The sequence below is a fragment of the Haemaphysalis longicornis genome, unplaced genomic scaffold (assembly GCF_048455015.1).
Source record: "Haemaphysalis longicornis isolate Haplotype H1 unplaced genomic scaffold, Haemaphysalis longicornis Haplotype H1 scaffold_431, whole genome shotgun sequence".
NCBI lineage: Eukaryota > Metazoa > Arthropoda > Arachnida > Ixodida > Ixodidae > Haemaphysalis > Haemaphysalis longicornis.
In genome coordinates this window covers 105,014-177,102 of record NW_027526373.1, presented here as the reverse complement: position 1 = coordinate 177,102, position 72,089 = coordinate 105,014, and the positions used below count along the sequence as shown (strand labels likewise).

At 44.9% G+C, this 72,089-nt stretch overlaps 1 protein-coding gene across 3 annotated transcripts; it reads left to right on the top strand.

Moving 5' to 3' along the window:
- The first annotated feature begins 36,046 nt into the window (after nt 1–36,046).
- Nucleotides 36,047–62,422, top strand: LOC144137675 (uncharacterized). Of its 3 annotated transcripts, none has more exons than XM_077669611.1 (11): nt 36,047–36,164; nt 43,369–43,467; nt 43,613–43,665; nt 46,939–46,977; nt 48,166–48,201; nt 53,191–53,290; nt 57,021–57,157; nt 57,861–57,908; nt 58,022–58,060; nt 59,451–59,604; nt 62,293–62,422. In XM_077669611.1, exons 1-11 carry the CDS (start codon nt 36,074–36,076, stop codon nt 62,361–62,363), a joined length of 867 nt encoding a protein of 288 aa, XP_077525737.1. In that variant the 5' UTR covers nt 36,047–36,073; the 3' UTR covers nt 62,364–62,422. The 3 variants fall into 3 exon arrangements, with proteins under 3 accessions (XP_077525737.1, XP_077525739.1, XP_077525738.1); XM_077669613.1 differs by lacking the exon at nt 36,047–36,164 and adding an exon at nt 36,265–37,187; XM_077669612.1 differs by lacking the exon at nt 36,047–36,164 and adding an exon at nt 38,966–39,515.
- Nucleotides 62,423–72,089: the final 9,667 nt, after the last annotated feature.

Here is a 72,089-nt window from a genome sequence, read left to right as displayed (position 1 = left end):
GAACGAAACCCTCTTTCCGGTACCTTTGGGTTGATACATGTACTCTTCAGCCCAAGACCAAAACCTTTTGTTCAAGGTGAAAGGATGTCAATCGCAGTCTCCAAGCCTCTACGAAAACCTATTTCAATTGCACATTAACAAACTTCGTCTAAAAACGTCGATAAAAGAGGGAGGTCCTTTCTGGCTTGAAATGACTTGTGCATTGTCTGACTGCAACGAGGAACTTAAGAATATGTGCACACGTAGGTTTGGGATGCCATTTTCTTTTGGAATGTCCTGATGAGAACCCTAAAGAAAGAGTATTCAGCGGTGCCCAATAGAGTCAGATTTCTCAGTGTAAATAGAGAAGACGGAGTACCGCATGATATGATTATGCGTCAAGGTGGTGCGCTATGGGAATGACGAATCCGCAAACTGTGATCGCATGTTTCGGCAGGAAAGTGACCTATTTTTATGAAGTGTACAAAGTGAAAAATTCAAATGCTGTAATTTCGCCAGTGCTGCCAAATTAGGCATATCATCTGACGTTTCTAGAAGCTTCCACCGACCAAAGCATAACAGGGGCTTTTTATAACCGTTGTATTGTAAAATGTAAAAAAAGCCATTGCGGCACGGTCGAATCAGTTTAGATTTAAAAGAAATTTGCCTTATCTAACTGATGGTGACCGTACAGGCACTAAAACTTTGTGCGTGCAACGCCAACGACACTGAAGAAATCCTTCACGAGAAAGCTGAGTATTTCAACCACCGTTGCCGTTAGACAAAGGGGCGTTAGTTACTTTATTGCCTTTTAACGTCAAAATGCGAATGTGAGCATAAGACACAATAAAAACCTGAAGTATTTCGGTTGTTTGTGTGGGTGTGTGCGGATCGGCTCGCGCGTGCCGTATTGCCTAAAGGAGCAATGGACGTTCACGTATCCATTGACCACGGCGTGAATCAATAAAACCTGTGTTTTTTAGATGCGACGCATCTCTTTGACTCGTCTTGTCCCTCTATCCTACAGTAGTCCGCACGCCTCTCCCCCATTCTCCTCGCCACGCCAGCTGCGTAATAACGCCGCTCTCACCGCAGCGCCATCTTGCGTTAGCGCTCGCTCCCCTCGCCATGCCAGCTGTGCGTAAGCGCGCGTTAGCGCTCGGTTAACACATGCGCATGCGCTACTCTCTCTCATTCCCCTCACCGTTAACGTGCGGTACATATAAACGCGATTACTGCGCCGCTCCGCTCAGTCGCTCCACCGCCGCCGCTCCGATGACATCCCATGACCACCGATGATTTGAATGGAGACTAACAGGTCTGCTACCGCGATGGTCGGCGCAACCGTAACAAGCACCGCCCAGATGCGTCGCATCACCCCATTGTTTCCCCCCGCGGAAAGATTTTGTGAATTTTTTTCTGTTGGCTTTCAAGCTCGGGACGCCACGAGACACCGTGAAAAAGATGCGGAGATGCCAACCGATTTGCACGCGTTATCGTTATGATGAATTTTGCTGTAGGTTTTAGGCGATAAGCGAAGCCGGCAGATCAGCAGTCAGAGGGACTGTCGAGCGTGCGGGAGCAGCCTAGGAAGCGGCATTGGCACTTGCGTCAGCATTCTGCGCACGCCACTTGTCTACCGAGTTTTGCCGCGTTTGATCGTGATAAGGCGGTGTAAGAACCGCCGGTCAACGCTCCCGCGATATTATGAAGAGGAGGCAGGCTGTCTTTTCCTCTGATCGTGAAATTCATACCACCCTAAGTTTTTCCACAACAGCAAACGCATCGTGGTGTGGTGACACGTAGACGTTGAAAAAAAAACACGAAAACATCTTTCTTTGGCAATTCAGTTCCAGTATGGGAGTTGCTTATTAGGTCTAGGTGTGAATATTACTTATGTTTCTTGCGTATGATTAATGCGTGCTGAGTGAGGTTCGAAAGCGCTTGCTGGTGTTGTCACATTTCACCATTTTGTTCACAATATTTGAAAACTCTCAACATCCTGAGATAAAAGTACCCAGTGCCAAATTGGACCAGAAACAGTATCTTATCAGTGGGACAGCTACCTACATTTCATTTAACAAGTATCCATACATGCCCCAAGAACTATTTAATTCTACACGTACAGGGTGATGCGACGATAATTGGGACACCTTAAAAATTTTCCTCAGCGAACCGCCGCTGTGTTCGCGCTCAAACTTCACACGAAGGTCGCATTTTGTGGTCCATTTTGTTTGACACCGGGAACAACGACGGTACTTACCTGTTTATTCTGATACTAAATAAAAGCAATGTTCGCCTATGAGAAAATGGCGGCTGGTTTGGACGTGTGAGCCAGCGCAAGTTGATCTTGGAACGACGGCGCCACCTTGGGTATTCAGAGGGAAACGCACGTTTGAGGTTCACGGTAGGAAGGAGCCAAATAGTGCAGCAGATTATCAGAAAAAGCACCTAGGAAGGAGCCAAATGAGCTAGAAGACGATCAGAAAACCCGCTTTTATATTTTCTGATCGTCTGCTACACCATTTCGCTCCTTGCTACCGTGAATCTCCAGCGTACGGTTCGCTCTGCATACCCCAGGTGGCGCCGTCGTTCCAAGATCAACTTGCCCTGGCTCGCACGTCCAAATCAGCCGCCATTTTCCCATAGGCGAAAATCGTTTTTATTCATTTTCATATTAAACAGGTACGCACTGTCGTTTTTCCCAGTATCAAACAAAATAAACCATAAAATGAGACCTTCGTGTGAAGTTTCATCGCGAACAGAGCGGCGGTTCGTCCAGGAAAAGTTTTTATAATGTTACAATTATCGTCGCACCACCCTTACATGTGAGATGTTTTCTGTGAAATATTCGCAGACACTGCAACGCTCCTGACACAGTGTGTAGAAGACTGAGGATGGCGGTCAGGTCGTCTGTGCCTTTGGCACCATTCTCCTGTTATATAGACGTGAAATAAAAGTAACATAAACTTAAAAATAAGAAATGTCATTTATGCATTGTAGGGTTACATTTGTAGCACGTATTCTCTCGCGGCAAGTTAAACCGATATTTAACGATGGAAGAAAGGCATACCCGGCTTCATGTTGCTGCAAACATTTTAAATTGATTGTACCTCTAACGGTAACAGTTAAGCGCCAAGGAATATATTTTAAAAAAGAAATACAATATAGTGACACGACATGCCAGTTTGTTCGGAGCCTTTGGTACTTCACTAAACAAAAAAAAAGCATTTTGTGATAGATTCCAGGCGCGTGTAGCACAGATTATAGAATAGAATGGCGGGATCACGGAAGCAATAAAAAAACATGAGAAAATAACTTACCTCGGTTGTTTTTGAGAAGCCGAAAAATGTGTCCTGCTTTTGGGGGTGCACAAAATACTTGACCACAGCTGGGTCTTTAGGTGTCCGCTTATATGCACAGCTTAACCGCAGTGTTCAGCGAATAGAAATGGGTCAACGTTTCAGGCGATGGCGACGCTGGCGGTTGTTTAAGAAAACTGGCTCCTGGGAGGTTGTTCGAAAGAGAGAGAAGAGCACTTTGGCCCTCTGTGCACGTGTGTCTGTTTATTCCCCCGACAAGAGGTCTCAAGTTGCTTTCTGCGCACGTCGCAAGCAACTGGAGAAGCAGGCCTCGCTGATAACCAGCGAAAGCTCTTACAAAAACAGCCCGGCTGATAAACCCAAGGAAGACATTTATGAAGTTAGTTTTGGCCTGCATTAGTCAAAACGATGCGAGTTATTCGAGCTTTGACCTTTGTTTCAGGCAGACCTTGCTTATACAAGGACCCAGATAATTCGTTTCTTGTTGTGCACGAGCTTTTTTTCTAGTCGGGACTCGCTACGGCGCTTCCGGGACCATTATTTGCGTGAGATATAATCTTCAGCGAAACCTACTTTGAAGCACAGCACAATGGTAGTTAATAAAAAGTTTACAAGATGGACTCTGCTTGATTAACCCACACGCCACGTGATTTCCGCAGACCATCTCGTTAAGGTAGTGAGCAAAAAGGTGAGGGATTGAGCAAGAACGGTTACTTCGACTGAAGAGAAGAAATAACATGCAAAAAAGAAAGGTTCGGATGTCGGTTCACGGAGAAACAATGGAGGTTGCAACAATTTCGTAGCGTACGTTACCAATACACTGACGGTGAAATGGTTCATTAAGTGAATATGTATTAAAAAGGTAACCAACCCCTTCCTTAAAGAAAACAGGTGCGCCCGCGAAGCTTGTCACCAGTAAATACAAACCAAACCTAACCAAAAGTAAAAACCCGGAAGCAACCCCCTACCAAACGCAAGCAGATTCCCGATCAACCCAAACCCGTACTCAATCAACCCAAACCAAAGTCCCCCCAACCCACTGGCTGAGGTTGACGCGACCTTAAAATTCCTACCACACACACAGCAGAATAATAAACAGCGCTCGACGCATAAAGAATCGCCTCATCACCTCGTCACATACCGGTTCACTACCACTGGCGTTTCGCTGTCACGCTATAGTTGTCGGTAACTTTCCAATCGGCCGCTGATATCACGGCATGCAGCGCGACCTATCAGTGGCAGCGTCAGTTCAAACGACGCTGCGGTAAACAGGAACATGAGTCTGCACCACGCCCATTTCAAATTAGCCGCCTATCTCTCGGCGTGCAGTTGGACCTAGTAACGTCAGCGTCTGTGACAACGACGCAGCACAAGGCTGCCTCCAACGCTAGGGATAGAATACCCTGCCGGAATGGAGCCATGGATGTCGGCTTCATAACGCGACGGACCCACGTTCGATTCCGAACAGGGGAAGCGTTTGCATCTTGAGGCGCTTGGTTTTTTGAAACCCCATCCCGTGCTTTCATGGCAAAAGTGAGTTAGTGCAATTTTCTCTTGAAGAAACGAAAATGAAGGCGCATGGTGTGGAACCCTCCGCGGGAGGAAGATGCCCCTATTCTGGATGCATCGAGGTCTGCAGCCGCCCTCGCCTGGGCAAGCACTCTACACGGTACGCCGGAATCTCGGCTTGTCACGAATGCCCTTTCCTGCTCGAAGCAGGGGTTGGATATTTGAGGTATTGCACAGAATGCCGGCTTGTGCGCTGTAGATGCTGAGATGGCTATGTATGATGATAACCTGTATTTGGTTTATTAAGGGGTCTAACACACCGAAAGTACGTTTGGGAAATGAGGCGTGAGGCCGTGGACTGTTGCTCCGGATAAATTTCGACCACCTGCGGATCCTAAATGCGCGCCAGAATCTCGGCACACGGCCGTTTCCTTTTTTCACCTCCCTTTAAAAGTGGCCCTCAAGGCCGGGATCAAACCAGAGTCCTTATCTAAGGTCATCAGGACAACGTAGTACCCACTGAGCCACCGGAGTGGGTAGATAGCGTTCACTAACACGACTTTTGCTGCCTTGTTGGCATACCGCGTGCACGGTGAAAGAGTCTGAGCTTATTTGCTGCTCGTATCTCGAGACACAGTGTGAATATTGATGGCTAGTGCACCAGAAAGACAGAAATTGACGCCTTGTGGGAGCCAAAAGAACTATGGAGTGAGGCACCTGACTGAGGGTATTTGTCGTCGTGGAACCTTCAAAGAGAAGTGGGTCCTGCTGCTTATATTCGCCAATGGGGTTGTCGAAACGTACGACGCTTGATACTGTTGTGTTCCAATATTTTATGGTAGCTTGAATAGGCCCTCGGTAGCCTTGAGGTTCTTGCATTACTCATTTCAGAAATAGATAGCTGTGGCACCATGGCTGGTTTTATCAGATTATCTCGATTTGGTGGACTGCATGGCGGTTCTTCTATTAAACGGAGGGCTTGTTCAATAAATGAAACCAGTCGCAGTCTACCTGAAAGCTCTCGGGTAGTACGAAACCCGCTAAAAAAGGCTGTGGCACCTTCTCTTGACGAGTTTCAGTACCAGCCTGGCGTTGATGCCGAAAGTAGCCAAAAGAGGGCACCGCAACCCCTTACAAGACCTATAAAAATGCACTGAGTTTTGTTTTCAATACTTTTATATAATTAATGCGTTGATTCAAAATTGTTCCTAATTTATATAACTGCGTACTTATGTGCGGCCTAGCGATGGCAGCGTCCGTGTAAACGGCGAAAAGCAAAGATCACCCCCAACCAACTTTTAGCATATGAGGAACGTTTGTCTCTGGGGCACAAGGAATTGACAACGTCTTTGTAACGCATGGGACCGAGGTAAGATCCCGACCCGGGAAGCCGTTTTCTTCACGCTGCCTCTATTTAGGTTCGTGACGCCATGATGCCGCGGTTTGTTTTGGGTGCGTGACACCGGTCGAGTTACGACGACAAGCAGCACTTAAAATCAACTAGTCACCATTTCCTACCTCGAGATCGTGCGTCTTTGATGATGGCGATGGTTCCCTGTTGTGTCGTAGTAGCGAAGCCAAAAAAAATTTCTTCTGCCATGCTCATTTCATTCTCTGCAGAGATAGGAAAAAAAAATGAGCGCAAGAATAGAAGTGCGTCGTCTTGCATCACTGAAACTAGAAAAAAAGGCATTGACTGGAAAGCGTCCCATCTACTTCATTCGGACTGCTATGAAACAAGGTTCATCAAGATGAATTTTGAATATATCCTGCTGCTACAGCCGTATGTACGCAAATTTATACTCCCAAGCAGAGTTTTACGTTTGTGCCCGTAGTTGAATTTCCAAAGTTGTAATTTCTGCCACTGTCCCTATTGCGTGAGCCGGTTTGTTTCTCGGTGCAGCCACACGGGCATGGTGACAGATCAGCCAAAATGGAAAAAGTTTGTGCAAGATACTAAGCTTTTTAGGGCGTTCTTATGCAAAAGACACCCAATGTTCACCCGTAATTACATATGCGGTGTTTTCAAATACTTGGATCTAAAATCCTTCGAAAATTTGTCTTCTCCCCTCTTTCCTCTTAAGCAGCAAGGAAGTGTGGTCTGGGACACTGCTCACTCTGCCAAGGCTATGACAGGTTTAAACCCAATATAAATAAACAAACGCACCTAAAAGCGGAAATACATTGAAGCAAAGAAATTACAGCCACTTCCATGCCGGTGGAATTTTCTGAAACAGCGGAGATGAGTTCGGCATGCTGGAGGCCACCTCAAGCAGATTCGGGAGTCGCTCACAATTCCGCTCGCTGCGATATGTATGTACTCGAAGCTGACCCACAAAGCTCTGATAGTATATTGGCGCGTGCATGTATGTAGGGTGGTAGTGCGCCGGGTTCCCCGGCGCGCGCGGGTTAAGATCGCGCACTGGACGGGCGCTGCAAGGTCTTGCGAGCACTTCTGGGCCCCTAAGTAAGAATCAGAAGGTACTGGACTGGCGGTGGGCGCGAACTTCCAAAGGAGTACAGTCGTTTATAACGATCGAGTGCGACAACCTTTCGTTTGAGCACGGCATTTATATTGATGACTTTGGCAGGCAGGTGGCCACACCCCGCAGAGCAAGGGGTCGCTCATGATGCCATTGGCCGCGGTATGCACCTACTCAAATCTCACCCATAGAGGTCAGGTTATTCATCGGTTCATATATTATAAGGCTGTAGGACTGTACGTAGAAAGGAAAGTGTTTGTAGGATAACCCGTAATAGGCAAACTTGTTGCCCGAGGCAGTTCGTATTAGTGCCTATCGGCGAAAGTACGACTCGTGGCATTGACGAATGTGTCACAAAACTGTGAACTGGGCAGTTATTGATTGATTGATTGATTGATTGATTGATTGATTGATTGATTGTGGGGCTTAACGCTAGTTTTCGACTAGTTTTCGAAAACTAGTTTTCGAAACAACGGACTGTAGTAGAGACACAAGACGGGCACAGTGCAGACTAAGAACAAAATTCTATACATGCAGGAAGCAATTTAAATGAAAAGACAAAACCTACACGTATGCGCAGAATCGACGCATCTTACGTTAAAAAATGGCGGGAAGATGTATGTAAACAATATTCCTCAAGCTTTGACGCAAGAACATCATAACACACACTTATTGGTCTTCACCAGAGTCACAACGAGCAATCTCGCTGTTATTGAATACACTGCCACGTAGCAATAAACGACGCAGTGTTCTGCACGGAACAGAGTTTTTCGCAGCGAACTTGTGCCCGGCAAAGAACTTAAATAATATACAAGCGTCGAAGGATCAGCAAACCAAATGACGTCCGAAGACGACCATGGGCGAATCGGATTCCATGGCAGGGGTCACTAGATAGGGTTAACGAGTATTCGCACTGTTTTCTCCAATTCTTCTGTGACGCCGCCATGATCATTGGCCAGTTCGCATTACGTGACATTTGTTTACACTTCGACGGCTTATGGGAACCGCCATTTTGTTGTTTGTGTGCTTTAGTCGGTACACTCTGGTAGACTTAGCTTGTCTTCCCTGTCCTGCGGGTGGGCGTGACTGACGTCGTTCTGAGCTCGAATCAAAGATGACGCGTGTTGCAATGAACTGGCGATGCGAGCTAGTGCCTGGCGCTTAACCTATTCCCATGACGTGTAGCAACATTTTAGCAGTAGAAGTGCTTCCCAAGATGCTGTTTTAATGCATCTTCGGCAGGGTTGTTATCAAACTAACTCGTAGAAATAATCGGGTAGACGTAGAAGCGGCAATATTGCAACACCAGTAAACACCGAAATGGCCGCCGCGGCTGCCTTGCGTGCGTCGGTGGTGGTGCTCTTATGTATGATTGATTGATTGATTGTGGGGCTTAACGCGCCGACGCAACGCAGGCGATGAGGCGCGCCGTAGTGGAGGGCTCCGGATTAATTTTGACTACCTTGGGATCTTTAACGTGCCCCAAAATCTCGTAAACCCGGGCGTTTTTGCTTTTCCTCTCCATCAGAAAAGCGGCCGCCGCGGCGGGCGTGCTCTTATTCCTGATGTAGTGACAGTAGCCACAGCGTTTCTTCTGTAGCATTAATGTGAACTGCTCTCGTTACTGACAAAATAAATTTAGAACATTTTATTATAAACAAGAATAGTCTGGGACAGTTACTGGGAAACAATACCCTTTCGTTAACAAAACAAGATATATAGCGTGGCATAAAAACGATGTAATCAAGCGCGTTGCTTAGGACATTCTGACGCGGGCAGGTGCCAGCAGGACAACATAGCAAACGAAAAGGCAATATTCGGGGCAATATTGTCCTGAACAAACTTGTTCTGCTGCAATGAGCTCCAAATAAAACACAAACGTTAAAGAAACAGTGAATAATGCGACCGCACATGAGAACATCGGCGAAAGGAATGCCGCCGCGTTTGCTCTTGTTTTTGTAAAGAGGGAATTATATAAAAATATTGTCGGAACGCGTCTGAACTTATATCTTTTACACAAAAGCATTCGAGTGACCCTTTTTGAATACTCCGTTCTGCTTAAGGCCCTGAAAACGGAATGAAAAGCTTTTATATTCTGACGTTCCCGATGTGCTAGCGAACAATAGCCGCATGAAGAACTGCCGTACGCAACGAATTGTCCTGCCACAAATGGCCGTATTAGGAAATCTGTTATTACGAATTGCCTTTCGACGAGGGGTCTTAGCCTATATATAGGGCGGGAGGTGGATGCAAGCCACTTGCTGAGAATTTGCAGTGGATCACTGTCGAGGCGGCGGCTCTATCTGCCGGCACAGCGGGGAACCTTCATCTGGCGTAACTAGCATCTCCATCGCATGGCGTGGCGAGCATCATCGCCGGACATTGCGCGCCCATAAACAGCTTCGCTGTTAAAAAATCAATTTCAGTGAAAGATCGTGTTCCTACATAAGCACGAAACAAAGACAAAGGCCGTTAGTGACTTACGTAGAGCTGTTAGAGTGTAATTTTGAAGTAGCTAGCGTAATGAAACGGCTGCGTTGCCTGATTTGAGAAAATGCTACCAACACGGTCGAGAGATGGAAGCTAGTTTTCTAAGGCTTTACAGATAGCCGAAACTGCTCGTGAGCCCACTTTAAAAGTGACGTGTAGGCACCATCTCGATCAAGGTAAAGGTAAGATCAGGCACGCATGTCCTTGCCTACTCGGTACCATCCTTGCTGAAATTATTGGCACCTTCGCCCTGTTATAAGGGCGAAGTGTCTTGGGCTTTACGCCGTTATTGGTGAGATGGTTGAGAGTATATAAGGGTCACTAGTGTAACTTTTCCGCTGGAACGCACCGCTTCAGCAGCTGGTGAACGGACTGGAAAATTATAATAGTGTAACGTCATGAGCTTCGTAGGTTGACGTTCCGCACATGTCAGCTTGAACTGCAACGTACTATGTTCCGGTAGATGAAATGTGGTAGTCAAGAAATACGTAACCTGTGTATCACTAACGCTACAGCACACACCCCTCTTCTTGCATCTGCAGAAAAAGCAGTGTACATGTGCAAGCTATTGCAGTAATCGCGTTCAACATGACTTAGGCCGGGTTCAGACTGCTGCCGTAACTGTCGTAATAACGTTAAAGAATGACGTAATTTCGCGTCTCAGCCAACCAAATGGCGTGACATGCCATTTTTGTTACGTCCATAGATCACGATACGGCTTTTGCGTCGGTAGTCTCAACATAGCCTTAGGAGCGATGATCGGGCTTCGGCCTCCGAGTGTACAGCGCTTTGAGCTAATGTGAATGATAATTTCAGCGCCTTTCATGCTTTCATATGAGAAAAGACGGGTCGAAAGCAGCTCTTTGTTCTCTGGCCATCGAGGAAAAGCCCCCTGGAGAGTATTTAGTGCTGCGTGCGCGCGAATTTATTTCCTTCTCTGGTGGTTAATGCCCTAGTATGTCTTCTCCAGGCCTCATTCAGCCGAGGCAAATCACGTTTTTTTTTCGTGTTTTCGACCGTAGGGTGCAGTGGAGGAAGGCCGTAGAGTGTACAGTTTTATCCGCGTCTTCTAGATTAGTTGTTCTTGGACTTGCCAATTTATGTGGGGAAACCACCCCACCCCCCGTTGAAACTGCATGAATCCCTGATATTAAGCCATATGCTTCATCGCCTGGGTAAGATCAGGCCCAGTAAAGTGCGAGCGCCTGGAAGCATTTTGCACGAAAGGTGTTATACCGCCTTTTGGCGTTCGTCAGGTTGCGCGTAACAAGAAAATCCACCAGGACTCGAAGTCTCAACTTTTCTCCCTATCTTTACTGCTGGACGATTTCTCGCGTGTTTAATTATTCCCAGTTTTCCTGCTTCCGTTGATTATGGGTTCGCAAGTGTTGTTGCAATACGTAAGAAATAATTGTCCTAATAGACCTAAATCAAAACAATAATAGTAAGATTGATATTGATTGAAGGAAATTTTGAAAAAATGCACTAAAGCGTTATCCCTTTATGAGCATGTAAACGTTTAGTGATTGGTTGACTGCTTTTTATAATAAACTTGAAAAGTTCCATGAAATGCTTGAAATTTCGTAAGACGGGCTTGTTATTGAGAAACGTCTGTTAGAAAACTGTCAAAACATGAAGGACTACGTCTGGGACAAATTTTATACGCTGTCAAGTGTTTGTTGAAAGATCTTGGAATCACGTTGGGGCGGCAATGATTCCTCTGTTTAGCGTTTCCCATTGCCCAAAAGGAGAAGTTCATTTTATTTGCGCGAGTACAATCGGTACTTCGCTGTAATGTCAAAAGCCCACTCACCGCAATCACGTGCCGTGCGGCGAGCAAGCTTTTCTGCAGTAAGAGGTCACGCCTTTGAACAGGCCATGGTGGCCTTATATTTGTGCGCGGACAACCTCGATAAAAACAAACCGCTAGTTTGGCACGTGACTAGCCTACTCACCTTATGTCAAGGTTCTGGAAGGAACGCTCAAGCTGTTTCCCCACGAAAGAAACCCAGGCATGCTCCTGCACAGAAAGTCTACGGTTAAGCAAGAAATGTGAAGTTCGTCACAGCATGGTTATTCATCTAAGCAGCCTTGAAAAGGGCTTCGCCTCGTCACAGCTCAAAAAAAATATTCTGAAATGACAAAGTAGCATCGGGAACTATGGCAGTTTTATTTTTTTTATTCGCTGTAGGCGCATGAAAATGTACGAAAAGGCACTAAAAAGCTTCGCTGAGAAAAAGTGGGGACACGTAAGTAAATTTCGACCTCTGGTAAAAGAAGACCTTGTATATAAGCCGCAAGCTTGTGCCCAATTCTTTGGGGCTACTTATTTGGAGGACTCATTTAAAGTTGGCGTCGGTCGGTAAGCCCTCATATTTTTACTCTATTTCCTCATTTTGACCCGGACGTTGTTATTCATTCTATAAAACAAAAACAAAATAGCTTACGAATAATGCTCATTATTAATTTGCGGGTGATTTTGCCTGATCAGAGGTTCATCTTTTCGGTGTTCGCTCAAAACAACAAAATGCAAGGTTTTATATATCCCATATTATTGGTGACACTTGATTACTTCGTGTTGCAGGTCTACTCCTTACAAAACTTCGCGGGAGAGCTTGGTAAGGTAAGTTCCAAAAGAATGCCGGTGAATGCTTTGAACGTTCTAAGAATGTGAAGGTTGTAGCCAGTTTTGACCTTCTGTTGCTACTTTGTTGGACTTACAGTTGAACATTGCCGCCGCGCCTGTCACCTTTTGGGCGGGCCCTTTGACAGCACACTGCTAATGTCGTCTCGTCAACAGCTCCTTCTTCTCCCTGCAATCGATCCCCGGCAATCGCTACGCTGCTTGCACTCCCGGTGATTGCACCTTCAACTTGTGCTGTGCTACCAATTTTAGTGCCGGAAAACACGTGTGCTTCAAATATCGAGATGTATTAATTGCGCCTGAAAAATAAAGGATAATCGCCAACAAAAATGTTATAGGAGCCCAAGCGCTGATATTCCCCTTTGCCTTGCACACGCAACACAACCGCGGCTAGATGGCTAAACAAAACCGACAAAGAGACGCACACAGACACACTCACAAACACCCACCCACACCCACACACACACACCACAGACCAACACGCTCACACACGCTCACACACGCACACGCATGCTCGCACACGCACACACACAGACACGCACATGCACGCACACGCGCACGCACACGCACACACACACACTCACACACACGCACACGCACACATACAGACACACACACACAACACGCACACACACGCGCACGACACGCACACGCACTCACGTACACGCACACACACAGACACGCACACACGTACACACGCACGCACACGAATGTACAGACACGCACACGCACACGCACACACGCACACACACACGCGCACGCGCGCGCACGCACGCATGCACACACGCACGTCTGCAGTGCGTGCTGGCATAATTATCATGTTTCTTCTCCGCAGTGAGTGTTATTGTTTATTGTCCCCATCCTCGGACTCAACGTGGCTCCACAGTGCGTAGTGGTGGTGGTTGAACATTTTATTAGAGCTGTTGGAGAAGGGGGAGGGATCAGCCTCCTACGTGCTAAAGGCTCTGAGCCCACAGTGATTCCAGTGCTTGAAGAAACTGGTGATCGCCTACCAAAAGTTTATTTAAAAGAAACCGTGAATCACAATGCAGGCCGTCTCCCGCCTACGTATGCAAGATGCCTGAGGCAATTATTTTAACGCACTTGTAAAAGCTTCGAGCTTCGCGCGTTTCAGCTCAGTAAACAAGGCTTCCGTATAAAACCCGAAACGTCTTTTTTATCTTCTTACCATTTTTAAATAAACCTTTTGTCGGCGATCACCAGTTTCTTGAACTATGAATCTTTTATATTTCAAACTTGTCTGGGAGATCACCAGCATACAACCCAGCCCGCGAAGCAAATACATGGTAAGAACGGGAAAGCGCAGTGAAACGTATAGACGAGAAAGGTGAGGAAAGAGTAGGAATTAGAGCAGCTCCCCTATGGTCGACCTCTTCGCACACAGCACACCTCAAACATTGGATGCTCGCCTCAAGCTGCGTCTGGGAAACGGGGAGCCTCAATAAGAATGGTGGAGCGAAATGGCGAGCTTGCTGTCATGAGCAGGAAGGTCTGTGGCGGGTCCAGTCAATTTGGATTTCGCTGGGCTGGACTGTGACCGACAGACGTGCAAGGGAGAGCGGGAACTTTCACTCGGGCATCCCTGCCAGCTTAGCGAAAGTCGTTGCACGTTGAAATCTAGGGCGGTACCGGCGTAAACGGCGGGCCGCCGATGCGCAATTTCTCCGAACCGGAGGAGCGCGAAAAAACCCGTCCTTCTATCTCGAAGCGACAACTCAACTTGACGGTTATGGGGGAAATGTATGGGGATTGTTTAAGCATGTTTGTGGAATATAAAAAGAGTCTGCTGAAGGCGGCTATAGAAATACTCTTGATGTGGGTAAGGGATAGTTGGGGAGGCGGGTATGTCCTTCTGTTGCTTGTGCCGTGGGGAAGTAAAGAGCCGTGGGTAAAGTTAAGGGGTGTCAAATCGGGGTTAGCATATTCTGGGTGTCCGACATTGTCTAGGCTTGCAAAAGGAAGTTCCAGGTTACGGAAAGCGCGAGACTTTGCTTGAGCGCCCTCTTTCTTAGCAAGGTGAGACTGGCCAAGGGTCTATACATTGTTTGCTGCGAACTTTTCGGCAAGACGATGCCGAATGGGAAGACTATAGGCGGGCCAGGTCACCTTGATGCCATCGTCATCTTCGCTGAAAAACGGTGTTAATTGACAGGTAGTGGTGTTTATGGCGGGTGGTGTATGCAATAGTGAAAACCTCTGCCGGGGAACTGGTAGGTACTTTAGGTTGCCGCAGTGGCGAGGTGGCCGGTATAGTATAGGATGACGAGAGTGGTGTGCGTGTGATTTATTGGGGTGTGGGGATATGCGTGTGGCGCGATGGGCATCGCCTACATACAGTTTGTGAGCATTTTAACGTCATTTTATCGACTGTGTTAAGGAAACTTTAGAGCATGAAACACGTCTGTTCAGGTATCAAATCAGAGGCGCACTATTTGAAGTCGAACACACACAAGCTACAGAGACATGTGGGACTAGTGTAACAGGAGGTACATGAGCCGTCTGCTAGGCCGGTTTGGTCGGAGCTAGTGCACGTCCACGGAAGGTAAATCGAGTGGAGTGGAGAATTTAATGATTTCGTGACGTAAACAGGCCTACTGGGTGTCTAATTTCCTGCGACGTTTTCAAACAAATTATCCGACAAGCCGTTTTTCTGCTCGCCTGTAGCAGTCATTTCTTCAAGCACCGAACCTGCGTCAAAGAGATGGACTTAAGGGGGCTGGACGTAAATTTTCTCACTCTACTGGTGGGACTCTAGATAAGAAGTTTTGATTTTTCGGGTGAGCAGCTGGGGTCCGTGGGCGAAATGTATTTTTCGACTGTGTTGATGGCTTTATGGAGAGTGTACTCAGTGACAGTCACTACCACTGCTAATTCCCAATGTCACATCGTCGGCGTCAAGAGTACGCTGGATCCTTTCCATGCTATTGAGTAAATTGGGCAGACCGGTCATTGCCACGCTAAAAACAAAGGGGAATAGAACCGAGCCCTGTGGGGTTCCCCTACTGCCTAAGTGAATGTTGTCTCGTTTAAGTCCGTTAATTATGATAGTTGCTGTTCGATGGGTGGGAAAGTCGGGAATGTGGTTGTACACGTTCTTCCCAACCCACAGGCTGTTGAGATTGTCTAGGATTGCCAAATGTTTGACGTTATCGAAAACTTTAACGCGGCAGAGCCCGAGGACGGCACAGCTATCTGTTGGCGACGAGCGCGCTCCGTCAATGATGTCGTGTTTACTTTGAATCATGACATCATGTGTGGGCAGCTTGAGGCGGAAGCCAATCTTGGTCTGCGGTTTTTTTTTTCATGCAGGCGCTTATCCTGTTAAGGATGACAGGTTCCAGGAGTTTTCCTACACACGAGGTGAGCGGAATAAGACTGAGATTTTCAATTTGGAGCTCTTTGCAGGGTTCAGGGAGGGTGGTGACGTTGGCCGTTTTTCATTAAGCGGGGATGTGGCCCGCGTTCCAACACACGTTAAAGTAGCGCGTGAGAGTATCGATGGAGTCGTCACCTATGTTGCGGAGTCATCTTATTTGTTTGCCGTCCGGCCCCGGCGCTGAGCCTATCCGTTCGCCGCAATGGCGTCCCGTACCCCGCTTATGGTGATTGGGCTGCCGAGGGAGGTGTTGTCACTGCCCGAGTAAGGGGGGACCGTTTCGGTAGCCGAAGTAGCAATGTAGCGATTCTGAAGGGCCTAGAGAAGTTGTTTGTTGGTTGCGTTATATTTGTGGAGGAAAACGATTAGATTGTGTCGCTGCGTGGTCTTACTTTTGTCATGGTCTATAAGATAATGCATGATCCGTCAAGTCTTAGCCATCCCGATCCCTCTCGCCATGCGATTACAAGCCGCGTGCCTATTTTGTCGCAAGAGTTGCTGAGTGCAGTAATCGATTTCCCTGTCAAGCCGGCAAGCCGACGACGCAAGTTGTGATTCAGTTTATAATTGCGGAGTCGCTACCGTAGACTGTTCCTGGCCTCCCACATGTGAAGAAGTGGTGTGTCTGCTTAAAACAGGTCTTCCTCTGCGGGTATACATTCGGTATTTGCATGGGCAAGTCGACGTAGTTGCTCCACCAATGTCTCAATATCGACTATCTTTGCCTTTCCCGGTATTTTTGAGTCAGAGTGAAAAGCACTTTCTGCTCCACGAATTTTGCGGAGCGGGCCCCAGTCGACGTGTTACGCATAACGCCGCCGGAAACGCTTGTGATGGCTACGATGTAATGGTCGCTACCAATATTTTCTTACGTGTTAAGCCACATGGCATCTCGCCGCATGTGTTTAGTGAAGCATAGGTCGGGCGTAGTGTCTCCACTCACACTATTTTCGATCCGGACCCAATTAAAATTTTCCGCCTTCGCAGCGCTCCCCCCCCCCCCCCCCCTCGCCTCAAAAAGCGCAAACGGGAGTTCTGTTGTTTTTGTGTTTGCTTTCCCTCCCGCACGTGCCCGCATTCCACTGCCACTTTTCTTCGCTTACTATCGTTAAAAAGAAACCAACGAGCGTTCCTAAGCGGACGGTGCGGGTTCATTCCTCATATTTTGCCTCAAATGTACCTGCAGTTTTCTTTGCGCTAAACACGGGGGGAGTTGTATTACAAGCACCAGGGGTTCACGAGTGCTGAACGGTTAATGACTATTTCAACCCCTTGGTTTTCGAAGCCTCTGCGGGACGCCCTATGACGGGTACGCCGGGCTCTACTTCGGTCCGTTATCTCGCTGCGCCGCCTGATTCCGGCAGCGGCTTGACATCGAGAGTTGCAGCGAGCTACGACGACAAGTCAAGCCCCTAAAGTGATCTGCACTTAAACTAATCAGGAAAAGAAATCAACAAGTGAACCAGGAAGCTAAAAGACTCTTTGGGACTGCGGTAGGCTAGCGCCTCCCCTGAGAAAGTAAGCCACCAAGCGATGGAAAAGGGGAATATTTATCTGGCATGAATTTTCACTGCGTACCTTGATGCCAGAAATACTATGGGAGGTTCAAAAATCTGCAAAAATTCAGAGAATTGTCTACTAATGCGTAGCATTCATATGTCGCTTATCTAGAGCGTGAGTTCTTTAGAGCCAAAGGTTATGGTTTTTCAAAATTCTGTCTGGCCAATTATCTTCTTTTACGGTTTTGTAACCAGTAAAGGTGTTACTTCCGCCAGTTCTGCATTTTGGTGGAAATGCAGTGTTTTGGCTGTGGGAGTATTCGGCGAACAACACTACGCATTCTTACCACAGCTTGTCCACTGCACAGCTGAAGCCACTAGTACCATTCCGGTGCTATGAAAGCGCTTCTGCTAGTTATAAAAAAAAGCAAAAATGGCTTCTATTGTCTCCTTATATACTTTTCTTACATCGACGTTTTATATACCCTTCGTATATGGTTTCAAGAAGCACCCTTGCCTGATTTCAGTAATGAGAAAACAATGTAGTAGCAAGGTCACCGTGCAGTGCCCGGCATAGAAACAGACCATCGGGGAAGTAAAAGCTATTCAATTTTTTGGCATCCTAGAACAGGTGGCATCCTTTTTTGTTCTCGTATATGTGAAACCACTGTATCTAGAATAGCTGAAATTGTGCAAAATATTGCGGTGGAATAATTCAAGGCACTACTTCACGGATTTATTTATTTATTTATTCAGGTACTCCTAAAGGCACTCCGTAGGAGGGTATTACATAGGGGGGAGCATCCGTATACATCGAACATAACATGAATGGGTGCTAACAGAATGATAAATTACAAACGTAGCAAAACAATACAAGCAATAAGAATTTTGAAAACACATAACTACAAAAACATATAACTACAAGGCAAGCACATCATAGCAAAAAATAAAGAAAAATAAAAAGGGGAATATACGCAAGCAAGAACAGAATTAGGTCACTTGACTTTTTAAAAAGTCTTGAAATTTTGTTAGGTTAGCTTCTGTGGCAATGTGCTGTAGTAGGTTATTCCAGTCTAATATTGTGCGCGGAATGAATGAGTTTGCGAACGTAAATGAATGGCAAGTGATGCGCTTAACTTTACAAAAATGATCGCGCCGTGGAAATGTAACAGTGGGTGGGTGAAAAAAGTCGTCACGAAGGCGCTCATGATGATACAGTTTATGAAAAAATGTCAGGCGAGCATGCCGGCGGCGAAGTGATAATGAAGCCAACTCGGCGCGATTTTTCAGCGCTGTGACGCTTGCGTATGGGGAATAATCAGAAAAAATAAAACGCACAGCACGGTTTTGCAGGGATTCAATATCACGCATAATGTATTCTTGGCTTGGATCCCAGCTGGCAGATGCGTATTCAATTTTAGGGCGAATGAGAGTGAGGTATCCAAGTTTTCTAATGTGTGGCGGTGCCTGGTTTAGGTTATGTTTTATTACGTCTAGTGTACGATTGGCAGATGCGAGCGTTTGATTAATCTGGTTATGCCATGTTAAATTTGATTGAAAATGCACTCAATGCCTAAAAGTACAAAATAGTACAAACCCAAAATAGGATGCCCAAAATAGTACAAACTAATGCATAGTAATAAATTACTGCCGGACAGTTCTCTTGGTATACAGCTGGTATGTGGCGAAGGGTGTCAGTTTTTGTTGTTTTTTGCAGTCGTAGTCGCTAAGGCTATTCTTCGCCCTTACAGTGACGTCATTTCTACGTAACCTTGCTATGTTACCTTCAGTAAGTCATAGTTTCCCTCCGTTTATTTGAGCTTCAGTAGAGAAAAACTATGAAATAAACAATATGTTTTTATTCCTTATATTACTAGCCTTGCGCCACTTTCCTTGGCGTTACTGATACTGGTTTTACTACACATGGCCTTCATGAAAAGTTTCCTTTTCCCTCACTGAAATGAAATGTCACGTAATACCGTACACTAACACACGCTCCTGTGCAACTTGCTGCCCGTGAGTTCAGGAGAGTATCCATGAAAATAACTTTTTACGACTTCGGCATCCATCCGCTGATTCACCGCCATTAAGCTCTAAAGGAGGAATTTCGAACGTATGACTCTGTATTTTTCTATTCAAAATAGATCGTCTGTGTATGTATATTTTTCCACAAACATCCCTCATCATGTGGCATCAGTTTTAGCCCCTTATTAAGCGTCCTGTTTTTCAATACGGGTCGGCAATTAATAAGGGAGAAAGTTGAGGTTCTAACCCAGAAGTACAAAGCTCGTGTTACAAGTTTAGGCGGGAGCCGTGCTTTTTTTTGTTCATTTACGTGCAGCATAAAACCCCCGGGGTTTTCGGTTACTTAATCCCGGGCCACTCAAATAACGGCAAATCTGAGGACGGGCGAAGCACGCAGCGTATAATTGTATTCTTGGCACCTTGGCGCTTTTGCCCACGGAGATGAAACCGTTCGGGGGTAGAGGTATGCAGCTTTGCTTGAAGCATGAATCGTTGTAGCGCGAGGCGTTGAAAAAGGGGTGTCCCGGTGTGCTCTTTTAGTACGCGTTACGCTCTAGCGCGAGGCATTGGAAAACTAGCGTCACGGTGTTTTAATACCGTCACTACGGCGACAACGAACGATGACGACGACACGAGACACCGACAGCCCGAGCCCCGAAGGGACTTCGCATCGAAAACATACATTGCACAAGCAAAATAACTTGGCGTAAGTGCCGAAAAACCCTCAGTGCTCCAAGTGATTAAATTAATACTGATGTCCATTTATATACTAACGATGGTAAAAATACGACACAAAAAGTAATTAAAATGCTCTTACATTTTGAGATACTGAGTCTGGAAGCTGAACTTCGATGTAGTCATCAGACTTGCATACAGCAGATTTGTCAGGCATCCCTAAGCGAGAGGAAGAGAAAGTGAAAGAACAGGCGTTCATTTGCGCGAACAGCGGTAGTTGAGCATTAGCTTGGTTGACCTCAGACCAACCCAGACACTTGGGCCTTCGCTCCAGCCCATGCACGGATGACCAAAAAGATCTGGGGAGCGTTGTAAGAACTGGTCATCAGGCCTTCCCCCTGCGGGTTGGGGGAGGGAAGAGTTATGATTGGGGATGAGAGATGGGTTTTCCGGTAAAAGCACGTCATGTACGTGGTAGGTTTATTAGGAGAGGGACAGTGGTGATAATTTTGGGAGTACAGGCAAAATAAATATTGGTTCAAAATCTTTTAGACTGAGCCCCAATTCTCTGCAGGCTACAAAAGGCGATATTTCGATAAAGAGAACTTTTTCTGCCCGATGAACTTCTTTAAAACATGCTTACACTACTGCAATTACCATAGCTGCAATAAACATAAGGATGCCTATACGAAGTTCGATGGATGTTCCACTAATCTCGTCAGCTCAGAAAAAATATTTTTTAAATATACACGTCACCATTCTGTACGTATGTAACGAAGCAGCGAAAATCGAGTTCATGATTTTCAGCAGGCACAACGTATCACCTTTGTGTCGTCATGCCGCCAGGGAAATAGGGCAGTTTGTTTCTCAGTGAAGAGGATGCGTTTCTTTACCGCCTCGACGGAATTTGTAAGAACTCGCCATACAATAACAGAGGGTTTGCCAAGTCCTACGCACCCGTCCGCACGCACGCCCGCACGCACGCTAGCATGCTTGTTCAACCTATCGGCCACCTGTCGTCCGACCACGAAGATGACGATGCAGTAGTGAACGAAAAGCGAGTCGTGCATCGAATCTGGCAGAGCACGGTTTGGAAGCTGGCCGCATCGACAATAAACAGGTTTCATACACTTCCAGTTTTGCTTTTCGGCTTTCCTGGATGAACACTGACGCACACACACACGCACACGCACAGGCACACGAACGCACGCACGGACACACCAACGCACACACACACACACACATGCACGCACCACACACGCACGCACACACACACACACACACACACACACACACACACACACACACGCACACACACACACACACACACACACACACACACACACACACACACACACACACACCCACACACCCCCACACGCACACGCAAGACGCAGACTCTTTTCTGGAAGCGGATTTCCCTTCCACAGATTTATACTGCAAAGCTGTTTATAGCTTCCATCCGGCGATGTCTACGTCACACCGTCTACACGACGCGGGGACACAAAAAAAATTTCGTCTCCTGTTTCTTGCGAGAGGAGCACAATAGTGATTGGAGCCTTGGACGAAATGCCCCACAAAATAGTATTGGGTAAACCCCTTTGGATTGCTCACTAAATATTTTCACTCTCGGGAATGCTCTCTAGCGGTTTTCAAAACCACACCCAAGACGAGGGCAAGGTTAGGCAGGCGGTCTTCGTGTGACTTACATGTCATAATTATTTGAGTAATTATCACATCCGGTATCATCGGACTATCTAAACAAGCATTCACGCATGACTTCTTGCTTGTGAATTGATATTTGGAGTTAAATGCAAAAACGATAGCCCACAGGCTCAATGCGATAAGAGGGGCAGCATACCTGGCAGTCAGTTGCCTCAAAACTTGTAAGCAGTTCGCTCACGAAAACGCGACGGCACATCGCCTTTCTTTTTGGAACAACTTACCATTGGAATCATGGCTGATCCAATCGAGTTCGGGGTCTGTCAAAATGTTAACCAAGCTATGGGAGAAAAGAACGACAACGTAAAACATTAGTCTAAAAGCTAAACATTCATTTCAACTCCAATTCGTTGACTTTTTTAAGGGATTAAAAGAAATTTTGGTTAATTGCTATTTCAAAAAAATAACCATGATGACGTTAAAACTGAAGTCACACCGTAAGGCACAGACATTTTTTCCTGTTTAGAGATTAAAGTAAGTTCACAACCTGTTCATTAAACTTTGTGATAGTTTGCAATTGAGATTTAATATCCGCATCTGATTCACTGCATTCCATACAACTTTTATTCCTACGGAAGCGGATCCTTCCCCAGTTATCGCGATTGCCAATAGAATTTCATTTCGGTCGAAGAACTGACCGGAAATAATATGACCTGGCCGTTTCAATGGCGGAGTTGCGCTTGGTTAAAATCCCCTAGGACGGATATTTGAATGGCACTGCTTCAATTCAGGGTTCACTGGTTCGCTGCACATGTTCTTTGCCACGCACAGCTAGAGGGGAAGTTACAAAACAAATTCGGAATTTCGCACGCGCAGACACAGAAAAGATAAGCCGTATGATGACGAGCTTTGCGAGCAAATTTGAGGTTAACTGCCCTAAACAAAATCGGACGAAATTTGGATGGCGTTTTGCGATAAACTCAAAGAAATTGAAAGCGCATGCGTACCTCTAAGGACAATCAAGACAGGGATAAAAGGCCCATGAAACGAAAAGAGAGTGCAAGAAGGCAGCAAGGTCGAAGGCCGCGGATCGTTGGTTAAGCTACAAAAAAGTCTGTGGTAAGGAAAAAATTGAAATTCAGAAAGCTAAAGATACATGCTTTATTGAAATACTTCCTGATACAAGAAGTGACCCCCAAAACCTTTTGTCGTGTGATGAACCCTAAGAATAACCAAGCAGTTCCACATCTAAAAGATGATAACGGTATCACGCTTCCTTCAGAATAATGCTCAGAATATTTCAGCAAACATTTCCAAGATACTTTCACGCGCGAACTCTCCTCCTCTCCCTGACGTCACCGCACAGCCCCATAACACACCAGTTTGAGGCGATTACAATCATAGTAAATGGTGTCGCCAGTGCAATTGAAAGACTTTCAACGACTGGAAGCCGCGGTCCTCACGGCATAAGTACAAAGATTCTTAAGATTACATGCCCTACGGCATCTTACTTACTAACCCTCATATTCCAGAAATCACTAGAGACTGGATGCTTGCCAAAAGACTTGAAAACTGCCCACATAAGCCATTGTTCAAATCTGAGGACAAAACGCAACATATGAATTATCGACCTATATTTCTGATATCTATTTGCAGCAAATGATTCCAGCACCTATTGTATAACGATATAATGACCTATCAGAACCAAAAGACTCTTCATCTCCAAAACCAACACGGATTCCGACAAAACCTTTCGTGTCAAACCTAGCTTCGTGAATTATTGACTGATCTTCACAAATCCTTTCACACGTCAAGCGATCCGAACGCTATTTTTGCAGATTTTACTAAGTCCTTCTACCGTGTGCCTCACAAACGCTTACTTCTAAAAGGTAACAGCCTGAGCTTTTATTACAATACAACGAGATGGATTGGTGAATCCATAACGAACCGTGCACAGTCTGTTAAACTAAATAACTACATTTACCGCCCTATTCCCGTCCCTACAGAAGTCCCGAAAGGATCTGTCGTCGGGCCCCTTTTGTTTTTTATTTATTTCAATGACATCGAAACTGGCATAACCTTTTCCAATCGCCTTTTCGGTGATTTTGTATTATACCGACCAATCACTAACTCAATTGACGTATCTGCTCCTTAATCTGACCAAAAACGCAACTATCAAAGTGGTGTGACACACGAACATTGGGAATAAACTTAGTAAAAACCAAAGACACAAGGTTTTCTTGTGCGCTTGACCAGCCCTTAAATCGCTACACAATAAATCACAGAGATGTAGAATCCGCCTCATCGTATAAATATCTTAGATTTAATATCACCTCTGATCTGAGCTGGAACTCACACATCATGTACGTAACCAATAAATGTAAAAAAAAACTGGCCCTCCTAAAACGTCGCTTACGCCCTGCGAACTTGAGCACTGAGCTCCTCGCATATACTTCGCTTATTCGACCATGTTTCGAATATGCTTCAATTATCTAGAACCCACATTACATTTAGCCAACAAATATACTTGAATCTGTGCAAGGCGGACGGAAGGGTTTATCTAGTCATCTTACTCACGTCATCAGAGTGTATCTGCCCTAAAGCATTCTTTAAACCTCACGCCACTCACCGTGCGCAGATAATATACCGACCTGTTTTAACGTGATAACGTTATTAGGATCCTTTTTCGATTTACCCGTGCCTGCTAGCTGTCCGCTATCAGCCATTCCTATCAAGCGTCCACGAAAATACGTCATCACTGCCACCCAGAAGCTACGAGTGCGGTAGCGAGATGTGACTGTGAGTGTTAGCCTAAATCTGGAATATAACACAATGGCAACTGAAGTGTGGAAAGGATATAGTACTACTGCGGAGATAGAAGAAAGGACAGGCATTTTCAGGAAATGCCGCGTCTGCGCAGTGAAGTTCGTTCTACGTCCTGTCGGTGGTAGCATGCTGGGAATATACAGTCGCCAGTCTGGACCAAAAGTGGCGCCAACATAATAAAGGCGCCTCTGGACCGGTAGGTAAATATTTTAATTTTCGGTAATTCACGTGCCCAAGCCACTTTCGGGCTACGATGCGTGCGGTAGTGGAGGGCTCCAGATGAATTTCGATAACCTGGGGATTTTTTAACGTGAACTGGAACCTCGGCACACTGACGTTTTTGTTTTCTGTTTCAGTCAGGACAAATGCTGCAGTGGGCAGGAATCAAACCCGCGTCCTTCGGCTCACTCGCACAACGCCTTACCCATTGAGCTACTGCGGCGTGTTTGCCATTGTAACTAAAGCCGGCCACAGCAGTGGGTCACCAAACTAAACCAAGAGGCAAAGGATTAACGCCAGTTACTCAGAAATCAAGCAAAGCATACAATATGAGCAGAAGCCAAGTGAAATAAAACCCAATTTACTGCGTCTAATACATGAACCTTCCTATTATTTTCGATATGTTTCCACGGTTTTGTTTCCCCCGCAGGCTGTGTTTGACAACCGACGCAAGGCATCACGGGGCCAAGTTAAAAGTGACCGTGAACATAGCTAAGGATATTCTCCCAGATAGCAGTCACGTAAGAATGCTCGGCGTGCCCTAGAGTCAAGCGGCAGAGCCGGCTTCACAATCACCAAAAAAGAAAGAAAATCTTTAGCGTATTGCCAACATGAAACGCCTAACCAAGTGCAGAGCAAGAATGAGGCTTGAGACGATAAGACTAATGAACCCCTTGATAACAAGCCCGATTTTACTGAGCCTACCGCACCATTGTAATTACCCGCAGCGAAGAAGATCAAGTGAGCACCATCACCAGGACAGCATATAAGGCAGCCCTACATTGAAAAATTTAGCGTGAGACTACCTGACAGCCGGGGGGCCAGCTGCGTAACAGAATGAACAGACAGAAACTGGTCTAAACGGAGGAGAAGGACTTTAGCTTTATAGAGAGACAAAATAAGAAAATTCCAAGCAAAGAATAAATTTGGGCAGCACCCCACAGGAGCGGGTGAAGGCCTTCCTTCTGCCATAGACCTGAATTGTATGTTGATGATGTTGACAATAAATAAGTCCAGAAATTGTGTCTTTAAAACATATTTGTAGAAACCAGACAAACCGCTTGCCCGACACCAAAAGCGTGGCTCAGAAAACAAAATCAGGCAGTATCATCGTATGAAAGACAGGACGTCCTCCCTTCCCCCCCCCCCCCCCCTCCCCTGGGGGAAGTATCGAGTGCACGCCATTACGATCCAGCGGCTCCACTGAAAAGTAAAATGTGTACCAAAAGCATAGATTTACACCTCCGCAAAGAAACGCAGAATTACAGGACCAAGTTAGTTCAAGGAAACAAAAATATAGTGAGAACAAAGTATACACTGATTCCGGGATTTATGATAGTAGAAGGCCGCAATTGTCGTAGGTGGCTCTTCTGGCAATCTTTGTGACTGTATGACTCTCCTGCCTGCATGAACAAAGAAGCGGACGTCGCAGCTTGACGTCGCAAAGAAGCGGACGTCACATTGACAATCCCAATAGCTGAAGTAGGAAACAAGTGCAACAGCATTATAGACTCTGAAGAGGCATTAGACTGTTCGCTGCAGGCAGAATAGCTAAAATATTTGTGAGTGTATTCTAGCCCACAATGAATAAAGTTAGGGACGTTTGGAGAGATCGAGGAACCGACGAAAGGCCCCGCGAACTCACACACCGTGCTACTTTCGACCACGAATACAACACTCCCTTCCGCAAAAAAGCTAACGTCCCGTAATCCTACGCCTACAAACACGATCTTCCTTAATACTAAAGAGCAGTGTCAGTGTCGAAGAATTTCGATCGATGTACTGGATAAACCTACACAAGTATCTATCAATAAAGGCGGGCGAAGATGTTGTGGGGGACCATCATAGATTAACTTTAAACTCCGCTAAATTCAGGGAAAAATTTACCCTCTTCTCTGTAACCTAGGCATGTCAGGGGTATGCTCACGGGCGAGCAATCAAACATCACACATTTTACTTTCATTGAAACAGTGGGGGCAGTGTTGACGAGCTGGTTACATCAGGATAAGCTCGCGCTGATCCTGAGGGAACGGGCTGATAGTCTGTTTCCATATTTCACTCAGACGATGGTCCAGAAATTCTGGAAGCAGTTCAGTGAAAACCTTTGCCAGAACCTCAATGCAAGATTCGACAACATGCTTGCCAAATTCGCCGACACTATTGATGCTAAGATCGCCATCCCTCGAAAGTGCCTCTCTGAGACCGATGCGCGAAGGGGGAGCGGAACCCATCAAACCCACGAAGCCTTACTTCCGTCCACCCTCGGCGGGCACTTTCAAAAATCCCGCCGATCATGCCTAATTCCCTTAATCAGACCACCCCTAATCCTGACCAACTAATCGTCCGGCAGTGGAACTGCCGAGGGTTTCGGCGCACACGAGTGAACCTCGAATATTACATTAAGCTTAACCGCTCAGACGCCTTTGCTGATGTAATTTGCCTCCAAGAAACTGCTACTTCTACCAGGCTCCAAAATTACAAATCATTCTCCGACTTGGAGGAAGACACAGCCGGAGCGTGATCCAAATTAAGAACGGCTGTCACCGCCTTTGTTAGGCGCAGCCTCACAGCCATTCGCCACTACACCGGCGCGGAGACGGCGTCGGCAGTTCACGTTCGTGCAGAGTTGATTCCAACCCGAGAAAAGACAGTTTTAGCATGTTTGTGCTGGCCGTATATTGTCGGCCCAAGAATAAATCAACACCTATCTCCTAAGGAAAACTATCGAAATCTCCCGTGCATTCGGTCTACTCATTGTAGGCGACTTTATTGGCCACCCTACCGAGGAGGGATACAAATGGGACACCATTAAGTGTCCTAATTCTCGGCTAGACGCTCAGCAAGGTCTCAGCCTTGTACAGACCCGTTGTGCCCAAGTTCAGTGAGCGGATAACGGCGCTACGACATATTGTGAGGAATCACTCCTCTGTCCGACATGATTCACGTGGAGTTGAACGGCTTTAATTTTATTACTGAGTTGCTGAATCGGAAGTTTTAGGCTATTTGATTACCGCGCAAGCTCCTACAAATAACAGTGAAAATAATTTTTGTCGTGTTTTATTGGCTTTAACTTTTTTGTTTAACGTCGAATTCAACGCACTTTTTTCTTGTACAAGCTCATGAAATTATTTGTACTGAAGGCAGAAATTTTTCTTACAATGCACACACGTTGCAAACAAGATCTGTTCAAAATGGAAATCGGATCGGGTGGGTATGTGCTTATTTGTTGAGTAATATAGATCGGTATAATGAAACCTTGTGCTTGACATTTGTAGTTGTGATCACCATATTTTTTTCGTTCTCTTAGGACAATCTTTTGCACAACCTGAGGCTTCTTATAGACTTTGGAATAGTGAGTACTTGGTTCGAGCAAATAACCTTCTCCCCTTTGCTCTTATGGCGTTATCCCTTGTTGGTGCATGTTCCACATGCGGCGTGTACGATGTTGAGTCGACCTTATTTGAATGCCATGACACTTGCAGACAAATAAACCCGCATATGTGCACGCAATTTAACGAAGACTGTATTAGTTTCGCGGCAGGTACTCCGGATATACGAGAATTCATTACTGAAAAAAAACCCTTTGAAAGAACTGGATTTTACCACTATTTTAAGAAATCAGCAGCCAGAGAAATAAAACAAATCAGACAGATATATAGTTCCTTCGCTGCCAATGATGTCGAAATAGCGATATTCCGTTATAAGATATGTGCAAGCCCGGAACTTTCTGCGCGATTCAGAACGTTAATTAAACGTGTAATATGCCGCATCCGCGCTCCAGACAGGTCTAAAAGATACAAAACCACACTGATTTGCGAAAATATTGCGGATAATGGAGCTGAAGATATATTTCACAATTGAAATATCGCGGATCCTAATTGTGGCAATTGCTGCGGCGAGAACACTGGGCGTTTGTTCCAGAACGCGGGATCTACCCTTAGGCTACTCGACCAGAACGGCGTTACTGTTTTAGCAGTTGCATAAAAGAATACCCAAGTTCTAAGTGAAGCAGTGGATGTGTGCGCCGATCTACTGCTTTGCATGCTGCCTGCTGCTTCGGCCAGAAAGTACCAGGCCTTTCCCCCCATTGGAAGGGAGGTGCCATTTTTAAAGCGATAACCGGGGAGAAGTCGAGTTTTTTTAACCATTCTGAAATTCTGGTTTTGCTAGCTAAGTCTACAGATGTACTAAGTAATACAGACAGTTTATTTCAGTAGAAGGTATCACGTGCTTTTTAAGTCTAACGTGTCAAAATTGGTGTTTGTTTCTATCTGGTAATAGGGGGACATAAGTGTTGTCCAGCAAAGGCTCTCTGAAATTTGACGCTTGTTTGGGAATGAATGAGTAATGATGGCAATAAACAGCATTGATAATTCCTAAAAAATGGAGAATTTTATTCACAAACGGCTGGTCATTGATTTTTCACACATTATTGTTTAAATAACTTCTCATCTGCATGCGCAACATGTCGGTTTCCTTTCGAGACCTGTCCGATCTTTGAAGGTATCTAGACTGGGAGAAATTTCTCTCGACGACACAACTTCTATTAGTTAGAAACAGCAATATCAGTGTCGCATGTGCAGCCTGCAATAGCGATCGGTAGAGTAACGCAAATGTTTAATGAGTTCTAAAGCTCTTTTGTGGGGCTTGCTTTAAGCAAGTACTGGTTCAGAACGACGAACCGTCAGTGCTCGATCGTGCAGACCGCTACATTCAAAAGGTTCATTCGGGGAAAAATGAGGTTTAACCCAATTGTCTTGAAACATGTTCAGGGCGTTGAAATTGGTTTAAATCAGATTTTACCCATAAACGAGCCCTACATATAGTCTACCCATGCCACGGAATTCCCCGATGACATGTGGGTTCAATATTTACATATGATCCTGGAAGTCAAATTTATACCGTTAAACTCAATAGTAGCAGGTTTGCCGCGAAATATTTATTAATAGAATGGGTTTTCATTCACCAAAATCGGCCAAAACCACCAAAACCGCCTGTTACAGCGTAAGAAATTTTTCCTTCGAATTTTGTGTTTTTCTTTAAACTTCCCCCGTCGATGCTAGTGCTAAACACTCTAAATGGCCTAAGTTATAACCAACAAAAAACACAAAAAGTAAAAACACCTCTGCACTCTCCGCGACCATGCGCAACAAGGCGTGCTAGCACGCTAAGAAAACGTTATATTTTACCAAAAACACGAGGTTTGTGCTGGGCTAATATCAATACTATAGCATTTCTTTTTCCCAAATACTGCCCTTTTACTGCTAATGGCAGGATCGAGCGGAGAGAAGGAGAACTTGATGGGGGAAGGGTAGTGGTGAGAGGCAGTTATGTGGTATCGTTGTCCAAAAATATCTTCTGTTGACGTCACTTGTAACGAAACAAACAAACATACGGCCTTTTTATATATTCAAGCAATCACGTTTCAAGAAAACGGCGTGTGAGAATGCTTCCAGTGCACTTTCGTTTAAAACAATCTTAGTCGACATTGTGCTACAATAATGTTCCTAATGTGATCTTTTGTTTTTTTGTTTTTTCTTCGATACGGTGCAGTGCATCCTGGAGACAGATAAGCATTATGCATCAGTGGAGATATGGAAGAAATTCTTATGTGCTTTGGTTAAAGCTCTCAAAACCATTGAGTACAACCTACCACTTATTCCAAGGATGCTACTAGAAATCCTTTGTAAGCTATGTAAGTCCCTGCTTCAGATGTTTTCTTTTCCTTTGGCTGGCAGAACATGCGGATTAAGAACGGGGTTTCGAAATATGGCAGACTCAATTCTTGAGATTTTATTCATGGTCCAGTTATCACTCAAATGTTTATGCTTCTAGCCACAGAAAATTATATTCTATGTATGTTCTCCCAGGGCCAGTATTATGTTGCAAGCAGGCCAGTATTATGTTGCTTCGAAGCTAAATGTCATTTGTTCTGTACTGAGCAGGTTCACAGTACTAGAATAGCACATTCAAAATTTAGAGATGATATTTATCCAATGGGGTAGGTCTTTGACATGGACGAAAGTTTTACAATGCGGAACCATAATTTTACAAAAGTTGAACGACCAAGAATGTCTTTGTGAGATTCTTAATTTCCGAGCGGAAAAAAATACAGTATAGAAATTGAACCATTTACCGTAATTTTTGTGAAATATGTTTATTTCAGTGCTGTTTGTGCGATTCCGGTGCTATACTTGTTTACACGTGGTTATGTTGTCAGGCTTCAATAAAATAACGTAATAGTCAAACATTTTAGCGTAATATGTTTCGGTATGAAAATGCTCACAGTGGGGGCAGACTTTAGTAAATAATACATTATGGACAGCAGTGTCATTGCCAGTGCTTAAGGGACTACATTTGCATGGTTATGACCTACCTGCAATAAAATATAACTTTAAACCCTACTGTTTATTTTAGGCGAACGCGAATAATCCAGCACCACTACAAAAATCCATATAATCGGACACGAAGCAAGGACACCCATTCTGACCACGACACGAAATCAGCAGAATGTCAATAAAATCTTGCGTCTCTTTGGGTCTAAGTAAAAGTGTCAGCCACGAACAATGTTTCCTTACGTCCTGCCTGATCATCATTCCCAATTCCTAGCCAGTGAGCCGACGGTGCCAAGCTAGCCCGGCAACCCCTCAAGCTTTTCCCACACTTCACCGTCTTCCAGGAGAAGCCGAAGTAACAATCCTCTGGACCCCTGGCCACTCTGATCTTGTCGGAAATGAGGCAACCACGCCACAGCCGGCGCTCTCCACAACCTGGTCCTCTCTTGAGCGCGGCTAGATACCACACGACGACGAAACTCCGCTAGCACCACCTTGACAACGCTAGACTTTACATCCAGCGCAATCCTATGCCACTGCAGAAATAAGAAAAAAAGATATCCTTCACCACACCCATCCTTTACCCCATATGAAGCCTATGTCTATCGCCGCCTTCAGAGAGCCCTTGTACAATCAAACCCTTCTCTCACACATCTCTCCGTCCATTTCCCCCATAACTGCCAAGCGTGTCACCTTCCTCCTCCCATCTATCACCTAGTCCTCTCCTGCCCGCATCTACCAAGCCTCCTCGGCTTCCCCACCCCTGAGCAGTAGCCGTGACCTCTGGCAAAATGGGGACCGGAGCGACAACTCGTCTTGGTTAAACGAGCACTACAATCGGCGCGTCCTCGCAGACACCCGGACATGGGAAGCTGACCAGTTGCTCTTCCCGTCATGCTCAAATAAACTTCTTTACCCCCTCCCCCCCCCCTCCACGAGCGTGGCTTCTCTCATCGATTTCAAACGTACTAATGGCAGAGAACATCTGCACACGGGATAATAATTTCCGTTAGATAGAAAAAGCAGTTAGAAACGACCGTCTTGATTGAAGCACCTCTACAATGAGAATCTGTGACGGCAGTCAAAATTTGGGGTAGTATTTAGTTCCGATAGTGAAGCTAGAAATAACATAACGTCGCAAGCATAAGCTTTCCCAAAAGGAGGACCCGAAATGCAAAAAAATACGGTGGACGATTACTAGTTCTTTAAAATGCGACTTCAGCCTTCTGTTGATCTGCTTTTTAACAGCCTCTTGAATATTATGGGTGCGCCCGCCCAAACTTCATCAGCTCCTTGGACAACACCCTCCGAAGCTCGTTCCGATCACCAGAGCCAGGATCCTCTCGTCGGTACCTCCCCTTCTCAACGCGGTCGTATTGGAAGTGCGGCAGAAATCTACCTACTTTGGCGCTGGTGTACGTTAAGATTTCTCGAGGCTCCCTTCGATTGTTTCTGCAATTGTACGCACGTCAAACTATTTTTAGCATCTCAAGCGTTCAATAAAAGACAAATTCAAGCTCTCTGCCTTAAAAAAACGCCCGTGAGTTCGGATTTTAGTGCGCGGTAATGATCCCCATGTGGTAAAAGTATTCTAGGGGCCTCAAAACAATTCGCCTGTTAGCACAGTAGTAGCAACACAACGTTAAATTCCGAAATTTCAAAATTTCGGTTTGTGCAAGGGAATCCAATATCCTGAATTTTCTAGCACTTAAGCCATAGGCTATGAATTTGATAATTGAACCTTCAAAACTTTCCCTCGCTAAAACACAGTAGCAAGTCATTTTGTGGTAGCTACATATTCTGCGATTTTGGTTGCAAACTTCTCTAGTGACAGTCAGTTGTTGCCCTCCTGACACTCTGCAATTATTTGAATATGGGAAATTCAAGAACAGACGTGAGGTCTACCCGCAGGCTTATCTAATGCTTTTTTTTACTTTGAATTTATGCATTATATATTACGTCATATATTTTTGCGGTTCGGCTGCGCAGCTGTGAAGTTGTCTCAAGGGCCACTAAAAAATATTTGCGCTTGGTGCCAGAAATGGGGCGTGAGACTGAAGGCATCTAAAACAAAATGCCTCACATTCACTAATAAGAAGCATCCGCTTAATTTTTCGTCTACTTTAGACAATATTGAACGCCCTAAACGTGATCAGGTTAAACACCTCGGTGTCACGCTTTCACCGAACTAAAGTTGGGAACCCCATATTGATTTCGTCTGCACAAAAGCGGTAGGGAAACTACCCTTCCTTAGAAGAAGGTTGCGAAATGCTCCGACCCAGGTCAAATTAAATGCATACAAGACTCTTATTCGCCCTGCCTTAGAGTATGACGATATAATATGGAATCCCCACCAACAAAACCAAATAGACAAAATTGAACGAATTTAGAAAAAATAGCTGTACGATTCCCCTACTCTAATTATTCGCGGCATTCATGCGTCACCAACCTAATTATTAGAGCAAAGCTTCAGCCACTTTCCATACGAAGAATAATTTCAAGGTTAAAGCTCCTATAGTTAGTCATCACGGTCATTTTAAGATACCGCGCACTCTGTATTTACAGGACCTATTTATACACTCACTCAGGACAAACCATACTAAGGTCATTCTTCAGCCTGCTGGTCGTGTCAATACACATAAGTATTCTTTATTCCGAATGGCCATTCGTTTGTGGAATAACTTGCCGGTCAATGCTGTGAATTGTTCTACTCTGGAATCTTTTGTCAACTGTCTAGAAGAGATTGATTTTTTTATAAAAACGTATGCATGTGAATCACAGAGTATTCTATGTGTATCAATACTTTTTTTTTATTTTTGTGGAGCGTTATCGTGTTCCATGTTACCTATGTATCCACTCCTGCAAGGGCCCGGTTAAGGCCTGCAGTATGTAAAAATAAAATAACAAAAAAATTAATAGGTGTCTACATGACACCGGGTTGAACAGATCAGTTGAGAGAGACAGAGACAGTGTTTATTAAAATGAAAATATTTACAAGGCGAAGTTTTGCATCTCGACCGAGGGCACAGGTCTCGCCGGGGGAAAAGTGTTTTGAACAAAAAAATTGAAAGGGCAATGGAAAATTAATAATGATAGCAGGTTATAACAGGCTATGCACAGACTATATACATACACACTCAGGTTACATACAGACTATTTACATACATACTATTTACAGCGGTTGACGTAACTAAAAATATACCTTTTGCAATAACGGGGAAAATAAAACGCAAACTACAGCATCGCAGGACCGCCCTCTTTTTAGAGCACGTGCCTGAAATATAACAAAAACACAAAACAAAAAACAAAAAGAAGAATCCGTCTGGTTTCCACAGAGGTTCGCTCTACCCGCATTTTAGGTGGTGTCTAGCGGGCTTTCAATTCAGTTGTGTTTTATTATTCACAGAAAAGCACATTGGGTGTCGTATACCAAGAATGCTGGGATAATTTACGTGTGCGTTAATTATGTTTAATGCGAAAGGGCTGAATGTGGGTCTTGTAAAAAAGGAAAAAGCGCCCTGTGTGCAATACGGACTTGAGGGAACCAGCGCCTTTCGAGCAAGAAATTTGAGCCTGCGCATAGCAGCTCAATGTCTGTGCAAAACTAAATCTAAGAAGACAGTGTCTTCTTTTTCTAGCAGAAACATTCCTTGCCCTAGGCTACCTTACTCGGCTGGCGCTCTTGGAGACGACACCGCTGGTTAGACCGCTGTGGTCGGTTGAGCTAGCTTTTGAGATAAAAATCAACTAACCCTCTGTCGAAACAACAACGGCGGGTAAACTTGAAGCTTTCCAAAATAATTCAACACAGAAGCGAGCGAGCCCTCTTTATTTATCATGATTATATTAAGGTGGGTAGATTCCTATCTTTGCACGTTCATGTACCCCTCCACAAATCCAAACTGGTTCGACCGCGCCGTAGTGACGCAATGGGATAGATATCAGTTACAAAACTCGAGAAACCCATGGTCGATTCCGATCACGGGAAGCGTCTGGATTTTTGTCGCGGCACACACGATCATCATCACCGTCAAAGAAAGTTAGCCTTCCTGCAGTACATTTCAGGTGCACTACAGATGACATCAGTGACTGCATCAAAGCTTCGCTTGAAAACGCGCTTTTTGTCCGAGAGCCCTAGACTTACCATCTGCGACATGCTCAGTCTAAAACACGGAGTACCCGCAATACGCCAGGTGTTGGAACTGCGCAGACGTGCTCCTCCAAGAATAATGAAGCGGCATTGTCCAGACTGCAGCGTACAACTCACAGTCATCTTTAGAAATAAAGCTAGTTTTTAAAGCGAAGTTTTCTATACCCGACTGATGGCGTCATTGCCCCAAAACGCAGTGAAGAAAAGCCAACTTTCTCTGATGTTGATGGTGCTCATGAACGGGGTGAAAGATGGTTGAAACACGGAGCTCCCTCGGGTCAAAAGCCAATGTCTTTAATGTCTAAAGTCACAGTCGAAAATTCGCATCGTTAGCCCTAAACGTACTGAAGGAAAGCCAACCTCCGCAATTAGTTTCCACAGAGGCACATCAAGCCTACGAGAAAAAAATGTTTCCCGCCGAGAAAATCGAGCCTGGTCCGTGCGTTTATCTGTCTGCGCCATACCGACACGGTTGAAGCAGTTTGGGTTTTGAACTTCGACATTTACTCACGTTGCATGGGAGAAACCTTTGCGTTAGGACAAGGTTCCTTTTAAAAAGGTGCATAGAGTTTTATTTGGCTTTCGCAGCAGTTCAAACGTCATTCTTTGTCCTGGCTCATAGCAATACTAATGGGAATGTTGTTGATAGAATCCTTGGCACCCAGCCTCTGATCTTTTTTAAAACACAGGAGACCCATGACGCACATCGAGAAAAAATGGAACATCATACATCTAATGTGTGGGGAACGTGCAGTTGACTTTTACGGACAGCGCTTTACATCGGTAGAAATAGCCGGTGCCTTGTAAACAAACTAAATGTATAAGTTTAAACTTGAATGTGTTTTTGATGCCATAAAATGAAGCGACATGTGCGCACATTCTGGCCCAGAAACAGCGGGAAGTGCCATAAAAACAGCAGAAAACCCAAGACAGTGCTTTATAAGTTTGGTGAGAGATGCGTCATGCCCAATTCTGGAGTAGCATTTTCATTACGCCGAACAGGCTATATTTTTATCCTTTAAGATAAGGGAAATCTTGAAAAAGTAGCGGTTTTGCTTTTCTTATTGAAAACCTTCTTTTGTAGTTTATGTATTCAAAGCGATTGATTATAAACGCAGAATAATGAACTAGGCAAAAGAGTTGCAGAGGATCCCTAACAAGATTCTTACGATGTGAAGAAAGCAGCCCCTCGATTTAATTTCTGACGATAATTATTCCTTAGCGTTCGATTGTGGCACCACGTCTATTTATGATAGATTTTTATACCTCATGCTTATACTACCACCTTAAACAAGCTTGCGCGACCAGGTGATTCATTTGCGAGGCTGCGACCAACCACATGCACTGCGCCGTGTTTCTACTCCTCCGGTTAAACCTCCAGTCACGGTATTAGGTTAGTTTTATTATCACGCAAGCCCTAACGATACACGGAGATGTGCGTTCCTTTTTTGTGTGTTTCTTTTCTCCTCATTGCCTCTGGCTCCAGATAGAACTGATCTTATGCGCAGGTTTGCATTGGCGTTAGTTAGCCGCGGAACCACTCAACCAAAATTTTGGCGCACTGGATATACCACCCGACGGATGTGTAGATGGTGTAAAACAATGAAAGACTGGAACGACATATCCTACTGCACAAGATTATTTCAAATCTCCGTACTTTGCTGTCATAAAGATTCGCGAGGAAACAGGTTTTTAATTAGGATGTTTTATGCACCTGGGCACGGGAAATTTTTTTCCTGCATGCACTCTCGCCCCACGTATCATGACGGGGAATCACTATAACTATTGTCTCAATAGCAGGGGGTGATATAATCCTAACTTCACAATCTTGGTTGTGATTAGTCACGCAGCATTTATTCTTCGAAAAGTGCGTCGTCTTGCCCTTCACTGGCATGAAGACTCAGAAGAGTAGCCGAAAAATTGTCAGCTGAGCTAATCAGCCTTTCATACACATGGAAATGGAAAGCTGAGGTGAGTTCAGTAGTGTCATAACCCTTTAAGTTTAAAATCACCCTATTAGGTTTTATGTTTTGTAACATACCCATCCTCAAATAAAACAAAAGGAAGGTCAAGCTTCTTCGTCGTACACCATTCTGTGTTGTTGTTTTAATTGGAGAAATCATTGTTTATTGTAGTGGTTTGTGAACGTGCTAAAAATTTCTACTGTGACCCTTGCATGCAAACTTTTCGGAGTTCGCTTTTGTCAAAGGTCGTCTCAATTATAAGTCTTTTTACTCGAGGTTCGCAGTAGAAGTTAAAAGTAAAAGCTCTTTACCATATCTGCGAACAGAAGAGTGCCATAAATATTTGCCCGTTAAGATTTCTGTGCACTTAAAGATTACCAGGTGGTGAAAATAATTCCCAAGCCCTTCGCTTCGGCGTGCCTCATCGACTGTGTAGCGTAGGAGCGTTATACCTCATATACATCGACATATAGCCACTTCTTTAGAAGTTTTCTGTAATATTTCTCCGGATATTTCTTTCTGTTGGTTGAGGAGGAGGATTAATTGGTGGGGTGCATGACATAGTATCTTGTTACGGCTACATCGTCATCTGATAAAGACTCTGTGACACTTGGAGACTTCTCATGACAAAAGGCTTTACCAGTGTGCTAACAACCCATACGGATGAAAGTTAGGGCAATGGTCATTATCTCATTTTTAACTTTAAGCTGGAATGAATAGTTATGTTTACAGGATTGAAATTCCAAAGCATTGGCAACGCATGATAGGTATTGTTCTTCGCCACTAGTGGTTATTTATTCACGCGAAATGTTTCGTGTTGTCATGGTTACGCAAATGTTTTGGAAGTAATTTGCAAGACGAAAAACTCGGTGTTACAAGAAAGAAGAACAAATTCCTTCAAAGATTCGATTTTGGTAATATTTATAGGGACACCTTTGTAGAGACTAGATTTTTCTGTAAATATTTTCTCGTGCGAAATCGCCATTGGAAATATGGTTCGCACTACTGGGCGGCTGTTCGATGTAAGTGCAGGACCATTGCACCGCTGCGAATAAAGTTGCTTCCCTATCATTAGTTATCATTGGCTTGGACGACGCTGGGCTGGCGGAGCAAAAAACGTAATTCTGTGACCATGCGGAAGGGACCGTAGACTGTAAACAGAGCGAAACGGCGCAGAGTGCACATCCCGTGTAGTTTGGGGGGGGGGGGGGTTACGGGGTTATGACTTCGCATTACGTCTGATATCAAACAACCACCCTCCCCATTGTTTTCTTCTTTCTTGTTGGTGCGTTATTTTCCAATGAGATATGCAAACAGTGTGACATGAGCAGAGGACAGAGAAACATATTAGTAAGGAGTGACTGTGTGGGATGAGGTGATTTGTGCTCGCAGCTTTGATAGCAATTGTAGGCGCAACAATGTGAGACCCAAGCCATGAAGTCAGCTGGTGGCGTCAAAACAAAGTTCATAGAGGCTCGCTCCAGACGATTTTACCCCTTGAAAGAGCCGACGTACGGCAACAGTGATGTGGTCACGTCCGAGGGCATGTACGGCGGCACATGGAAAGTGCTCACCTCATGATGTATAAGGATAACACCGCCATCATGGGTACAGCTACTTGTAGCCCTAAAAATTGCAACCATAATCGTATGGCTGAGATCTTTAAGATCAGCAGCAATAGCCCTCGAAAATATTAGTTCTGCAGTTTTCGAAAGTATTAGTTGTGCAGCTTTTTTTGAGACATTGCGTCGCCCACTTCAAGAGGCTTGTATGTGAAATGCTCATTATGTCCTTTCAGGAACTGGTTTCGGAAAACACTCTTATGCTTCGATTCTTGTAAAACCGGTGGGAGTCCCACCACTTTCAATTATTACAACATCTTTTGGTCGGTATCATTTCGGTGCACTCTTTTAAATTGACCTTTCAACCACTACATTTCTCTTGAAGAATAAGCATGACCAAACAAAATTATCTATTTCGATGTTTAAATGCCGCGTATGACAGCTGACTGGAGGATACGTACCGGCTGCTCTGTCAGACTCAAAGTAGCTTCAAAGAAAAAGGCCTGAACAGAAAATGCCATAAAAGCTGCCTAAGTGTTCAAGCACTACAAAACATAACCAAGCCTGCGGCTCCGGGTAGATAAACAAGTTTGCCTAGGTTAAATTCGCCGAAAAATGGCGCGCTGTACGCTAGAAATTTGTTGACCAACTGCGAACTTCAGTAACCTTCAAAAAGCGAGCATGAGTGCCGGTATAAAACAAGAGAAGCTGGACGTTGAACAAGCTGACCGCACGTTTTGTGTTACGTTCATACAGCATAAAGACGTTTGCAAGTAAGTTTTAATTTTTATAGTTTCGTGTGCTTTTCGATTCAGAAATTTTCCAACTTTGTATGAACGGACAGTACAGCCAATGTCAACTTTTCCGTGAATGCATTTGTAATGCTGCTAAAAAATCGGTAATTTTATACTCCTAGATGATGGGATGCACGAAATCTCGCATAAACATTACTGTAATGGTGAGTGCACCAGAGTCCGGCCGCTTCTAATTAAAATATTGTAGGTCTAGCTGCCCTCAAAAGAAACAATTCAGGGCCCTAAGGCGGCGCTGTGACCAGCTTAAAAGATGTGGTAAAGTTGGGTGGCATGATGACCATGGGTGGTTTGTGACATATTGCCACCTTAAAAATGACTGTCAGTGTCGAGAAACAAATTTAACATTAAAAATCATCTCTAGAGTGGCCGCCCTCTCCCTCGGCTCGCGCGGCCAGTTGTGGACGATGTTTCTGTACCCGCTATTGCGCTTCAGTTCGCACCTCAGACATTGATAAAAAATCACTAAAAGCAAAAGTCTTCTAGTTTCTGATAAAGGTAACCAGTATATTTCAGCTCACTGGGCCTTAGAAGACGCTGAATTTCAAGCTCAGAAATTTGTACTTTTGATTGACTTGCGTAGGAATTTCCAATATTTACAGATAATTATTCGACCTAATTACATGCGGTTTGGTATGCTCTTAGAATATATTTTGAAGCACATAATTGCTGTGGTTATTTTCGTTCCAGATGATATATTTTGTTATACGGCCGTGAAATGATAGCTAAAATTGCTTAACCTCTCACCAATTAAACTCCATGCTGATAAATATTTATGAATGCAGAAATCGGAAGAGACTTTTGCTGCTTTCCAGTTGCATCTTTTGCATTGGAATTACACGCGCATCGAAGTGCATTTTTTATGTACAACAGACGCGGCAAAATAATTACAAATATGTGCCGACACAAAATGGAGTATACAAAAATGTACGAAGCATACCGGGAAGCAGATAAGACAACAAGACTCACTCTTGTCACTTGTTTACTCCCAGGGTGTCTGTTGATTGCTCTTTTAGTACCGTGAGCTTGCAATATTTTCGACATAGCTATGATTACATCCGTGGCCATCCAACCTAACAAGAGTGAAAAACAGGAAAGTCTCGTTTATAATGAACTTCGTGTTTTTTTTTTGTGAGGTATGCGCATATATGCGCACTACAGTATGCGCACTATATGCGCACTACAGTATGCCCACTACAGTATGCGCACTATATGCGCAGTACAGTATGCGCACTACAGTATGCGCATATATACAGCAAGAACGAGCATGGCATGGCCGGGAAAGTAAGGCAAAACTACCCACCAAGCATTCCCGGTGCACGACGGCAAAATAAAGCTGTTTGCCATGGTTCAGGCAGCAACAAAAGAACCGTCTTCGGGCAGCACAGGTGGGGGAGGGGACCCGGCACTTTTCTCTTGCAAAACCCATCTCGGTAGCTTTCTCAGTCGTGGATCGGTGGCGTAGCCTGCTAGCGAAATCTGAACTACCCTCAAGATGGCGGTAACAAGAGCGCCACCCTAAATGCGGATTAAGGTCGAAAATAGTATAAAGGCACCGCTTTTAGGTTACGACTTGCATGGCCAAAAAGGTTCTAGTTGGGCGACAACGCACTTACTTTAAGCTGCCAGTTTTGAGGTAACTGATTGCTGGCGTAGTGTGGTGGCAGATCGTACGTGCGGGATAGTTTTACTCAATAATTTGCCCACTTTTAGCCGGCACTTTCTGGGCGGTACCTGCAATTATTGCCGCCACTCCCGGTTGATCTTATGAAGAGTAAATTACATTGGGCAGTGATAAAGCTTTTAACCAAAGGGGATAGGAACTGTGCTTTTTGGAATATATTGTCTCTTGCGTTGCGTTGTCTTTCAGCAGTTGTCGGAGCTGGTATCGCATGGTGGCGGTTAGATCGTTAGGGTTAAGGAAAGTTCTGAGAATCAGAGAGTTTCAGCCGCTTGATTGATGCTGGCGAATGATGAGTACGTACATCTGTATCAAAATTTAAGAAATATTAGGTTGCATAGACGAATGAAAACAACAATAAGTACAGCAAGGCATTCCATGGGCTTTTTTATTTATGAGTGTGTAATCACGAATAAAATAAATAATGTTTGTACGTTGGCGTGAAAGGGAAGTAGAGAAAATGCAGTGAGCCTATGAATTATCGAACTGAGGGAGACAGGGAATATGCTGCAGGAAATGCAACGACAATTTTGTCTTTAGGGCATTGAATATGGTTGGGAAGTTAAAAAAAAATTAAGTTACTTTCTAAATTCAACAAATTTACGTCAAAGGGTTAGTATCTGCCAAGCATGATTTTTGTGCTTTTAACGTGAAAGCGACGAATAGGATATGTAGGTATCTTAAACAACAGTCAGCAGCTGTCCTGTCTGTGGTAAAGGAAGCACTAAAGATAACTAAACTTTATTCCAGTTAGGAGAAAAAAACACGTATTATTCAGTGAAAATGTTTTGAATGGTATTGTCTCAAACACACATTTTACGCAGTAACTCAAGGATATTGAAGGTCTTACTGGAAACTTCCCGGCATTCTTGTATCTTTACTACGGATTGGTGTTTTCAAGCCGAAAAAACATAACGAAACAACCTGAGATACGCGCAGTGGAGATTGTGATTTTTTGTAGTGTTTCCATAGAGAGATTTTATTGTGTAGCCTCTCCAAATAATACGATAACTCGACAATATTAAGTTTATGTGTGCCGGTGGAAAAAGTATCAGCCTGTTAAAAGGGCGCTTAATACGAAATGTTCTCTTTTTAATAGACGGGATGTATTGTTGGACGCGTTCATTCTCGGGTAGCGGCTGAGCATTCAGAAGGAATGTTTTTTTAGCAACGCACACTTTAAAATGTGCTGAATGGTGGTGTCACCACGTAATCACGTGAAGAACTGCCGCTTTTACGCTGCTATTCCCTGTCACTGAGAAAAATTAGCAGTCCTACCCAATGAGAAACAGTAGTGTTAATTGGTCGTATACTTTCGCAGGGGGACTTGGATGATCTGGTGTATTGCAGTACCATAAAACAGTGCCAGGGCCGAAGCTGGAGAAAGGCATCGCCTCTTGTTCATGCTTTTGTAGCGTAAACTTCAATGGGCGAGGTTGAGCGGTTTCGCGTGTGCCGTGAAGGGCCGTTCTGCGCAAGCGCGAGGAGCATTAGATTGGTTAGGATCGGATAGGATTGAATTGGCTTGAATTGGATTGGCTGGGCTTGAATTGGCTTGAATTTGATTGGATTTGGATTGGATGGGATTGGATTTGGATATGACTGGATTAAATTGTATTGTGTTGGATTTTAATCCAATCTAATTGGAGCACGGGTCTGTAGAGAAATGGGTCTGCAGATTCGCCGGTCTGCGCATTCAAGAGGACTGACGTTATAGCCTCGGCAGACGCACTGGTGCCGGCGCGTACCTAGCTCTGCGCCTCCATTCCACAGTAGCCAAGTCTGACGCTGCGCCGGAGACGCTTGATAGCCGTTTTGCGTGGTTCCTGGAGAGCCGTGCTGCGCATGCTGGACGAGCAGTGACTGGACTTGACTGGACCGGTCTGGACTGGACTGGACTGAATTGGATTAGATTGTAATATAAATCGTTTTAGCAGCAGTAGGCATGATAATCAGCTAATCCTATACAAAAAGGAAACCCAAGAATAACCAGCTGAACCTTAGCTCACGCTACGTATATCCTGGCATAGCCGAGCTAAGCCACTGCTTTTTTTTCTTTGTTGTCATCCTTAAAGCTGATTTATTTTACATTGTCAATAGCGTAAACAAGTGTTCTTATCGTTCGTTTTGCAGGAAGTTTGCACGAAGTGCTAATCATGTGGAGGCTGGTGACTATAGCCACTTACGGCTTTTTTATTGCGGTATTGGCCTCACCAGTGCATGCCGCAAAAGGTGAGTTCTTGGATCTAAATTTCCTTTGTTAGTTAACATATGGTCTGCAATCATTAAAGGTGGTCCTACAATGATACTTACAAAGATATGCAGTAAGTAGAATAAACGAGTTAGAATGGATGCTAATGTTCAATGCTTTTTTCAGACGCTGGGAAATGCGCCGCTGTTAAATTTAAGGACCCTCTCGGGATTCGAAATGTAAGTTTCAAATTTTCGGGCTTAAATAGGTTAAAATCCCTGCAGCTCTGGGTGTAACCACTATGAGCTTCTCAGCTCAAAAGTTAAGTTCGACACTTATTTTTTATGATTATGACAGAAAAATTCCGGATTGCGTTTATATTCTGAAGTTTAGTGTTTTCCTGGCTGAAACACTACGCTATAGAATGCAGCCTCTAGAACTAAAGTCCAAATATTTACGACAATAAACAAGGGTGTAGGCGTTTTCCAAATCTCGCAATTATGTTGTGGCTTTCCGTGACTGCATCGTGACAAAATATGTTTGAGAAAGTGGGGCTTGTTCGGGTTTTAATTTCAGCCGAAGTCGGTTGATGTCCAATTTCTTTTATAGTTCATTGCCAACCAAATTAAAAGCCACGCGCTTGAAGGGCAGTAAAAAAACAAGAAAAAGTTCTTTAGCCAAGCACAGTGTTACTGCATCTGTATGTAAAAATTCGCCAAGTATGCACACAAGAACTGTATGCAGCTGTGTCTTTTAAAGCCGACATAATACCTCTATACCTTGTTGGTGTGGTTGAATACGACTACCACTGACTTTTCTAAAGGCAGTGTGGCGCAATAGGTTATCCTCGACGTGGAATATGGCGGACGATTAGTAGTTTTTTGGTGGCATGCCCTTCCTCTCAGTAATCCTAAGCGCGCTCGTCTAGTTCAACCAGGAGAGATGAAAAGTGGGGATTAGAAGCTGTCTAAAATTTAAATCTGAGATCCCGTTCTGATATTAACCATCACGGGTTTAAAATAAGGCGTGGCTAGACAGGAGAATGTGTTATAGTTGTTGGTGATATAGCTTATATTGCCAGAGACAATCTCGGAATTGCTCATGAAACACCACTTACTACATGTAAGCTAGGTACGTTCTCACCTGGTGAAGAAATCACGAAAAAATTGCTGCAGCTTTCCCTAGTGATGCGAGGCTGGAGAAACTGCACAGCTGGCGGCCTTACGTAGGAGGACGTTTTTCGAGCTCCTTGTTGGTCAGGCGGATTCGAACTCGCTTTTCGGGGAAACACGTGGCAGTGTAAACGACTCTGACTATTTTCGGACATGTCCTGACGGAGGCGAAACCACGCGGCTTCCTGGGTCGTCATCTCAACCACCTTAAACTGTTCAAAGCGAGTGCCTTGAGTGCTTCAGGGTAAGCCATGTCCTCGCGTTCCTCCAACATCTCGGGCACGGCCTTGTGTAGGTTACACAGTTCGCGCTCAGCCTCGTTGTCGTAGTCGACGACGTGCGTAACACAGGCATAGTGATCGAGAATGCCCTGAATGTCAATGTTGGAGTCGAGCACAGAGCCAATTCAAGGGTTGAAGTAGTTAACCCACTTCTGATCGTGGTGCCGCTTGTTCAAAACACATTGACGACTGAGTCCAGCGACGAGAATCTCCAAGTAGTTACCCTCGTTGCGCACGCCGAAGCGTCACCAGAACTGTTCGATGTTTTCAAACCTCGTGTGTTCCATGCAGTCGTGCATTTTTTAGTAGAGGTCCCTTAGCTCTTCAATGCGTTTGTGGTCGTCTTTGTCTCTTTTTTCTTAGCCTAAATCTTCTTCGTCTTCTAAATATCGCTACTGGTCTTCGCAAGCGGGGTCGAGTGTAGATACTTGACCATAGGCGACTGACCCAGGTATATCCGCGGAAACAACTCTTCGCCGTTGACATTGCAAAGCGGAAAAATTGGGGCCCTATGTCCTCCCGGAGCCATGACCAGCTAGTGGCGAAGAATGTTACGCTGCGGGAATATTGAGGCCACGAACCATCGCAAATAAAAAGGAAGATTTAATAAGAGGCCATACTAGCATGGGCACTCGGGATATGCGCTATTCTGTTCAACGTGTTCTTCTACATCACGTTAACATGACGGAGTGCGCCAGTGCCTGCTTATTCCTACTCGTAGCAGTTTTCGGTGTGCATTTTCTTTGTAATTTCCGGACGCTCCTCAAGAGACCCACGCTTACGGGCACTGGGCTTTTGTTGGCATTTTTTCTGTGTATGAACAACCCAACCAAGAGCATAAACAGCTGTGTCGTTAAGACCAATATAAACATTAACTGGCAGTAGTAGGAGCGGCGGTACAGATAACGGTGGTGGATGTATTAATATTGCATTTGTAGCAGTAGCAGTAAGAGCGGCAGCGCTCATATTAGCTTTAGTGGTAGTATTAGCAACAGCGCTGTATTTTCGACAGTCATAGATGCCACAGTCTTCGAGAACAAAAAGAAGCATCGTAGTCCATGCCGGCATGCCTCGAACACAAAGCGTATTGCCCGGCATACACCACATTTATGCGCTAATCGCACCCATTGGGTGTGAGGGCAGCAGTTTTGCCTTCACCAAGACGAGGAAAAAGTATACATACAATACTCTGTGCATAATAGATTTCGATAGAACGGAATTTGGTGATGAGAAAAAACTCGCTCGTCGCGTCGTACCATATCCCCATTGTGGAGTGCGCAGAAATTCGTCTGTGAGACATGTCACTGGTGCGTTTGCGGCAAAGCTTGGCCGACACACGAACAAGGCGAGTGGCACGTTTTGTACCCATAGCAAGCCCACATATTGTACTTGGACGGCCAGCAGTTCTCTTAGAGGCCGACGTTACTAGCGGTTACAGAGCGCCTTAGAAATCAATCTTATTAACCAAAGCATCGCCTTGCAATTGCTGTACTACCCACTGCCGAACTACACAGGTAAATGTTCGGTTAGTATGACGCACACATACCCACGGGACACACGGGATGGAACGTATCTTGCGTTGGCTTTTTCAGTCACACAGGTGTTTGGCAGTTTTGCTGGCGTAGCAGGCCGGACCGCTTTTTTTAATGCCTCCAGGGAAAATAGGCGTTCGTAAACGTCACCTTCTAGAGGCTATAATTCGTAGAATCCCCTTTTTGCCATCGATCACACTAGAGTAAGCCCGAACCGCGCATTTTGTGGAAGAAAAAACCCAAATATGGAGGATCCTGCATTTATTAAATGAATGAAGAGACCCCTCATTCCGTGTCCTTTGAAGAGACCCCTCATTCCGTATCCTTTGGTATCGTTAATGATTTGTAGTGTTTGGTTTTATCGTTGCACATTTAAAAGGCCAATACTGCGCGCTCTCCAAAATGTACCCGTGCATAATATAAAGCAAGAAATGTGAAATGTATCTTACTGTATTAAATACGTATTAAATTTTAGAAAAGGCATGCCCCTCAACAATTTATGGGTCTTGATTTGCTATTCCTTACAGTGTTTGGGGGAGTCGTTTAACGTCTGCAACTTGACACACGTGAGTATTTTTTTTCTTTCAGTATATTGCCCTTTTTTACAAAAATAAAGGGAGAAACGAAAAGCGTAGTTGAAGGTAGCCATAACTGCATAAAGACGAAAGCAAATGTAAACGTAAATATTTATAATATTGAATTTTGTTAGCGCGTGTAACATGATTAGTATATTTAGTCCTGACATTTAGCAATAGATTAAATCTCGCTAAGTTCAGTGGGTATCAAATAGTGCACAAAAACGAAGTGTTACTTTCGTTACAGTTGCACACTGTGTAGTTATAACCAATGAGCAATGTGTGCTCGTTCCTGACTAGCGCAATTAAAAGAAAGCGTAAAATCATATTATACTTGTTTTGGGATACGGGGAAGTTTAGGCTAATGTCTGAAATAAAACCTTTTTTGATTAATTGATCGATGTTACACGATGGCAAAATTTCTAATGTCAGCCAGCATGAATATGTTTGTACGGAGTTTTTGCACTGAACGAATTTGTGAATCATGAGGCGGCTTTCTGAATAAAACTGCTGCTGGGCTACTTTTTATGGCATTCGCAATAATAGGTAGTGCAATACAGACAACACGCGACAGACAGATGCGGCTCGCTCTACATGTACTGAAGTAAAACAGCATGGGTAAGAGGTGTACCATGGTTTGCTCAACTCGTTGACCCCTTCTTCATTACCCCAGAAAAAAAACCGGGTGAACCACTTCCCTCTTTTCTGGAATAAACCACGGCTTAAGTGGAATTGCCCCTTCTTTTGCTGTGATAACTGCGGAACGTATAGCAACATAGGCATTCATTAGGCTAGGTGAAGAACTGAGAAACACGCGGAGTAATAACGTTTGGCAAGAAGCGTTGTACAGCCAAATCCATTCCTTTCGTGAGTAAGTGCTGCTCAAGCATGCCACCGTAGCTATTTAGGTTCATGCGAAGACGTACTTCTTGCCTCACACAAGCAGGTATGAACGAGGCCATGCATTTAGCAGGAGCACAAGCCCACGTTGAGCAAAAAGTATGCAAATTACATGTTCTACTTTTTGACCGAGCTGTTACGTATTAAAAGTATTAAAAAGGAAGAGGCGACTGATAACACCATGAAAAGCGACAAAAGTAAAAAAGCCGGAGCGAAGGAAATAGTAATATAACGGTAAACAATAGAGGTGTTTTACATATCCTTTGCTCTTATTTACAGGAGGAACAAGTGTCAGCTGCGCATAGACTTGCCCGGGTAAGTAACGAGAGAGTAAAGTATAGGCATCAAACAACAAGCATGACAGCAATACGACGCCAATAAGGCCTTACAATTCGATCTATGCAAAATATCACAATTGAGCCAGAAAATTGGAGTAAATTTATAGTGCTCGCTTTCCTTTCCGTCGTTTGACATAGAGAGTGACGGGCATTTACGCCGCTGCGAAGAATTCAGGGAAAAACCAAATAGAAGTAAAGTTCTTTCTAAATGTGCCATTAATATTACAGATAAATCCAGGAGCAAACAGTAGCTAATTGCCTTCGCGCATTATCCTACAATACCGAAGAAAACAATTTGTTTCCCCTGTATATTATCAAGAATAAAGGTATAGGGTAGTTTTTAGATGCCACTTAGTTGTTTCTTTTTAAATTCATTAAAACAGCATTTGCTAATGAAAACGCAATGTGCTACAAACAAACAATTTCGCCTTGGAACCCTCGATCAAAGTTGGACGCCTTCCAAAACACGTGCAGCCACCTGTGCAAGGTTCTTCGAAACGCTAGAATACGAAGCCTCAAAACGCAATTCCGGAACTCTGACTCTAATTTCCACATAAAAGCTTCGACTACCCTCTCCACCCAGCCAATTCCGTGAACGTCACCGAATCCAACGGCACAAAACTGACAGCCACTGCAGCATCTGCAACGTCTACACAGGCAGCAGAAAAACTTGCCACCGCTCTTGCCGCCTCCACTGGCGACAAATAGCGCGCAGTAATGGCAGACGGCCAAGCAGTCAGCAGCAAATGATTGGTAGACCAATATCCCCTGCATTCTCTAACAGTTTAAAAAACAGGGGACAGCTCCCGGAACTAGACATAGTCTGGACGCCTGTATGCGAGTATTTCTATCGAAACGAGGCGTCACATTACGCGGCCCATGTTCATGGTTACCAGGTCTTTTCTAAACAGCGCGAAAACAGGCAGTCGCAAAGCCCCGGCCGCGTATTCCCAAACCATATCCCGTAAGGGTCCAGGCCGACCACACCCCCCAAGCAGGGTCGCAGCCAAAGAGGTTAAAGAAATTGCAATTTTTTTACCTCCTTGGACGCAGCATCGTGACGTCTCTACCTATATGTGCGCGACTTCATGCGATGTGGATCTTTTCTTTTTTTTACACTCGGTCATGATTTCTGCATAATTTGCACTGCTGGTCATAACAATTTAGGGAAACAATATCGAAAATATATACCAACCAAGGGCTAAGTAATGGTTGGATTGTACAGAAACTGAAGTACTCGAGGAGTTTGATATATGTCTTCTGTACAGGGCTATTGACAATAGTCTCTTCACTGAAGCCATCAGGCCGAGTTTGATATCAGTAATCATGCGTGCTGCTACTCACGCTGTTGCCAATGTCGATTAGTTATTTTTAACATTTTGTGCTTCATGCACAAAGAGATTTTGCTGCATAAGATACGTTATTTATAAATAGGCAGCTCCAGCAGGATCCGAATGGCGCTGATGCCACCCCTGTAATCGGGAAGGCACACCAAATCGTTACCACTTAATTTGGATCTGTCCATTATTCGACCGTAGTCGCCACCAGCTTTTAACTCTAGGTCCCGCCCCTGCGACTGAACAGGAACATGTTAGTCGGGTCCGTGACGATCCCACCGCACTAGAAGCAATTACCGAGTACGCCCTTGAAAACCGACTGTACAAATTGGTGTAGCAGCCTGGCCGACTTCCCCGTTCGGTATACATTGTGAACTGTCTGCAGCGTGCACTGTTTTCAGTGTGAACCGCATTGTCCACAGTGCGAACTGTACATTTAAGTGTGAACTGTGCGTTTTGCTGCCACTGACTGACTTTAATGTGTTCATTTTGTGATTAGGACCCAAAGACTGCAACCGTGTTCATTGTGCGAGTTGTGACCTTCCCTTTTCTCCTCATCTTTGCTCCCCCAGGGCCCCATGGCCTCTCATTTAATGCAGTGTTACACTCACTCTGATACGTATATTCTTTTCGCTGGGACTAATGAGTAGTTGCCCGTGAGCTTGAAGTCACGGTAGTCGCAGCAGAGATAAAACTAAGTAAAAAAAGTTATCTCCTTGGCGCACTATTTTTGCGATAGTCATCTCGGAGTCCAAATAGCGGCAAAAAATTGTCACTTTTAGAGATCCACTGATGGGTATAGATGAGCAGTTTGTGTCTGTTTCCTGCGACGCATTTTTAGCTACCACATATATATATTTCTGTAGTGTCGGGCCTTTTCATTCGCCAACATTGTGTCACAGCTCGTGCCTCAACTGTAAGCCACACACACGCAAAAAATTATACAAAAGTATAAACAAGAAATAGCAGGAATCAAAATATAAATAGTACAACACAAGTTGCCCAGGGAGCGAAACCATCGGGCGCCCACAAGGCAGCCGAAACGAGGGGAGGGGAAAAAAAGAAAAAATCCACCTCGCATGAAGTCGCGCACATATAGGTAGAGACGTCACGGTGCTGCGTCCAAGGAGGTTAAAAAATTGCAATTTTTTAATCTGATTGGCTGCGCCCCTGCTTAGCGGGTGTGGTCGGCCTGGGTCCCTACGGGATATGGTTTGGGAATACGCGCCCCGGCCCAGTTCCCCCAAAGTAAAGATGCCCAGGTGTCCTTTCTAATCGCTTCACCAACATCCACGGTTCTGCCACCGTACCCGCACCCAGGTTAGCTACAACCATTTCCCGATGGTTGTAATCTTCCTTCCCCATAGAAATCTATGACAAGTCATGTATCCAAACATTAACGCCACTATCTTGATTTTTCGCCTAACCCCTGTGCGCCAGTTACCACATTTGTAGGGGAGGGCCAATAAACCTAATCTGTGCTCCGAATTATCACCAAACCTATGAACGGTCAAGGCCAGCTATCCTCAAGGACATTCAGTCAAGTGCAACTCGGGGGAAAGGTCCCGGGTAGAGGAGGAGCGGGCGTTGTGGAATAGTGGAGGCCGCGCAGCAGGCGAGCGCCCATCTAGCAAGCTGCACAAGATGCTGTTTGTATAAAAAGCTCGCTCGTTTACTCACTCACTCACTCACTCACTCACTCACTCACTCACTCACTCACTCACTCACTCACTCACTCACTCACTCACTCACTCACTCACTCAAAGTTACTAAAAACAAAAAACATAAAACTCTAATTGTGAAACATGTTCCTGTCGAAGCAGTTTTTGTGGTCTTTAACAAAAGTGATTTCAGAACCGCGAAGGGTTCTGGTGGTTATATATGTAAGCGTATGCGGGCTCTTTGGAATGTGAATATAGTTATAATGATAAATTTGCCACAATTACACGAGAGGATGCGCGTCTAGGACCTCGGGGAGGGTTAATTGACCTGGCACCTTACTAAAGGCTCTCAGTGATGTGAGGGATCCCTCGGCATTACCCAGAATTGTATGAGGGTCAATTATTATGAGCATCTAGTTAATTATATCTTGAGAGCCACTTGTAAATAAGTTGGCTAAACGTGATTTCGTGGTAAAGAGCCGTCCGTCTGGTAAAAGTACCGAAGAAAGCTTCGGAGGGCTGGTTGCGTAAAAAATGAGAAGTGTTTTCCTTCTGCGCTCTCGTACCCAAAGAAGAAAACTCAGAAAGCAAAGCAGACCACCTATCTCCTATTTTGTGGACGTAGCCTTTTGTAAAATTGGTGATGCTTTCGGGGTTGTAGCGTATTTTCTTTCGCAACTGAATTCCCATTTCATTATATTCCTTTGCTTGTGACGTACCTACTCATTACTAGCGCGCAGTTTGTTGAGTGGTTGTTTACGGTAGTTTCTTGAAGTGTTGGCAAAGTCTCTTTCGTATTCCTGCTTTCATACCGCGGTGTGAAACTTCCAAGGCGTCTACAACACTGCGCAGTGCAGCCAGATGAGAGATTGATTGATTGTAGGGTTTAACGCGCCGACGCAACGCAGGCGATGAGGCGCGCCGTAGTGGAGGGCTCCGGATTAATTTTGACCACCTGGGGATCTTTATCGTGCGCCGAAATCTCGTACACACGGGCGTTTTTGCTTTTCGCCTCCATCAGAAAAGCGGCCGCCGCGGCCGGGAATCGAACCCGCGACCTCGTGCTCAGCAGCGCAACGCCTTAGCCACTGAGCCACCGCGGCGGGTAGCCAGATGAGAGGTCTGGTTAGCGAAGGGCTCGCCCATGCCCCACTGTGTTCAGAAACCCAGCACTCGATTATCATATTCGCTACATTTTGCCCATAGGTATATCATGTTGCCTGGATTAGAAGCTGAAGATTTACTTTTTTATTCGCTTCACCTGATGCATTGCTGCGACGACGTATGTCTGAGGTGCATGAGCACAATGACTGACACGGACTATTGGTTCTATCTTTTCCAGTTATATAAAAATGACTAAGAGAAGATCTGTTAATTGAGATCAAAGGGGATATGTCTACATTCACGAAGTAAACTGATATTATCTTTATCATTAGTAACATCCCACATTTTTTTTGTTCAAAAAATATGTAATCGTAACGTCTCTTTTCTGCTGTAAAACCAAATGTTTTAACACGGCTGTACTGGCCAAATGCTCTAAACCGAAATGTTTTAATTAGGACGGCTGTGCTGGCCAAAGGATACGTAATTTTGTCGTTTGGACAACCCAAATAATCATGCCATCCCTTAAACATACACACGAAAGAAAAGAATAAATTAAAGGTAATGTACGCAATAAAGAAACTCATAAAGGGCTTGTACTAATCGTATTGCTAGGAACATATTCGGTACGGAATTAACCTATTGCGTGTTATTCAAAATTGGTGAAGCAGTACATAGCAACTTCTCTAGAACTGTTTTCTTTTTGTTTTGCTTCAGGTGTTTAGGTTTCGGGCAGTGAATGAACGTTAACGGCTTTATTGACTATAGAAAAGTTTGTTGTCGTTGTTGATGTGTAGAGCTATAGTGTTACAAGGCTATAGCAGCTATAAACAAATCACTTAATATTTTAATTGTAATTGTTTCCAGTGCTTTACAAAATCTCAAGTGATGCCGAATTTCGTCTTCTGGATCCTCAGCGGAATGAGGGAAGCTGTTTTATTTGCTTTGCATCTTGCATCACCAAATGGTAAGAATTAATCCAATAGGTGTAAGGCATCAAGAACCGCAAAGAAAATGTGTATCTTAGCAGAATTTAATGGATGATCTGGGACGCTTAACGGTGCACGTGGTAAACTGCTGGTATTATTTATAAAAAAATTCACCATATTCCCGTAGGAGAACCCTGAGTAGTATACGAAGCAGCCATGGGGTGAACTCAAGTTCCCATTAGTTTTCGGTTCGTCGTTTCCGTTAGGTTGAGGTTCGTAGCTACCATTATATTTACCGTTTGGTTTCCATGGTAACTACCACCTTTTCACTTACCGGAACTACGAACTACCGCGCCGCTTCGGGATCCTCTGCTCGGAGTTGACGTTTCAATTCGGCTTCGCGAGCCTTTGTTGCGTCCGTAGCTTCTTGACGGTGTTTATGGCGCCCTTCAGCTTCCCGAGCCCGGAGCTCAGGATCGTCTTAGCGACGTGGACGTGCCGCTTCAGCTTCCCGAGTACGAAATTCACGATCTATTTCGCGGCGTTGACGTGCTGCTTCAGCTGCGCGAACCCTCGTTGCATCAGTAGCAGCTTCTTGACGACGTTGACGTTTCCTTCCGGCTTCGCGAGCCCGAGCTTCTTGACGGTGTTTACGACGCCCTTCAGCTTCCCGAGCCCGAAGGTCAGGATCTGCTTGCCGGCGTTGACATGCGGCTTCAGCTGCGCCAGCCCTCGTTCCATCAGTAGCAGCTTCTTGGCGGCGTTGACGTCTCTTTTCGGCTTAGCGAGCCCAAAGTTTGGAATCGGCCTGTCGCCGCTGCCGTTTCGTGGCAGCGGCTCGAGTCCCCTTCTCCGCGGCGCTGACGCTGGTTTTGCAGGTGGCGTTACCGGCGGCATTGCTCGTGGCACTCATCGCGGCGTTGCGGGAGGAGGTTCCCCTACTGGAAGATGATGACGGTGTTTGAACGCGAAGCTACCTCGTGATGGATTCTTTGGTTGGCCAATCAATATGGGCATCCTGCCGCAATTATCTTCGGCGGTGCCTGGCCACGCATGCGCAGTGGGGGTGTGGGCGCCGTTGTGCGGCGTCCACACCTGACCAGGCATGCGCAGTGGGGGTGTGGACGCAGCACAACGGCGCCCACATAACGGCGGGGGGAACAGGCGCCACCATTAGTTGCTTCGCATCTGATAAAAGCTGGGAAGCTGGCGCGCCGACATATGGAAGATTGCATTTCAAGGACAGCCTCCGACTTTGTGACTCCAAGCGTTGATGACACCTGCGTGTCGTCAAAGCGTTAAAGGAGTACTGACACGAAATTTCAAAGCTGAGATAACTATGTAAAACGCTTCCTTTTTATCAGGAGATATCTCCCAGCAAGTTTCAAAGCAACCGTTCAGCGGAACATATTTAAAATCCATTTTAATCTGCGCCCGCACGAGAAAGCCCAGAGCGGGCCGACGTGACATCATCTGCTACATGCCCCAAACTGCCGACGTCGAGGCTCCCGTGACAAAGCCGACGCGCTGGCTGTGGTTGGCGCGCGCTGCTCGGGCGTGTGTACACGTAATGGTTTTAGGACTGACGTCATGCTCCCCGGCCTGTGGGGACGGCGAAGACCTCGGCCGGTCTGGACACGCGCGTGCGCTCGCTCGCTCGCGCTTCCAGAGAGGCAGCGATACGGCAAGAATGGTGACGCCATGTGATACATCCTGTCATGGCGGCCGCGCGGCGTTTTTTTGTCGAAACCGAAACTGGCACGAATAAACGACGCCGTAAATGAATGTTTACGCTGCGCTCGACCGTCTAATCTGTCATTCTATGATTAGTGGGCTGGTAGGCACGCATAGCAGCGAAAAAAACGTAACATGAAAATTCCGTGTCAGTACTCCTTTAAGACAGCCACACACAGGCAATGTAGAGAGAGTTGAATCTTATTCAATATTGTCGCGTATTTTGGTGAAGTTCGAGGCACTGCTTTGGTGTAAAGTTATGTGCATTCAATTCAGTTGAATTCTACAGTTATATTTACCATTTAATTGCGAACCACTTTTTCGGAGGGAGCCTATTGGTGTCTACAACTTACTTTAACACCGTCTCATGTGTTGATAAAAATGCCCCCCAAAAAACACGCAATTTTAGGCAAAAATATATAGTGTCTCGCCGGCCATCACTGACCATTGTGTGTACACCAGTGGCTCACGAACAGTCTCGATTCCAAGATGTTCTTTCGATCGTCGTATGCCTTCTCATCATACAGCCCGGGGTGTCCAGCATATTTGCGTGGAGTCTGGACCTGCTCGGTAGTTTCCCGTACGTAAACTGTGATGCCGCATAAGGGTTGGAGTCGGTGAAATGTGAATGATTCTCTACAGGGTTTTTCTTTTCTCTCCTTCCTGCATGGTGATCCATATGATGCAGTTGATGTAAAGAATAATATTTGGGCTATAAAGGAAGCCGTTATGTCCTTGAGTGGCTGCCGTCCTTTTAACAGCTGAGTTGTTGAGGGGCTCGTGATGTCCGTTGCTGCACGTGACCCAGGCAAAGGTACCCCACTGCGCCGACAGATGGCGCCACCACCTAGACGGACAGTTTATTGCGCGATATTGACTACTGCGCATGTGCATGCCAGGTGAAGGTTCTCCACTGGACCGAACTATGGTGCCACTGCCTCGATGGCTGTTCATTGCGCGATTTCGGCTGATGCGCCGGAACAAGCGGCGGACGTCCATTCCCGCTATATGCACCTATTGGCTACCACATCTTCGTCGGTGTGCTTCGAGTACTTATACATACCGCGGTGAAGGGCATTGTAAGCGACCTCCTCTGCTTGAGGCTGCCGCAAGCGTGTCAATATCGCCAATTTCTCTGCCGTAGTCGAGGAACATGTGGCAGGAAAGGATCGCCAGAGGCCGTATTTCTTCACGCTTACGCACCCATCGCGGACCCGCCAGCTTCCCAGAAGTGCTCCCGAGACGATCCGATGGTCGCCCAGTGCACGATCTCGGCTCGCATGCCGCCTGCTCTGCTCGCACGCCGGAGCAGGCGGCGCACTACCACGCCACGTGTATGTACCGATAAACTACCAGGTCTCTATAAGTCAGCTTCGAGTACGTACATACTATGGCAAGTGGCGTTGTGATCGACCCCGCCATTGCGGTAGGTGGCCGGCGGAGTGCCGACGTCAGCTCCGCTGCTTCATCAGATGTCACAGGCGTGAAACTGCTTTTATTTTTGATGGGGCCGTGGCTAGTGAACACATCGTACCGTTCATTTGGGAGGCTGGAATAACAGGCAAGGATCAATATAGGCATACTGATGTAATTGTGCTCAAAGCATCGCACCAAACATTTTTATTATAGAATATTTGATTATTCAGAAAAAATTTGCCGCCACTAGTAAGTTATTTCCTGGCCAGTAAATTACACATAATTTAGGTTGCTGCTAGAGACTCATGACGTAGTCTGGGTCAACAGCTTATCGCAAGTATAGGAAGAAAATTGCTCGTCGGAAACTGTGAGAATTTACTGCTATCCGTAGTCTTTCCTTCATGTAACGGCGGTAATATATAGTATGCAAAATACGTTGGTCTCAGGTAAACAAAGTTTGCTTGAGACACGCCTATTTTGAGCAGTAGTAAGAAGCTGCTTCGAATTACATTAACAAGCAGGTTTAACGCACATTCTGTGTAAAGCTTTGCTTTGTAATTGACGTTTTACCGCTTTCTGTGGCCTTATTCCTTCATCTGCTTGTTTTTTGTTGCGTAGGTGCTCAGGTACTGTATCCGCTGTTAGAAGTGCTCACGATGAGCATCCGTGCGGAGTATGTGGAAGCTAGAATGCTACCAAGGCATTGTGAACAAAAAATCAATGTGAGCTTTCCTAAGGCGGCGAACCTTGCTCAAGTAAGCACCTTTTTTGTATGAGTGGTTTTTGCTAAAAGACAACGTCGATATTTTGCTTGCATTGTGGGTAAAGTCTCTACATTATCGTAAAGTGCGCAGCAAAAGAAGTGAAGTGGCTTCTAGAACGTTTTCTGTCACAATATGTTTGCCGCGGAACATCTCAGGCTAGGCGTACATTATAATTGTGCTTTATAAGTTGCATGGAAATTCCTTAGCAATGGTACATTTTTCTAGGAATAGAGAAAGAAATTGAGAATATGAACTAATTACACACTTCAAGCAACATGCTCTTGCTGATAGCCCTTCACAGCAATTTAGAAACACACATTTTCTACTGTGTAAAAATAGGGCAGGGAAGCTGGCGCGAAGAGAGCTAAGTGTTCACCAGGTGAGAGAAAAATAGAAATAAGTTGTGTTTGTTGTCTCTGTGGCATCTAATACAGACGTTGCAGCCGCAACAAGGAGAAGTAAAAGGAAGCTGGCGTTGGGCATTGAATTGTATTAACGATCGTCGTGAAGCACGGGAAAGTGGGTCCTTAGCTAATTTTATAAAATATATCGGGTTAAACTCACTGGTAAGCCAAAGGTTGTCATTAGGCGGGGGTGATTTCAAAATTCGCCTATCTTGCTACTGAAACGTTCTTAGTATTGAACCACGTTAAACGAGTAAGGAACAGATTGAATAATGTTTTCTTTTTTGCAGTGCACTACCCCTATAAATTTTATCTGCAACAGGTGGCACCAGTTGCACGTGAGTAATATTAAGTTTTAACTGCAGATGAACATTTCTTAACGTGGAAACAATCCTTTAAATTTATACCAGTGTTGCATTGTAATCATTTGGATTTATTTTTCGGTACTTAGGCCTCTCAAGCTTTCACACTACTTCTGTCATCTGTGGTGGTGAGTACAAATATGTGGGAGAAGAAAAATGTTGAATTATTAAAGATACCTTCGCAAAAATAAATATGCTAAAATTAGCTCGACGGCGACATGTTCAATTTTTTTAGGAAAGGTAACGGCAAAAACACGTGTTGTTTTCGGATAGCTCGACCATTTTGTAAGAAAAATTGTAAGTGTCGTCTGCGACTTGATTAGGGCATATTTATTTTTAAGCAATGTGTAGGTCAGACACAAAAAAGAACATCGAAAATATTAGGAGTATTCGCATGCGCCTACTTTCGCGTGTTGTCAAAACGGACGAGTGGTGTAAATGTGCTTGCTCACAGTGCCTGGCTGAAAGGGGTGCATCTCGCAACCCAGCAAGTTAGCTGGTGGTTGAGTGAAAAGTTTCAAACTCAGGCAGTCGCATTTTCTCTGAATATGATCAGCGTTTTCAGGTTCGAGTACGTTGGCCTCCTGTGTGCGTGCAAAAATATGAGTTTGTTAGAGCTAGCACTGAACAGGAATTGCATTACCATAAAAGAATCTGAGACAGTGCGGACTTGCAAAAATGTTGAGTGAGTTAACGCATCGTCAAACAATATTGCTAGACACTGTAGCAATACTGTTTTATTATTGTTTGACTATTGTAGCAGTACTATTTGAAATTTTGCACCACTATACGTCCTGTTTTCTGTGACTCACCTAACGTAGAGTTGAAGAGGAACCCCTTCACCGCAGTATTTCAATTTAGATACTGATTTTATGCTATAACATTTTCCACCAATGGATCTTGTACAAGAAAATAATTCGGAAGGTTGAGCATGTTCCGCGAATATTTTACCAGAACAGTGGCAGTTTGATTTAGAGTCTGTCTCGTCCGTTTCCTATTCTGGTAAAGCGTAGAAGCCTATTTCAAATTCCCAACAACACGCGCCTAGAAACGACACCGTGGTGTTAGATATTCTAGTGTGCTGAGGAACTCTTCTAAGGTAATCGGAATGATTAAAAATAGGAGAAATCAGGTAAATTATGCGGTTAACAAAATTTAGAGAGGATGTCCCCAGAGGGCACGAACACTAAAGGGAGGTTTTTGAGGGTAATACATGTGGGCGATATAAACGGGAATAATAGTCCTTCACTGGGATTGTGGCTCGTTCAAGACGGTGAAAGAAACCAAGTATACAGGTTTAGAAAACAGGTTTTCAAAGTTTAAAGTGCTTGTGTTGCAACAAATACCCAAGGGCCACCTGGACATTGCAGTGGCCATTGGTTTTTCAGAGCCCGTATTTGCTTGAGGGTTTTCCATTGTATTTGCTTGTTTGTTATAATTGTATATTTTAGGATTGATAAAACTGATGCCGAAGAACTCCCAATGCACCCCTAACTTGTTATTTATTTCTTATACCAGTGCGTGTACAAGAAGTTTCCACAACTCAACATACTTGATTTGCTGAGAGAAGTAAGTTGCTTGGTTTTGCAAGCACTGGTGAACACCCTGAAAAGAAGACCAGTTTTTTCTCCAATGCTACCTGCCTTGGAGGTGGCTCAGTTGGTATTCCGTTGTAAGTATTTACGTCGTTCAGAGGGGTTTGGAGTTGCGGAATGTAGTGTGCATGGACATCCTTGATGGCGCTCCCAACGGACGTCACTTTGTTCAGGGCTTGTTTTGCATTGTGGAAGGTGTTGTGTCGAATGTATCATATGTTTTATAGTGGCTGTGTAATTTAAAGCTGATACGAAAATAATGATTTAATTTAACTGATAAGCGAGCCGTCTGCGCCGGTTCTTGGCTGTATAGCGATGAGTGAACATCTATTGCAGTCTTATGAATATTGCATTCAATTTCACTGGTGTGCAGCTACCGTCACACGCTTCTCTAAAACAGAGGGAATTTGCTTTAGAGTAAATTGTAGTTAGAGAATTGGTTAAAAAAGGGCAGAAACAGTCCTGAAATGCCACCGAAAAGTGAAAATAAGCATGGTGGGCGCTTACTCGTATTTGTACGGCTTTTATAAAATACGAATGAACCACAAAGCCTCCCATACAGCGTCAGTAGAGATAGGGAGGACTAGGGAGCGTGAAAGTAAATATTTTTAACCGAAATGATGCTCTGAATAAAGCTCATTAGCAATCAGGTGTTGTTTTACAAGTGAAGGTAGATGACCAGCGAAACTACAGCCCTAACGACAGACAGCCTCCACATTACGATGGAACAAGACAGGTTAGATTTATAATAAAGAGCAACTTGTAAAGTTCAAAATGAAGAGCAACCGCCGAAGGAGCCGGAGTGAACTAGGCGCGCTAGCGCTTGCAACGCCAGCAAAGCAAGGGCGGTACGAATGTGGGCACTACCGATGCGGGCTGCGCAGCCGCAAATGTTTGAAATCCTTTATTACAGCGGAGCTGTAAGCACCTCTTCGGGGAAACTTCCTTGTCGTAAAAAACCAGGCAGGTTTCAGCAGTTCTCGGCCACGATGCCGAGTGCATGCGGCAGGCTAATCAGAGGTTCAGTATACAGCACGGTATCTGTGTAAAGAAAAAAACACAAAAAAGCATTGATACTGAATGATAGATGAATGAAGGCGCAGTTGAACAGTCCCCATACCTGTGTTCTGGTAAAGATTAGATCTACAGCCCCTCTCTAAAGGGGAACGGGCTGACGTCATTCGAGCACTAGAGCATACATAGGGCTGTGCAGGAACGAGCAGCTCTCGCTCAAGACGCTGAGTGCATGCGTCAAGACCCATAATTTGCCACCAAAGAAAGCGAGTGCAAGCGACAAGCCCGCTGAGACGACGAGAAACACTCCATAACTTCCCCATCAGCAAATGTAGTTGTTTACAGTAGCTGCGCTGGACATTACTTTCGCAGGACTCGGCTGCGTTTATTTTTTGTCTACGTGAGAATCTACAAATCTGCAAAACGGCGAATGCTGATAGCTAATGTACTCAAAATGCATATTCAAGTGACAAGATTTATGAGCTCTTTCTTACAATCAAACACTTTTACATCAAATTCCAGACCTGAGTTTTCCGCAACCATAGCAAGAAGTCGCGGTAGCCTAGTTATAAACCGTTGCGGTGTAAAAAAATGGAACATACTCAGGCACCTATAATTAGATAATGCAAGCGAGAAATGTTCTAGTGACTATGGCAGTAAGGCCAACTTAAATCCTGCTCAATCAAACGACTTTACATCAAACTCGGGGTCTACGATTTCACACCCGTAAAAAATGCCTAGAACCCTAGTCACAAACACTTTCCGTGTACAAAAAACTTAGAAGGCACTCAAAGACCTTTTTTACTTGTGAATGCGCAAGAAAGCATATTGTAGTGACTACGGCACAAAAAAAAGGTAAACGGAAATCCTGCATTCAGGGCTCCGCCCACCGTGCGTGGCGTTATTAGTGTAGAAATGTGTTGTTCCCCACCTCCTCTAACTTTATGTAATTCAAGAAGCCGTTGCGGGTAGTTGTGGCTGACTGCGCACCTTTTTTTGAAATTTCGGCCATGAAAAATTTTGTTTGCATTCAAATTTGAGATCTATTACTGTAAAGCTATTTTCAAAATCGCAAATCCACAGAGGACGGTCCCAGAGTCTAAGACTATCGTCGGAACGCCAGTGCATAGATACAAGATTTATGATAATATTTACAGACACATATGAGCCCTATAGTGATATAACGCACATAAAATCATATTACTTAACATTTTATTTGAAGTGAAGTTCAGAAGAAACGGATTTACCACCGGGCTTATCATCATTAAAGTCACGAGGAATATTTGAACATTTAGGTGATGCTGCCTCCTCCTATATTGTCCACCTGATTGAGTGGAAGTAAATAATCGGAGCTATTTTCTGACATATAAATACTTGCAGCGCGTATTGAACCTCCCCAGGGCGATTCCTCATATTACGTTTTAGAAAAAGCAATAGTTTAGTTCGAAAAAGGCTCAACTGATAAGCGCCGAAAACCTTGAAATTGTAATTGTTTAAGGTAACGTTTTAAATACCAATAGGACAAACTACACTCGTTTAAATGGCTTGCCTTTATGTGTTGTTATTCCTTTAACTAATGGTTCTTGAAAGGCGCAAAGTACCCAAAGCTACAGGTTAAAATACTATTCAATATTAAACCTTTTCGAGCGTTTTTCTGATTTTGTGCTTTAAGTGTACAAATGTTCCCTTCAATGTCAACGCAGTTAACTTCTGCGTCTATTTTTCGGCTAAGTGCGTGTTCCTTTTTACAGGCAAAGTTCATGAAGTGTTCAACGAAAAAGCTGAAAGAAGGCTCCTGAATCCATTGAGCTCTGAGATATAATAAAAGTGGGGGTGCAGTCTGGATACGGTACGAAACAATAAAGATGTGCTGTCAGTAGAAAAATTTACCAATTGCGTATCTAGTTTCTGTCGTTCTCGCAGTTTCATTATAAAAGCCGCTTACATATCATCTTAGGCTACCTTGCATAGATGAAGCAATAAATTAAGCTCCAATTTATTTATTTATTTTATGTAGCAATTGCCCTGTACAGGGGTTTTAAATTAGGGGTGGACATTCACAAATAACACGGTGGTTGAAAGTCTGTGTAGAATTTCTTCTGTGGCTTTACGAAAATGAATGGGACTGGAGCGGACCACGGCGTCGGTGGGAAGATCGTTCCAGTCCTTTGCTGTTTTGATGAGAAAAAAATGCTGAGAAGGCAATTGCAAGCTTCTTTTCTTGTTAACCAGGGAATGGGTTGTGGACTCAGTCAGGGTAAAGACGTACTTTTTCAATCACGCTCGCAGCTGTTTCTGAATGATACAACCGATGAAACATGAAGAGACGCCTAACTTTGCGCCTCATTTTGAGTTAAGGAATATTAGGTTGGCTTCTTAGTTCACTGACGCTGGTTTAGTTTAGTTTCGTCATGCTGGATTTATTTAGTAACCCTTTGTTCACAGTAATGTGAACAAAGCAATTTTATAGAAAAGGTAGTAGTACTATGCACTAAGTTAGGAGCCGCTTTTATCTTATGTGTTGGGATTTCCTGATACACTTACGTGGAACCTAGTGTACTCTTTTTAGTTGAGACTGCTTCTCATTCACTCGCCTTGTCCATGCAGCGTCGGCGTTGTTGTCGTCCGCCCCTCCCCCATACTCCTCGCCACGCGAGCTGCGCTTTCCGCCGCTCACCCCCTCTCCTCTCCGATGCCCTCTCTCGTCCACACCCCTCCCCCTACACTATAAAAAAATAATAGTTAGCAGCGCCCGGTTTCGATCCCACAACCCTGTGGGCGGAACGCGAGGTACATGGTGCTCTTCCCGCTGCGCCACAAAACCGAGACAGAATCAAATGCTACGAACGCGCTTTATATCCTTGACTCATTCAAACTACGTCAAGAAGCTACTGATACAACGCATGATGGGGCAATGATTAACACTTGCAATAAAAGAAAAGAAGCTTCCACTTACAGCAACAATGATGGAGTAAAGGTCGTTGCGACCGCGAAGCCCCAAGCATACCACTTAGAGAGATTGACCAAGATTGGCCAATAAAACATAACAATAATCATAAAACATAATAATCATACGCGTTCCCGACACGTTTCACGCGATTTCAGAATCAATCCAACGGAAACACCAAGTGAACCCCACGATGCGTCGCATCTACACAGGGTTCTCCTCGCGGTGAGCTGGGCGCAATTTTAGTCCAGGTACCTAAATACAGCTTGTAAAAACAATCCGCGAAATTTAATTAAATGTTGTACACTCCTAAAAATGAGGGCGTCATGTAAATCTTTGAGAGAAGGTTAGTAAGTTAACCAAGTCCTTAATGGGGGAGAAGGTTCGTAAGTGCGCCAAGACCTTAATGGGGGTCGCCTACAAAATATGAGCGCCACATGCTGGTACACTATACCAAACAACAAACTTAAAAGTGCGCCCACACTATTTCACCCTGCTTTCAGAATTCTGTAAACTGTGTCTAGGAGCTAATGTGACGCCACACAAATATTATAATCGCCAGTCATCCTCCACCGTGCAGTTGCAGTATATGAAATCAGTATATCTTTGGAGGGCGGAGGCCATCAACGAGAGAACCTACCCGTGTGTGCAGGATTTCTTGTCTACACTTAACTGCCTAATGCTTGTCTACCATAACTGCCTAATGCTTATGGCGGTATCCTTGCCCTCTTATACGCGGAACACTTGACAGACCGAGCAGAAAGAACATATATTCTGGGTTGCTAGTCTGAGTCGTTACACGGCAGACATGTTCTTGTCAGGGTAGCAACTAGGCTAGAGATGGCACATAGGCAACTCACCCACAGTTCCGCCCCGTTTCACAACTGGGCCTCCTAATATCAACATTGTAAATTCAAATTTTTCTGATCTGATGGAAAATTTCCAAGCAAACCTGTATGGGCTGGGATATCATTTCACACAATAACTGCAGTGTTTTTCAAGCAGTTTTAAAGTGGTCAACAGAACTCACGCGATATTTGATGTAAAATGACAGCTTTACAGTTGAGTGTACGGGTGTTTGGCTTTACTCTAAAAGAAAAAAGTGAGAGTGAACACATTTATTTTCTTACAAGAAAAATTACAGTTGGAATCGTTTTACTGCATTTTTCAAGAGATGTTTTGTCAGGGTATATGCTTAGGGTGAGTTTTCTTGGTCATTTATTGTAAGAAAATTTGCGTGGGAATGCCAAAATATGACAGCGGATTTAAAAGTATTTTAGGAGAAGGTAAATATGATTTCTGTAAGTCTTTAAGCGCAGTGTGTGCGTCTGACGATTCCGCCAAACCCTCGAACGGTTTAAAAATTGCAATGTTTCGAAAGATGCCAGGTGGTGCATTGTTTTGTGGAAGAATAAAAACTTTCCAAGCCGAAAATTGTCTACAAATTACTCCCTCTAGGTATCTTCCCTGCTTAGCGCGTGGGCAGAAATTGTAATGAGTGGGAACACAGCTCTATGCCGAAGACGCTCCTCCTCCAAATGCTAAAAATAACGACTACAGATCTGAAACGAATACACTTTGTCAAATACCTCCGCAATGACGTGTAATTTGTTTCCATGAGCTTTTACGCGGAAAAACATCTAAGGCTAATGTTAGAGCTGTTACAAAAACTGGAAAAAATACAATTACTGGTTCTGTATCTGCTGTAAATCTTTGTTTCCCGCCTCACCATGTTCTGTTCCATAGAGAACAACGTCATCAATTGAATCTTCAAGCCAAACCTTTAGGCCAATTTGGAAATCAGCTCAAGACAACGTCATCACTATATCATATTTTATTTTGCGATCCTGATCTACATACGTTTTTCAATCGCAATACCTTCCATCTTGAACACCGACTCATAAGGCGTCATTAAAGTCATTTGAAAAATATAATAGTTATGTTCCTCAAAATGTTGAGGTAGAAAATGCCTATTATTACAACGGAGTCTTTAGTGTGCTACGCTTTTTAAGCGAAGGGGTCCTAGTTATTTCATCGAGAGGAATGTTTTATTATTTGACGTCTGCACGGCTTCCTAAGCAAATCATTGTTTCTACTCTTTAGGACACAAATCGCGGGAGATAGGATTTTATTTTTCGGACATTAGAACTGTCATTTCAGCTGTAGCCCTTGCGGAAGATATTTGAACCTTTGTGATCGTCGAATATAGGCTGTTTTCGAAAGTGTTTGTTTTAGGGTGTCATTTTTGCCTAATATTGCTCGGAAAAAGGCCAACGGCATAAAGATTTCATTTTTACCTGGTTTCGGCATTTGTGTAGTTTGAGGACAAACTAATACGTTTCTAGAACATTTGAGTAACCGGCTCTTAGGACTTCTGCAACTAAGAAATAATAACAAGAAATACAAATTCATGCTGCATTTATATTGATCACTTAGAGACAATACTGAGTACTGAATCATAAAATCTCGGGCATGAATAATGCTGTCCTCCAATCTTGTGTGTTTGCCATAAATTCTTGATTGTATTATTTTCTGCTGTGTATCACGGCTAAAGGCGAGACCAGGTCAGGGCCTCTCATATTTCGGGATCGTATAAACACTAAAAAACTCCAGCATTGTGTCAAAAACGTGGCTTTTCCATTTGACCAAACAAAGGCAAGAAGACTCTACACAGCTGTCTGCAATTTTGCCGAGAAAAATGCCAGCAGCGTCATTGTACCAGTGGTAGAAGTACTGAAATACCCGAGGGCAAGCACTGTAGCCAACTACCATAAAAAAAATAACCATTATAGTTTCATCCAGTTGTTCAACCGATAGTAGACCTATTGCAGGTAGCTTCTTCGAAGTGGTAGCAGTATTTTGAGGCAATTTTTCCAAGTAGTGGCTGTAAGAATAAATAAAGCTGCGTAAGCGTTTTTTGCGGGTACACGCACAGTACAAACAATGTGACGCCATGCATCTCCACAAGATTGTACATGCAGCAAATTAAACACGTGAAATTTTATTACACTATAAACAGTGATCAATGGTTGCAGGAACTTAAAAGAAACAACGACAAAAATAAAAAGTACACATGCGCAAAAACACTAACTAATTCAAAACTATTATTCTCATACACCGCCCTCGCAAAACGAACCTCCGCCTGCCGAACGAGAAAACGAAGTGAAACAACTACGGAAAAAACAGGAAAAAAGCACCAACCTTGTAACACATTGCATCTGCCTTAAACTGCATCTCTCGTGAAGTTAACATGTTTATTCGTTACACGCCTCCAAGAGAATGTCACCACAATTGAAGTATCAAATTGTTGCGCAGCGCTGTCGACCGACACTAGAGAAGAACAATCGTAGAAAATTGAGGAACCTGACCCACAGTTCAAACCGACTTACATGGAAGTCACTTGTAGTAAGAGTCGCCCTTCACGCACCCGTATGGACGCGACCGTGACCGAAGAGACTGAAACACTGGACGCGTTAGATCAACGCCTGGCAACACTGGAGGCTGAAATTCAGCGCATCCGGAGAAGACGTGCCATACTGTCTCAGCGACACAACCACCAGCGCTTACCAACTCCACCTGCCCCACATTCGTCTTTCACGACTTCATCTGCCACACCACCATCTTTCCCGGTGCACACAAGGGAGACGCCGATGACACCACAGCAGCTCCTGATGTTCGTGTCGAAGCAGCTACAGCATTTGGCTTCGGTGCTCGCGGCTCATCTCTCGCGATGACTAGCACCACAGGGCCTACACACCTGTCTTGTCTTCTCCAGTGGAATTGTAGGGGCTTAACGGGTAAGCTCGGTGAACTGAAATACCACATGCGCATTGGCAAATTAACTGCATGGGCCCTCCTGCTACAAGAAACAAACTGCGCTCCGCAAATATCAGTGTTCAGTGTATATACGTCGCCAAGCATTCGGGACCGCCGAGGTGTGCGTCCGGACATCCCCCCTGGCAAATAAATTCTACACGTACGTTCCCACTTGCCACAAGCCCAGGTCCCTCTTCCCGCATGGTGCACCGCTTGGCAAGAGGTGGTAGCTGTGCGAGTTCGCCTATCCCACTCAGAGGTGATTCTCGTATCTTATTACGAGAATTACGAGAAGTTAGTTATTACGCTCGACCGAGCAGTGGTCATGCCAGTCGAATTCGGTTAGGCTGGCTTTCACATCTCCGCCAGAACTTTCCAGGAGTCCCGATTCCGGTGTGTGGAGACTTTAATGCTCCGCATGGATCCTGGGGCTACCCGAGGAACAGCTCTAGAGGTCAGCTGGTTGAAGACACATTTAGGGGGGCGAACATTCAACTCCTAAATGATGTTCTCAGCCCCGCTCGTCGGCAAACACACCCTCGCGCACCGTCTTACTCTCCGGACCTCACTTGGTGGCTTGGGCACGGTGCGCCCTCATGGCACTTGGAGCTCGCCTGCTGGGCGAGTGATCACCATCCCATTTATATTAGGCTTGCTGCAGGACCGGTGCCGCGAATTCGTCGACGCTGCCGGGTCATCGATTGGGATGAGTTTAGATCACAGCTCCCCCCACTCGAAGAAGACTCATGACCCGATTCCTATCCTACAAAGCGCACTGCACGCATCAACGCACATCTCTTGGGTAGATGATGCCCAACCTACGTATGACCTTCATTTGCTCCGATTGTGGGGCGCCCGCCGTCGCGCGGAACTGACTGCGGCCCGCCAACCGTCATCTGAGAGTGCCAAGATCCACCTTTATCACCTGACAGCCGAAGCGCGAAGACATGAACAACGCCTTTCCAGGGCTCGCTGGATGAATTTGTTTGCTTCACTCGGTCCCTCAACAAACACAGCCTCGATATTGCGCACGTTGCAGGCAATGTAACGAGGCCGCAAGCCGCAGAACCTCTTGGACCATGCTTACCTTGCATCAGGTCTCTCCTTGCAAGAATTTGCGGAGGAGGCAATGAAAGCTTTTTTCCCCAATTATGACATGCCTCCTCCGTCCTTTGGGGGACCTTAACCCCTTCTCCCTGAGGCAGGCCGACCCCTTACCATAGAAGAGACAGCTGGTCTTGTTTCCCCATCCACCATGGCGGAACTGTTTGCAGCTATCGACTCAGCAGGAACACATAAGGCACCGAGCCCCGATGGCATACAGTACGAAGTGTATAAGACCTGCACAGAGAAGAATCTTCAGGTCATACTGACCACTATGAAGGAAGCCTGGGTTCCTGGATGCGTACCCACTTTCTTGAAGCACGCAGAAATCATAGGCGCCCCGAAAGTAGGAAAACCACCAGATAGGCTCAGCATTCTACGGCTGATTGCTCTGACGTGTACCTTATGCAAGCTGCCTGAGCGTATGCTAGCATTAAGGCTTACATGGTGGCTTGAGGGCATGGGTTGGTGCTATCCCTCTCAGATCGGCTTTCGGCGCGACATCGGCGCAGAAGACGGCCTTAGAGCGTTCTCTACTTCCGTACTCATAGTAGGACGCACTTGTCGTATTCGTTCCATTCTTGGCCTGGATGTGAAGAAAGCGTACGACAATGTGAACCATCAAGCAATCCTACATTTACTGCGCTGGCTTGGGTGCCCGGCGCCTGTGGTGTCCTTTACAGAGTCGTTTTTAGCACACGGCACATTTTCAATAAGAGTTTCAGGACAGGCGGTTGGCTCCTTTTCAACATGCCGCGGGGTACCGCAAGGCTCGGTCCTGGCACCCATACTGTTCATCCTTGCCCTTCTCCCGCTCGCTTGGACAGTAGGGGCATTGAAAGATCTAAAATGCCTCATCTATGCGGATGATATCACGCTCTGGTCGACCCTTCCAGACATTGCGGATCAAGAACACGCTCTTCAGAGTACTTTAAATACGGTTGACACGTGGTGTAAACGCGTGGGACTCATGCTATCCCGAGTTAAGACCGTGTTACTTATCGTCGGCAATCGAAGGGCTCGACAAAAACTGCTAAACCAACCCATTTTACTAAATGTTGATTGCGAGCCAGTGACGGAAGTTACTTGTCACCGCATCCTTGGCCTGGACGTTGCGGCCTCCGGCTCAGCTACGCCATGGCTCCGGGAAGCTCGCCGGCGCGCCCTTCAACTGCTACATCTAGTTCGCCAGATTTCCATGGAATCGGGAGGAGCTCGCACAGATATGGCTCGGCTTCTTGTACGTGCAATCCTGCAGCCACGTATCATGTACCAGGCTCAGTTTCAGTACATGACAAGGGCGGAATGGGATCGTCTCGAGGCCATTAATAGAGAAGCCATGAGGGCTATTACCTGCCTTCCTCGCTTAACGCGCATCCTTACACTACAGGAAGAAGCTGGCCTTAACACGATAGATGAGTTGGTTCACCAGCGGCGAGAGGCACGATCTCTTAAAGCGCAGGTGTACACATGTGTGGCTGCTTTAAGGTGGTATATGGGCCTCCAAACTAACACGCCGCCAGATCCCTCTCCAGAACCCCCTCCTTGGACCCGAATATTAATTACTGACTGCGAGCCTCTGGGTCGGTCAAGCCGTGTTGCGCCGCAAATCGCATCCAGTGCTGGCCAAGATACGTTTTACGTCGACGCCAGTATTTCAGGAAGCCTTATTACCACAGCTGTCGTAAACCCAGCCATGCAGTTTTGTCAAACCTGCCATTACTACGTCCCTCAGAGGCCCCCGTCAACACTTGCTGAGCTCAAAGCGATTTTCGACGCCTTGACGGCTATAGAGTTGCTGAGGCCAGACCAATCACAACCTGTCAACATCTTTACAGATTCAATGCAAGCAATCTGAGACCTCCGGAAAGTACTTCATCAAGTGGCCGTGTCCCAAACCATCCAAGCGAAGGCTGCGACCCTAAGTTTCAGAGTGAAGATTACTTGGGCCCAGAGGACGTCGACCCCTGGACAGCAACAGGCGGATGCGGCGACTCGTATATCTTTAACGACGCATCCACTTCCCTTATTTCCAGTTGACGCAATGTCAACGTTGGCCACTGACAAAGAAGACCGTCGGCGCTCCACACGCGCACTTACTCCACCGTGTGGATCAAACCTCCCTGGTGGGCTTACCCGCCGTGAGGAGGTGGCGCTATGAAGGATTCGTGTCGGGCCTGCTCTTACACCAGCTGTCACCCACACCTGGCCCCCGGATCGACGGGCTCCGTTTGGACGGATATGTCCATTTTGCACCACGTCGGCATCGAACGCAGACATTCACCATCTTCTGTGGACTTGCCGGGGCCTCCAACGTTCCCGACAGCAAGTACTACATAGTGTGGGACTCAACCCAGGCCGGCCTCCCGACTACGGACGCTGGCTCTTTGGGCCGTATCACCGGAGCCTTTTAGAATTTCGTAGTGAAAACTTCCTGTTTACGTACATTTAAACGCACTCACCTCTACCATTTTATGCTGCAGATCAAACTTTCGCAATAAAAAAAAACAGTGTAGATGAAGATATTGACCAAACGAATCTAAAATCTCCAAGAACCACACACTCTAGGAAGTAATAAAAATACCCCACCAAATCATAAATGTTTATCTGATACGCAACTTGAAACAAGGGAAATAAAAATTATACAATTCTAAAAAAGCCACACTGACGTGTGAGCGGAAAAAAATAGGCGAAAGCGCCAACCGTGTAACGCGCTGACCTTGAACAAAAATTCATATAAGGTGAAAGTTACACGTTCAGGCCATAATAGTGTTAATAGATATAATCGGCCAAATGAAATTTAAAATATACAGCTGAAAACATCAACAAAGGAAATAAACAACCAAAGTGAGCGGAAAGATTAGGGAATGGCTTGTAATACACCACCCGCGAAGTCTGATGACAAAATACCAAACTCAAAAAAAAAACTGAAAAGCAAAAAATAAAAACAAACTACAATTGTGTAATGCCCTTTATCTGCAAAGTGAGCATAGCTAATTCCTTAAACGGCATATTTATCAGTAAATAATGTACTGAACATAATTGGTGAAAGAAAATTTTAAATATTCGAAAGATTACAAACCTAAAGCAATAAATATCGAAAATGAACGAACGAAAAAAGCTTTAGTTTATACACTGTTCCCAGGCGATGCATGAAAACATAAACCACAATGTCTCCAACACAAGTAAGAAAAACGCTAAAAAGATCGGAAACAGCTGCAACCTTCTAATATGCTTCCCGCATAGAAGTCCACGATTGGCGAAGGTAACACATTTCATTGTTTTAGCAAGGTAAATGTACTGTTCCTTGCAAAGAAACGCGAAACGTTTCCCGGGGTACTTAAGTGTGCTTACTTGTTTTGATGGTGAAAATCCTAGCGCTGCGTAACTAAAACTTCTTCATTTGACATCGTATTTGCGTTCCAGAATCCGCTTTCGCTTCTTTGTCTTTTGGCGAGAAATGCTTTGACCGCCTTGTTTTCTGCTACAGCATGTGTGCGTCTCTTTGTGCGCTTTTGTTTTCTTTCAAAATAAAGTTTACTCTCTCCCTCGCTCAAGCAGGATGGCACATACCATAGCTTCCCTAGAATCATGGTTCTACGCGTCTAATTTGCAATTGCTGGCCCCTCGTGCAACGTGGCCTTACTTTAAGGTTCCACGCGACAGACGCTATTTCAAAAC

What these genes read in the sequence shown, in the direction of transcription:
- LOC144137675 (XM_077669611.1), top strand. Translation starts at nt 36,074, where the DNA reads ATGAAGCGACATGTGCGCACATTCTGGCCCAGAAACAGCGGGAAGTGC. An exon ending in ACGTCTGCAACTTGACACAC is followed by an intron (nt 46,978 to 48,165) that starts GTGAGTATTTTT and finishes TCTTATTTACAG; the next exon opens with GAGGAACAAGTGTCAGCTGC. An exon ending in CTGCGCATAGACTTGCCCGG is followed by an intron (nt 48,202 to 53,190) that starts GTAAGTAACGAG and finishes AATTGTTTCCAG; the next exon opens with TGCTTTACAAAATCTCAAGT.